Here is a 72089-nt window from a genome sequence, read left to right as displayed (position 1 = left end):
TGGTGTGGTGTGGGGAGGATTGTGTGGGGAGGGTTGTGTGGTGAGGGTTGTGTGGTGTGTGAGGGTGGTTATGTGTGGTGTGGTGTGGCAGGGTGGCTTTGTGTGGTGAGGTGTGGTGTGGGAGGGTGGTTATGTGTGTTGTGGTGTGGGAGGGTGATTTTCTGTGGTGTGGTGTAGGAGGAGGATTTTTTTGTGGTGTGGTGTGGTGTGGGAGGGTGGTTTTGTGTGGTGTGGTGTGGTGTGGGAGGGTGGTTATGTGTGGTGTGATGTGGGAGGAGGATTTTTTTGTAGTATGGTGTGGTGTGGGAGGGTGGTTATGTGTGGTGTGGTGTTGGAGGGTAATTTTGTGTGGTGTGGTGTTGTGTGGGAGGAGGATTTTTTGTGGTGCGGTGTGGGAGGGTGATTTTGTGTGGTGTGGGAGTGTGATTTCGTGTCGTGTAGTGTGAGAGATTGGTATGGTGTGGTGTGATACGGTGTGGGAGGGTGGTATGGTATGGTGTGGTGTGAGAGGGTGATGGTGTGTGACAATGTGTGGGACTGGTAGAACGTAACTTGGCTTCACTATAATCTCTAAAGCCTATATGAGTACCGTACAACACCTCTTATCCGAAAATGGTTAGTGAGAAGCAGACGGTCAGGGCCGGTCCTAGAGCTACTGTGATAAAATGTAGAAAATCATGTGTTGTATCCTTAAAATTAAAAGTGTTATAATTCTGTGAGGTTAATTCTTACCTTTAAATAAAGACCAAAATATATGTATTACTTCACTCATATTCATCCACTTCCTAACGATACATAAAGAGACGGTGATCAGTGACTTATGGAACCCTGTGCAGTGGTCTATGGGATGTAATAAGCTTCTCAGAATATTGCGTAAGTGTCTCTTAATTGTATAGGTAAAAGGTCCTATGTTCTTGGCCTAATATTTACCCTTGAAATAAAACTATGAATGTGTGGAAATAATTCTGCCATTTGAATAACTATGGTATCATCAACCAAGATATACATACACGAACAGAAGCAAGCACATACACACACACACACACACACACACACACACACACACACACACACACACACACACACACACACACACACACACACATGCCCAGTCACCAAAACACGAAGTTAAACAGAAAGGAAAGGGAGAGGTGACTCAGCCAATGACTTGAAGATCGTCGTCATCATCATCGTCGTCGTCTTCGTTGTCGTAATCATCACCATCATCATCTTCCTCGTCGTCATCATCATCATCATCGTCAGCAGCAGCAGCATGTCATCACCATCCCAACACTGTTAAAAATGTAGTACAGAAGTTACAGTATATCAGTATCATCACCATTATCATCAAATACATCACTATCATCTAACCATATTCTAGAGTTTGCATCAACATCATCATCATCAACAGCAGCAGCAGCAGCAACATCCGTCTTCATCATCATCATCATCATCATCATCATCATCAGCCTGTGACACACCACTGCAGGATAAGGACCCCTCTCACCTGTCTCCACTCCGATCCTTTGGTTGTTAGCTTGTTCCAAGCCCAGCTCGGTGGATCTGCGAGTATCATCTCTATCTTGTTCTCTGTGTGCCTCATCCTCTCACTCCGTCTCTGGTCTACCATTTAGTTACGCTGGTTGTCCATGTGTTACCTGCTCTATGGAAGACGTGACCTAAAGACTGCGTATGGACTGACCTGTAAACAAGAGGACAAATATACGTGTGTTGCAGAATCACTACTATATCCTGTTCACTCTAACGTGGCGTAAAATTGCAATCTCTTTCTTAAATTTTGCGTTGTGACAAGGGGTTAACACTAGAATGGTGCTAGTCACGAAGAAGTGGTATAAAAATGATGTAGAGCTGTAAGTCTAATTCTTTCACTGAACTACGGGAAATATGCTGCAAAAAAACGACTATCTCGGCCTTGGTAAACTGAAGGAACACCACCACAATATACGCGTAAGTGTATATGTGTACGTGTGTGTGTGTGTGTGTGTGTGTGTGTGTGTGTGTGTGTGTGTGTGTGTGTGTGTGTGTGTGTGTGTGTGTGTGTGTGTGTGTGTGTGTGTGTGTGTGTGTGTGTGTGTGTGTGTGTGTGTGTGTGTGTGTGTGTGTGTGTGTGTGTGTGTGTGTGTGTGTGTGTGTGTGTGTGTGTGTGTGTGTGTGTGTGTGTGTGTGTGTGTGTGTGTGTGTGTCTGTCTGTGTGATCGCGTGCGTGCGTCCGTGTGTGTGTGTGCGTGCGCGCGTGAGCGAGTGTGCGTGTGTGTGTGTGTGTGTGTGTGTGTGTGTGTGCTCTTCAGGACAAAATAATTTACATACAATTTTTTTTCCATCACATTGTCCCTCTGAAATCTGAATCGCACTTATCAGTATACATTCAGGTCCCAAACTGTACTGTTGGGTGGACAGGGACAAGGGGGCAAGCAAACCTAGTCCATCAGTCTGATCGGAACGAGAATCTACAGGATGACACTCACACTGCTACTTCTTTGGTCTGAGACACCAAGATTGAGGCGGTACAAGGCCTCCATCTCCCTCACACCAACAGCCCCCTTGTCTCATCAGAATTACGTCTAGTAGCCTCATAGGTAATATTTCTTTGGGCCATGATACTTCCTGGCTGTCAGTGCGATATCCTTGTGTCCTAATGTAGTCACCTTAATGGCTAAAAACAGCAAATATCCAACACTTACCTCAGGGAAATGATGCACAGCAATACACACACATCCTCGTCCTTCCACTGTCATACGGCCACTAGCAAAAGTAGCCATGTAGCGACGCCTACCAAGACGAATAACTTGTCCAGCTACTTTTACAACCACTAGATGGCACCCGGGCCCTCTCATGGTAGGGGCAACTCTAGTATTTTATTCCAGGTACTGCTTGGCGATAGCATTCAGCTGAGTGAGTCATACTGCTATAAGAGTGATAATGCTGTCTCTATTAACTCTCATAATCATACAGGTCTCTTTACCAGCCCTACCCAAAAATAAATTGTGTGTGTGTGTGTGTGTGTGTGTGTGTGTGTGTGTGTGTGTGTGTGTGTGTGTGTGTGTTGTGTGTGTGTGGTGCGAGGTGCCTGTGTGTTACCATGGCAACCTCCCGACACCATCACAGTTACATACACACATTTCCTCACCAGCAAGTTCCACTAGAGAGTACTATGTGTGTGTGTGTGTGTGTGTGTGTGTGTGTGTGTGTGTGTGTGTGTGTGTGTGTGTGTGTGTGTGTGTGAGGGTGGATTCATGTGTTGTGTGTGGAGGGTGGGGGGTGGGGTGAATGGTTTGATGTGGTTGCTGTGTGTGTGTGTGTGTGTGTGTGTGTGTGTGTGTGTGTGTGTGTGTGTGTGTGTGTGTGTGTGTGTGTGTGTGTGGGGTGGGGGGTGGGGGTGAATGGTTTGATGTGGTAGCAGTGTGTGTGTGTGTGTGTGTGTGTGTGTGTGTGTGTGTGTGTGTGTGTGTGTGTGTGTTTTGTGGGTGTGGGGTTTATCGTTTGATGTGGTAGCAGTGTGTGTGTGTGTGTGTGTGTGTGTGTGTGTGTGTGTGTGTGTGTGTGTGTGTGTGTGTGTGTGTGTGTGTGTGTGTGTAGGTGAATGTGTTGTGTGTGGTGGGTGGGGGGTGTATCGTTTGATGTGGTTGCAGTGTGTGTGTGTGTGTGTGTGTGTGTGTGTGTGTGTGTGTGTGTGTGTGTGTGTGTGTGTGTGTGTGTGTGTGTGCGTGCGGGGCCAGTGTGTTACCATGGCAACCTCCCCACACCACCACAGTTACATACACAAATTTCCCCACCAACAACTACCGTTAGAGAGTATTGTGTGTGTGTGTGTGTGTGTGTGTGTGTGTGTGTGTGTGTGTGTGTGTGTGTGTGTGTGTGTGTGTGTGTGTGTTCACTACTTGTCAACGAACCTTGGTTATACATAAACATGCTACTAAAGTTAGGCCACAAATATAATGTAGTATGCTATGAAGTCAACTACACTCATAATAACGTCAGGATTCTTCTCCCCTATCGTGTCTCCGTTCTCTGCATCTGTCTGTCCTCTATCTGTCTGTCTGTCTGCCTGTCCCTTTATTGCAATTCACAAACAACTCTCAACTGTCCAAAACTTCCTAGAATATCATACTATCCTGCATTATATTACTTTTTTTCAGGGTAACTTGACTCAGATTTTCGTCCTTTTGCTGCTTACTTCACATGGGTCATTGGCGAAAAGTGCACCGCTACGGCTCCTCTTCAATGGCACCTTTTTTGTGACTTACATGTTCTAGTATTAATCTATTGCTACAATGCAGTATTCAAGTTGGATAGATGGAAATTGTAGGCCAAGTCAGAGTACAGAATGAAGTCAAACAGCATACCTTTGGTGGGTGCAGTGGAAACAAGGCGACAGATCACAGGCAGGAGGACAATGGTGGGAAAATCCAGCAAAATCTAACCACCAGTTTATGAAGTGACATAAAAAAAACTCGTGCCTCATAATCGGTTCAAACGCCAGTCCACTTTATCACTAAACACCTGTGGTTCTGTATTTCAACTTCACCTAACCCAAACCAACCTAATCATATCTAAACTGATTTAATTTAGCCCAGTCTCACCTAACCTATAAATATTTGCTCGAACTGAACTTCGCCTGACCTCGAATGTCCTAATCCAACCTAAATTATCCCAGCCTAATCTAACTTAACCTCACCGAACCCACTCTAATTGTATTTAACCTCACAATCTCCCCTAACCTCCCCATACCTAACCTAACCAATTCTGACGCAGCCTAACCGCATCTAACCCTACCTAATCCTACCCAGTCTCACTTAACCATACCATACCCGACCTAACCCAACCCAGTCAAGCCTAAAATGACCTAATCCAACCGAACCGAACCCAGCCTAACCCAACCAAATAAAACCCAACCCAAAACCAATCAAAACCGACGTATTCTAAAGCAATTAACCTAATCCGTCTATATCTAGTCGAACTGAAGCCAACACAACCAAAAATTACCTAATCAGACCAAACCCTGCCCAAAGTGACCTAACCTAACTTTCGATGGGCCATAAATTCGCTAAGAAATTTTGCTGTCTGACAGTCTACGGATGTCACACTCCAAGTTTCGCCTATTCTGTTTACACGTATAAGTGTGTGTGTGTGTGTTTTGAGTTCTGTGTGTGTACACCTATGAGCCTGTGTGTATGACGGGGAGCGATACAGCGTGTGGAGGGATGGCCGAGTTCAAAGTGAGCCTGTGTAAATGGAGGTTTGGGCATGCATGATAATAAATGTGTGTGTGTGTGGGGGGGGTGGATATGGCTGTGTAACTTGGATCTGCATGTGTGTAAGAGCAGTACTGTGTGCTGCGGTGTGGCCTTGTGTGTTCAGGAATAGCTGTAAATATAAGAAGGTATGGCTATGTATATAGACACAGAACTTTGTGTGCCGGGTTATGGATATTTATGTGTTGATCAATAGACATTTATCAAGATGTCATAGTGTACGAATGAGTGGAGGTTTTGCTACTTATGCCGAGGTGGAACTACGTGTGTGGAGGTGAGGTTGGGGTTACGTAGGTGGAGGTAGGGCTACGTGTGGAGGTTTAGATATGTAGAAGAGTGGGTGTTTGTGTGGAGGGATGGCGAATGTCCTTGAAAGCGAGGCTGTGCAGAGCTGTGGCTGTGTGACTGGAGGTGTAGTGTGATGCTAGTGTGGTCCTGTGTTAGGTTGTGTTTGTATGCGTATTTGTGTGTGTGTGTGTGTGTGTGTGTGTGTGTGTGTGTGTGTGTGTGTGTGTGTGTTGTGTTGGCTATGTGTACGCAGGTGAGCCTGTGTGTATGTCCGGGAGGGAAACTGCTTGTGGAGGCAAGGCCGAATTCATAGTGAACCTGTCTGAATGGAGGTTTGGGTATGCAAGTGTGTGTGTGTGTGTGTGTGTGTGTGTGTGTGTGTGTGTGAGAGAGAGAGATATGCTCATGTCTAAGGTGGATCTGCAGTACTGTGTGGGACGGTGTTGCCTTAAGTGTTCAGAGATTAATGTATAGGTTTGGCTATGTAAATAGAAACAGAACACTGTGTGTCGAGTTATGGATGTCTATGTGTAGATGAATCGACATTTGTGAAGGTGTCATAATGAACGAATGAGTGGAGGTGTGGATGGATAATAGTAATAATAATAACCATCTACTCAATGCAGTGCTGCTCCCAGGTGGCTGCCCTTTCCTCTCCTCCATCCTTCTTTCCTTCCATCCTCTTCTGTCTTTCTTTCCTTCATTCTTTCCTCGTCCTTCTGCCTACGGGTGACTTTACACTCCCTCCTCTGTCTTTCCTTCATTCTTTCCTCTTCCTTCTGCTTGTGGGTGACTGTACACTGAGTGACAAGCCAAATGGTTTCCTGTACACCATGAAACCATTTACTACCCTGGGTGGTAACCATATGACCAAATTTTGGCACCTGGTGGTTTAGTGGGTAATTACGGCACTCTAATCAGATTAAGCCAATGAAGGTTTATATATAAGGGATGGTTGGGGTTTATTGCTCACGTAATGCCACTCAGGGAGAAGTGAGGCTGGTCACCCATCTTAAATCTCAGGACCATCTTGCCTAGCCCTGGGCTCCTACGCTCCTCGTGGGGGAACATAAGATTGGATGAATGAATAATAATGAGGGACTGTGGTAGGTGACCTGAAAGGGCAGCCAGAGAATTATAAAAGGGATATTTAAACCTCAGAACAATATATAGAGTCCAGAAGTTTACAGATTTCCCTTACTTTATCAGTTATAGTCAACCAAAAGAGTATCGCACACCTGGGGATCAATGATTGTGAAAATGAGTGTTTTGCAGACACACATGAATCTATTAACATACTGTCTACAAAAAAATCCAATATGTGATGATTTATGTGATTTTGAGTTGTAATAATTACCAAGAACAAAATGTGGTAGGTGGGGACGCTCACCATCCACTCACTCAATGTAGTGCTGCTCTCGGATGTCTGCCCTGTCCTCTCCTCCATCCTTCTTTCCTTCCATCTTCTTCTATATTTCTTTCCTTCATTCCTTCCTCATACTTCTGCCTACAGGTGACTTTACATTACGTCTTCTGTCTTTCATTCCTTCATTCTTTTCTCTTCCTTCTGCCAATGGGTGACTCTACACTGAGTGACAAGCCAAATGGTTTCCTGTACACCAGGAAACTATTTATTATGCTGGGTGGTAACCATATAACCAAATTTTGGCGCCTGGTGGTTTAGTGGGTAATTATTGTGCTCCAATCAGATTGAGCCGGTGAAGGTTTATATCCAAGGGATGGTTGGGGTTTATTGCTCACGTAATGCCACTCAGGGATGAATGAGGTTGGTCACTCTCATCTTAAATGTCAGAACCAACTGCCTAGCCCCGGGCTCCTACGCTCCTCATGGGGCAACGTAGGATTGGATGATGGATGGATGGATGAACAAAATCTGCACTTACAATACACGATGCCCCATACACAACAATGTTTTGTCTTTTGTCTGTGTTTCAGAATGATAATGTGCTAAGATGGCCGATACTTTTTTGGGGGGGCTGACTGTATTTACAAATGCACAGCATCAACATGAGCCAGAAAGACTGCTGATGTCCTTTGTTGGTAGATTAGATGTTTACTCCATAATTTCCTTTGACCTGCCTTCTTCTTCCCCTCAACTGACTTAAGCCTGCAACTTTAAGCCTGTTAAGGAAGGCAAAAAGTGATGAAAACAGATGTTTGAACTTATATGAAAATAATAAAACACCAAACAAATCTTAAAAGCTGCCATTTTCAGTGTCTAAATCACAACAATACCTAGTATAGTTCCACTTAATCTAGATGTAATCAAGGACTGGCTGACTGGCAAAACATACAACCATAATTAAGGTGGAACAAGATGCTTTGTAGGCCTTGACAATATCCCAAATCAATTCATATTGCACTTACCTATAAACAAAACCCAGCCTTCAACAAACAAAGCCCTTTGACCCTTTAGTCTTATTACAATATTTACATTTCAAACTTGCGATTACCAGATTATTCTACTCAACTTAGAGCAGATCTCTAGTAGTGAGACTATATCTAACTCCTCCAGCTTTGAAAGTCATCTATGAGCTGAATAAAATTGTGTGGTAGCAGCAAAATAAAATTGTGTGGTAGCAGCAAGACTGAAGTACAAAACACATTACCAGATTGAAAAGAAGCCTACATAGCCTAATGGTAGCCGGCAGTCCTGTGTGCTTCCCGCAAGTTTAAAGTGTCACCCTACTACGCTTAGAGCCAGCTAAGGCTTGTATTTTAAGTAGCATCGAAGGCTTCATGGCACCTTTAACTTGGTGAATTTTCTGCATATTAAACCATAACACAATTTTGTATGTGAGCAGTTTTGCTGATGTCTGTGAGTGTCGTGATTTGGGAGTAAATGTAGAAAAGAGTAAAGTGACTCCCAGTGCGATATTACAGTGAAAAGAGAGAGACTGCAATTGGTGAAAGAGTTCAAATAACTGGGTACAGTGATAGAAAAGAAAGGGAAATGTGCAAAAGAAGTGGACACTAGAGTGACACAAGGAAGGGGAGTAGCTGGTGCAATGAAGGTCTTGATATGAAACAAAGGCTTGCGTGTTGCAGCTGCACGAGGCTTGCATGAAGGAGTGTTAATGCTAACTTTTAACTCATGGATGTGAGACTGTGTGTGACATGAAAATGAAAAGTCAAGAATGTAAGCAGTGGAGATGGGACTGCTGAGAAATGTATGTGGAGTACAGAGAGTGGATAGGATACGAAATAATGTGATTCAAGAAAGATGCAGAGTGAGGAAGTCTATGGACACCAGAATCAAAGAGAGTGTACTGAGATGGTATGGTCATGTGGAGAGAATGGATAACAATAGAGTGGTGAAAAAGGTATATCTGAGCGAATCTGATGGAAGGAGGAGGCGAGGTAGGCCAAGGAGAAGGTGGAGGGATATGGTGCACGAGTGTGTGAGGAAGAGAGGTTTGGAAGTTGGTGAAGCCATGGGACTGACAAAAGATCGAGCTGGCTGGATGGATATTGTGGGGAGAAGTGCATGGTCAGGGATTTGGCACCCCTTTTTAATGTGACAGTGTCCAGACTGACGTTATTGGATATGTTTATGCGAAGCTACAAAATGTAGTGAATATTTTTGATGTATCAGACAAAGCCAGGATTCCCGGGGCTTGAATAGTGAGTGAATGGAAGCGTGGCCCATTGGACTGGGCAAAGTTGGGCTGTCTGGACATGCTACTCCTCACCCTGCCCTAGGGTGGGAAAGGAGGTCCGGATGATGATGATGATGACATTGGGTGGGAAAGGAGGTCCGGATGATGATATTTATATCATTTTACTACTGACTTGTTGAAGCATAAAACTTTTGGATCATATTATGAAAGTAATGGAGAGAGTTCTAGAAGGTATGAACAGAGAAAGACTGAACACTGATAAGATGCAGTTAGAGTTTATGCCACACAAAGGGACCACTGATGCCATATTTAGTGTTTGATAGCTTCAGGAAAAATACAAAAGAAAGATAAAGGATCTGTACTTTGTTGATCCGGCAATGGCCTTTGACAGAGTCTCTAGGCAGAAGGCTAAATGCGCAATGAGAAAGCTTGGGATCAAGGAGTGGATGGTTAGGGTGGTTATGGCTATGTATGTTGGTGCTTGCAACCAGACGAGAGTGAGTTGGTGTGCATTAAGGGGTCAGTCTTGGGATCCTTAACGTTTATCATGGTACTTAAAGTTCTGCCATGCGACTCCAGACATGGACTCTCTCTTAATGTGAGATACCATTACTTTTGTTTGTCCACGTATGCAGGCAGAGTTGGCTTAGCACATCGAATCTCTAGGAAGCAGATTTTACATGAGGTAATATGACCTTCCAAGAAACATACCGAGAAAATGAAAACACAAGTATGTTTAAAGATGATGCAGGATTAAGTTATTGTTAAATATTAAAGGATACTGTACTCCTGCAGAAGATTTTGACGGCTGAAAGATGTAAGAAACATATTTCTGATGCATTATGAACAAGATTACTGTTACCCCAATCTGAGATATCAGCCAAGTCAGACATAGGATAGCCTCAGCCCTTGTTTGTTGAGGGGGGGGGGGCAATTTTGGGGATTCTTCTGTATAAGCCAGATTCTTTCTCACTTAACACATTATTTGGGGTAGGGGGAGAGGAGCAATTTTTGGGATTTTTTGTATAAACCAGATTCTTTCTCACTTCACAGCAATCAGGGGTAGGATTTATCTCTCCATGTAAATAGCAAAAATCGCAAATAGAAGCCCCAGTAATTGAAGGGGTTACTAGCAGTAGTATTAGCAGTAGCAGCTTAGCTGCAACCCAAGGATTATCTTTTTTTTTTTTTTTTTTTTTTTTTTGGGTGAGGAAGAAGGAACCAAAGGCCATGAGCCCGCAATAACAGTTCCCTCCAAGAGAAAAACAAAATACAAGAGAGAGCCAAATTCAAGATCCATTCATTTCGAGGTGCCTGGACACACTGTGTTTGAAAGACTGGAGATCATAGGCAGCAGGAAATACAGACAGAGAGAGACAGTTCCAGAGTTGACCTGTTGCATAAATGAAGGACTGGGAGTAACGGTTAACTCTTGCATTAGAGAGTTGGACAGAAAAGGGATGAAAGTTTGCTGCTAGACGGGTGCTACGCGCCCGTCGTAGAGGTGGAGGAATACATGCAGACAGTTTAGAGGAGCAGTGAGCATTAAAGTAGCGACAGAAAAGAGATAAAGATGCAACAGTGCGGCGAAGAGACAGAAGTTGAAGGGAGTCAGTAAGAGGAGGAGAGTTAATGAGACGAAAAGCCTTTGACTTTGTGAACACAATGAACTGCCGGTAGAAAATACCTATTTCCTGCAGTCCACCTTCCTCCTTTTGGGGATATAATAAGGGAATAGTGGCATGTTTATATAAACTGGCACTGATGCCACCTAATCATATCACTAACACCACATGAAGATGAAGGGATCCCTCACCAGCAGCAGTTTTCATTCTTAAAGGCTCCAACATGCTCGCATGCATCGGCCTTGGTGACCTAATATCCCTGAGACCACACTCTATGACCTCATCCCAGGTCTTTTATTGTCTGCCTCTTGCAACAACCTAATGGTCACACTTTCAAAGTTCTCCTGGCCATAAGGAGGTTAGTGGTACCAATATTAACACTAAGGTTCCTACAAGTCACTCTTAGCTGAATACAGTCATCTGACATTAGCCAGAATAGAATACATGAGTTCTCATGGTCATAAGAAGATTAATGAATGCAGAAAATAGGTGTGGTGGGCAAAGATGAGTGGACAAGACAGCTAAGATGGTATGGTGGTACTGTTGGTGGGTGGTACATTTGGTGAAGGTGGGTGTTGCTGGCTCGATGGTATTGGTGTAGTGAAGGCTAGGGTAAGTCTCAACTACCAAGAGAAAAGGCAAGCATGCTCTGCTCCCCTGTACCTGGAGTTCTGTGTAGTGAGTACAAATTAAAAATTAAACATTGAAGAGGTTAATGGACAGTGTTTCCAATCCCTTACACTAAAAGGTCTTTTCCTTAAGCTGAATTAACCACTGTAATCCAATGATCTCTATCTACTGACAAACGTCTTAATCCCGTATGGGGTGGCCACAAACAATTCGCCTCCATGTCATGCTGTCCCCCGCCATTTCACTGCCGTGCTCCCCAGCTCACATCTCCCTCTCACATACCTCTCCACTCCATCCCACAGTTTCATCCTTGGCCTCCTGCTCCATCTCACTCACATATACTCTCCTCATTACTCTCTTACTCTCCATCTTCACAAGGCAAAACCACCTCAATGTATTTCTCTTAGTGCTTTCAATCACATCCATATCTATACCACAATACTCCTTCACTTCCTCACATGTCAGTCTGTCAGTCCATGTAACTCCACATGCTCCTCTCAAATAATTTATTTCCACTGCCCTCACTCTTGTGTCTTTCCAACAAGGTCAAAGCTTCGCTTCCAAACACTGAGTTGGTATCACAATACCAACTTTATTACTTCCCTATTTCTTATCACTGCTTTCAAAGAACCAGCAACCTACCACGAGATTAAAGTTACTGGGCTTCGTCAGGATGTAGGGCTTAATTCCTTAACTGGTCCTGGAAGGAAGTTCCAAAATAAAATTTGACCAGGAAGAACAAACTACATTGTAAAAGTATACCTTCCTAAGCATTCAAGATGGGTTAACTCCTCCAGGGTATCATGTTACTGGTACTTAATGCATATTGCTGCCCATATATCAGTGATGCATACTTGTCACCATGTTTATAAGCTCACCTTTGCTAGCTGGTCCATCCCAGATAACTGCTCTTCGTGTGCCAGTTTTTCTTGCATAACACTTCACGTTCAGCCAGGTCCCCCAGTGATTTCTTCTTTTCCTTGAACTCTTCATGGTTCCAGAGATTTTGCTCTTGGTGAGCCTTTTAATTTTCTGCATTTTTATGAACTTTTTAGTTGGCTCACACCAACCACATGCACAGCTTATTTTTTTTTCTTTAGTAATTTTTCTTGTCATATTATCTTCTTTTGTCTTTCTTTCCTTCATTCTTTCCTTGTCTTTCTGCCTGCAGGTGACTTTACACTCCCTCTTCTGTCTTTCATTCCTTCATTCTTTCCTCTTCCTTCTGCCTGTGGGTGACTCTACACTGAGTGACAAGCCAATTGGTTTCCCGTACACCAGGAAACCATTTACTATGCTGGGTGGTAACCATATAACCAAATTTTGGCACCTGGTGGTTTAGTGGGTAATTATTGAGCTCCAGTTGGATTGAGCCGTTGAAGGTTTATATCCAAGGAGTGATTGGGGTTTATTGCTCATGTAATGCCACTCAGGGATGAGTGAGGTTGGTCACTCTCATCTTAAATGTCAGGACCAACTGCCTAGCCCCGGGCTTCTACTCTCCTCATGGGGCAATGTAGGATTGGATGATGGATGGATGGATTTTATATTTCTAGCTTTACTGTGATTGTTTTTGTTAGTTTTAAGTTTTTTGTTTGTCCTGCGTGATCTGGCACACCAGGGACTTGTGCTGTTCATTTTCCAGGCACCTGGGCTTCAGGATTGCCTTGGTTATAGCCCTTTGGAGCTGTGCCTGGCCCCCCTTTTGGATTCTAGTGTAAAGGCTGTATGAAGCTTTCTAATCACTACATTGGCTAGGATTTTAATGCAAGCCCTTGCACTCCCCATATGCACACGTTACACTTGAGCCAGGGACAATCAATGAGAGGATTCCCATATTGCCAGATGCAATGTGGGCTTATACAGAGTCCATTACATTACTATTTTCTTCCCCTACTGATTAACTTGGTGAGTTCTGAACACACACATGGTAGCGGTAGCATAACATTACTGGAGACCACCATTGGGAATGCTGGGTGACAGTACCTGCAGCCTATCCACGGGATGTGCAGTGGAACAGATGCTATCAGCTCAAACCAAAAATCCTTTCCATTTGAATTCTGAATCACATTCCCTACCTAGCCTTGCCCCACATCTCAAACCATTGTCAGGCAATGTAAAGGCCGTACAAAACTTACTAAATTCATTACAGCTTTATGCAGCCATTTCTTCTCAGTTGTGATTTTTTGCCTTAGGAGCAGCAAGTGCTTCCGTCTACCACAGGTTGCCAGTCATATCAGTTTGAGGGTTTACACTGGGTTCCCATTCTTAATGTTTATAATGGGTCTGGAAAAGTAAACTAGGTAACAGCTGAATAAGAAATTTTGGGTTTCAGCTGGTTGGAAGAAAACCATTGATACAGAAACAGCTGTTGGAGACACCAGAGAGATTGATCCAGAAACAGATGTTGGAGAGACCAAAGTTCTCTCTCTCCATCCACAGAAGATCAAGGATGGACCCAGAAGTCTTCCTCTCTTGGTCTGGCCTTCAGTCTACCTTAATCTTTTGATCTGACTTACTTTATGACGGATTTTTGAGGCTTTAGAGGGGTGCTCTTAGCTGGTGCTTATGATCATTTGCCCTCTCACCAGAAACTTGACAGCACCCTCTCTGTCTATTGCCAGACTCCATCCCATAAGGGGTGGCCACAAACAAATCGCCTCCATGTCACCCGGTCCCATGTCATTTCACTGCCCTGCTCCCAGCTCACACCCCCCTCTCTCATTTACCTCTTCAGTCCATTCCTCCATCTCATCCTTGGCCTACCCCTCCCCCCCTCCACCTCACACACACACACTCTCCTCATCAGTCTCTGTTCTCCATCCTCTCCACATGGACAAACCATCTCAATGTACTCCTAACGCTTTCTATCACATCCACACCACAAGGCTCCTTCACTTCCTCATTTGTCAGTCTGTTTCTCCACGTAACTCCACATGCTTGTCTCAAATAGCTCATTTCCACTGCTCTCACTCTTGACTTGTGTCCGTCCTACAAGATCCAAGCTTCACTTCCATACACTGAGTTGGTATCACAATACTGTCATGTGGCAACTTTTTTATTTCCATGCTCACATCCCTGTTTCTTTTGCAACCTTTCTTCCCTGATGTACCCTTTCAAGCACTTCACTCTCCAAACTTCCATCCTTACGTGGCACAATACCCAAGTACTTAAATGCACTCGCATTTTCCATTTCCTTCTCATCCAGCCTCACTGTACATCCAGTGACTTCATTTCTCTCGAAGACCATAACTTTACTCTTCCTTACATAACCTTTAGACTCCATTTCTTACACACACTTCCAAACTCATTCACCAACTCTTGCAGTTCCCCTTCGTCTTTACTTACCAATACAGTATCATCTGCAAATAACAGTACTGTACAGGGAATTTCCTAATGCTGCCCTCACTCATTACGCATGCTCCAACATCCACTGCCCTACCTTGTCTCTCTTTTATAACCCCATCTATATACAGATTGAACAACCCTGAAGACATGACATTCCTGTTTCAATCCAACATTCAAACAGGAAAATTTCACTCAATTCACTATCCACATGCACTGCAGCCTTGGCCACTCATACATACTGTACTATTCACAGCATTCAAACAACTTCCCTTTTACTCCACATATTCTTAATATTTACCACATTCCTCACCCATCCACCTTGTCATTTGCTTTCTCCAAATCCATGAAGGCTGCATACAACTTCTTTCCCTTCTCTAGAACTTTTCCACTAAAGACTTAAGAATGAATATCTGATCTACACAACCTCCTCCTTTCCTAAAACCTCCCTGTTCTTCACCAGCTTGTTCTTCTGTTATTTCCCTAACTCTGTCGATAAGTATCCTACCATACACTTTACCTATTACACAAAGAAGACAAATGCCCCTATGATTACCACACGCTTCTTTTTCCCCCTTTCCTTTGTACAGGGGAATACTTATACCTGACTTCCAATCCTCTGGGACTCTACCTTCCTCCCAGGCCAATCTACACATCTTCCATATTCATTCTACTATTGTTTCTCCCCCATGCTTCAGCATTTCATCCCACACTCCGTCTATTCCTGGGGCTTTCCCCATTTTGATTTCTTCATTGCTTCCACTACTTCCATCCTACTGATTTCTTCCTCTCTTCTTCCCTCCCTCTCTATCCCCAGCCACTTACCCTCGCATCACTTACATTCTCTATGTTTAACAGTTCCTGAATGCGTTCTCTCCATCTGCTCACTTTTTCTCCCTTCTCCACTATCAGTCTACCATTTTTATCTTTCACTCCCTGACTAACTTCTTCATCACCCTGTCTTTCTCTCTTTACCTCTTTCCACTGCATTAAATTTTATTCTAGCATTACTGATTGGCCTTCAAAGTTCAATACCAACTTATTTTTTTTTTAGTGTCCAACTCTGGGAAGAGGCTTCACAGCCCATTCCCAAGGCCCAGTCAGTAGTCCTCCTACATACCATACACCTCTACATGTCATAACTTCAGTGCTAACATCCACCGTCCATACTGAATACATGCTAGGGTTGTCTCACACAGGACTGGTGTATTGGTATTAGCGGGGGGATTTTTACAACATGTCAGCGGGTCTTCTGGAAGATCAATAAAGTCTGACTTGATTAAATTCAAATCCTTAAACTGTTCCCTGCCCCAGTGGGGATTTGAACCTGGGTCTGGTAGGATAGCAGGCCACCTCTCTACTGACTGAGCTACAGCCTCTTTAGTACTCCAAACTTGACTCCTGCATAGAAGACAAGGCCTTCAAGGCAAGATGTGATGTCATGTCTTTAGTAACTTCTTAGCTTCTCTTCTTGGCAGCAGATGGCATCAGTAAGCTGGGTGACCTGGCTGAAGGATTTGTGCAGCCTCACAATGGTGATCCATTGAGTGGTGATCATCCTCACTTGGCCAACAAGCTAGTGATGGATAAGTCCCCCCCCCCCCTTCTGAACCTGCTTTTTCTTTAAGGCAAGAGTAAACATATTTGTGAGGTTGGCACACACTGTCCCAACTGAGAGCTATCTCATTCTAAAATGGATATCATGATCAGTTCTTGTCAAATCTTCCATCCAACAGACATTGTCCTTAGAATTACACTTGACAGATTCTTGTGTTGGGTCAATTCTGCCACTGCAGTTCCCAGTTCAGAGTCCAGGGTCCACATCCCTTCTCTTCCCAAGAAATAACCTCCACTCAGTCCTCCTGCAATCAAGCTGTTTCTTTTACATTAGGGCCCCAAAGTAAGTGACTGAGAGGACATGGAAGAGTCTCAGAGGATGGGGCAACTATGTAGCCTTCTGCTCCATTATGCTTGTTATAATGTGTGGGTCTATTCTATGAACTCAGCACATGTCATCTGTGATTCCACCCAACCTACATCAAAGCTGGTAGCTGGGTGAACTCTATCACCTCTTAAGGACACCTCCAATGGGTGGATGTCAGGAGGCTGGGGGAAGTGTGCTTGTAGCATGTTGTGACATACCTGTTGTACTGCTTTGCATTTAAAAATCGTATGAGTTTCTTCACTGCTAGAGTTGGAATGTCTGATGGTTGGATGCTGTTGTAGAGAGCCTGATAATGATTGTGTGGTGACTGTTTTTTATGCCCAGGTGTTCTGTGCATTTCCTGTAATAACGAGGGTGCTGTGTACTGGCACAAGGTGCAGCACAGAACTGTGTACCAAGCTTCACAATTCTGCATTCTTTCATTCATAATTGGACACATTATCATCCCAACCCTGATTCCCACAAGGAGAAATAAACAAATAAATGAAAAATAATAAACGAAAAATAATAAAGTTAAAATGAATTACGCAATTTGTATACAGATAATATCCCCCAAAGTGCATTATATTCACACAAATTAATGAGGGACTCCACCTGAATCAGAATATGATTACACAAAAGTATTCTTATACTGAGACAGGTATGGAAAAAACTGCATATTACTGTGCAGAACAAAAATTATACAAATATAAACCAGGGTAGAATTAAATCAGTTTACTGAATATACTTTTACAGCACTCTGAATTATGTGGTACCTTCTATAAATAAAGTTAATTTAATCTACAATCCTTGGCTAGCAGATTCCTTTACAACCTCCTTCCACTGTGATGTCCAAATCTCTGGCCGCATGTTATCTCCATACACCTGTGAACAAAACAACTATACAGTCTAGTTGCTTGTGATGCACATTTTTCTGTCCCCCTTCTGATCCCTCAGTGCAATACATCACATACTAATCCTGTTACCAAAATGCTTAGACTACACTGACAACATGGACAGGTACACTCTCTCTCTCTCTGTCAGACATGGGGTAATAGTACTATGTAATAGTAATAGACTATTACAAGGTTTTCCGAATATTAGTAATAGTAACAGATTAAAAATAATGGCTGTAGTAATAATAGTGATAGTAATAATGACAAAGTTATGGACAACAGTATATTACTTTCCTATTACAGACACTTATTTAGTCTTCATGTGTCAACAGAATAAATCATACATGCAGTGTCAACCTACTGACTGGAGAGTGACCTACTAGCCATCAAATGATCGAGACATATATACTGTACTTGTGCATTATGTGGGATAGCCTCCCAACAATAATGAAAATGATAACCATTTTCAATTTTAATAACTACTGTCATTGCAAATAATATATTAATAGTAGCAGTACTAGATGACCAAGTATTATTATCAGTAATATAATAGATAACCACTAAAGTAATAGTAATAGTAATATAATAGAGAACAACTGAAATTAATGGTAATAGTACTAGTAACAGAAACCCAGTAACAGACCCAACGTCTCGAGTGTGTGTGTGTGTATGTGTGTACTATATAATGGGCAGCTGGACCAAATTTGGTTAAGGGTCAGGCAAGAATGAAGTGATTTAACAAGAGATGAAAGTTCAAGGTCACTCAGTTTTGACTGGCTTTACATCAAGCTCTGTGGAAGGACTGAGGATTAGACAAGGATTAAGTAATTCAGTTCTGAAAACAATTGATCAAAGGGCCCTCTGACTGACTGTAAGGAGTGTGTTGCACAGAGTGCTCCTTCTTGTTTATTATAATATAGAGCATTAGCATTATCCTACCAGATGGATATACAATGGGCTAGACAGAATTCAGAAACAAAACAAAGAAAATTAAAATACAACAGGATCTCAAAATTCGTGCTGGCAGCAAGGTCATGCACATTCACAATATCACAAAATAAGAAATGTACAAGCATCCCTTTCTTAAAAGAATTCCATCATCCAATTCTACATTTCCCCATGAGCAGCATGGGAGCCCAGGGCTAGGCAGTTGGTCCTGACATTTAAAATGAGAGTGACCAGCCTCACTCATCCCTGAGTGGCATTACGTGAGCAATAAACACCAACCACCCCTTGGATATAAACCTTCACCGGCTCAATCCGACTGGAGCACAATAATTATCCACTAAACCACCAGGTGCCAAAATTTGGTTATATGGTTACCACCCAGGGTAGTAAATGATTTCCTGGTGTACAGGAAACAATTTGGCTTGTCACTCAGTGTAAAGTCACCCGTAGGCAGAAGGACGAGGAAAGACCGAAGGAAAGGAAGACAGACGAGGATGGAAGGAAAGAAGGATGGAGGAGAGGAAAGGGCAGACACCCAAGAGCGGCACTACATCAAGTGAGTGGATTCAATATTCTGCTTCAATGGGAATTCTTTTTTTACATCCTTTCCAAGTTACTAATATCCGATTTTTTATATAATACTGGAGGCAAAAATATGAAAACTCATAATATTCTGAGGCATAAATTAAAAATCAGTCAGGTGCAAAAACAGCTGTGTTAATGCCTGGACTGGTAAGTAATTACCTTCATATGACCTGATGTATATAACCGGAAGTGTCTCTTCATGTTTTATGACTGATACTCATCTACAGCTGTTTATGGTGGCAGTATGTTGTGTTTTAGGTGGTTACATAACTTAAGTGCGAGCCTTGAGGCCCCAGTTCCACAGACCCACTGAACCCAGTACAATCCTACTATTATACGTGGGATGCCTGCAGCACCTTAACATAGTGAGCCTTGGGTGCTTTTTAATTCATGAACTGCAACATGCCTCAGTATAGGAAATGGCTCTGACTACTGTTTTACATACCTTGCTTGAGACCACTTAAAACTGAATTTCCCATGCTTGTAATTTTGGCAGCTATGACAATTACAGTACATATGACCTGGAAACTTGCATTCCCATAATTTGTCATGCCCTTTTTCCACCTCATACCAATGTAACTACCATTTTTCATTTTATATATATATATATATATATATCCTAAGCCACAGTTTATGGATTAAAAAGCCAACTGTTCTACAAATTACTATACCACACCAACTTCATGCCAAAATCACACGATATGTTTTTTCCTGTACATGTTTCACACCACAGATATTGTTACTGTATGTTTTCATGGAAGGAGGCCCACAAACAGTATTTATATAATAAACACTGAAATTTAACATGAACACCTAAAAACATACAACACTTGTTGAGAAGTGAAAACTGAAAACTACCTTTAGTTCCCCTTGTCCTATACAGCCCCCACTGCATCTTCTGACAAGATATGCATATGGTCTGGCAAGAGATAATGAAGAAAACCAGTTCAGGGACTGCCCCCTTTCACTGAGTGCAACAATGTGAAAAAAGCAAGAGTAAAGGGATGTTGTGGCAGGTGATAGCTCATGGGTCAGTCACTGAAATGCTGAAAGGCTCATGTGATGTAGATGTAATGATGGTAAAGACTAACCTAAGTGCAACTTTGAGGAAGGATTTGATGCTAGATGGCTGGCTGAAGAGTGTGAGTGTGGCTGGTATGTCTGGTAACGAAAATGTACATAGCTATGATGGATGGTCCAAGAATGGGTGTGAGAAAAGATGGAATGAAAAGCAATGGGTTCAATGTCACTGTTGTTGCTCAACCCTGGTCCATTGGATCGAGTGGTCACGTCAACCACTGGCAAGCAACTACCACTGAGGGATTGTATCACAGGTTCCCTATACTGTTGATGTGTCTGCATCTTAGTGTGGCATGTGCTGTGCAATGTTCCATTATGTGTGTTATATTGTATGGCTCTAATCTACAAGCTGGACATGTGTCATCTGTGATTCCACCCAACCCAAACCTAAGCTGGTAACTGAAGAGGGCTGGGTGATCTCCAACTCTATGTTTAGCAAGGTGAACTCAATCATCTCTATTGATGGACACCTCCAAAGGGTGACTGCCAGGAAAGGGGGAAGGAGGCTTGTAGTAAGGTGTTGTGATCAAGGTGTTATGCTGCCCTGCACATGAAGTGTGTATGTAGCGAGGTGTTCTTTCCGTTATCAGTGTTGACTGATATATATACATATATATACAGGGTGTCAGTGAATGGCACCAACAAACTTTGGGAATAAATCCCTTACTGAAAAACAAAATCACATAACTGTATCCTATAATGATATGCAAAAAAATGAGCCACTAATGAGATGCAGGGTGTGAACTGAAAACAGTGCGTGCTGTCCTAGGATGAGCCCATGGATACTCGGTACCAATCCAAAAACTGGCGCCTCCTCCCTCACCCCGTCCCCCTTCCACTTGTTGTATCCACGTACTGTCCATAGTTACGGTCGAATGATGACAATACTGTACATGATGTTTACTGTGGTGTATAATAAACGAAACATTGTGTCCTTGAACAGTTTAATTAATACCATAATACACTAAATACGTGGCCATTAAAATGATTGTAATAAACCGTGGTGTAGTACACAGAATATGGTTATGGCCCACTCACCGATGTAGATATGCTATCATTTCCACATTAACTCTCAGCTTTCTGACATCAGCATTACGTTCAGCATGGTCAGAAAATACATGTACAGTATTATGATTATGAAAAATAACATTCAGTATTTCTTGCAATCTCAGTGTCCGTCACTGAGAAACTATTATGTTAATTGCGAGTATCAAAATGTATGACACGAGGGAAATTAAACCATCTAAAACAGACTCACGTAAGTGCGTCAAAACAGACTCACATACGTACATTACAACAGGTGTTCCACATGTATCCCTCCCCCTTCAATACATACATGACATCACCGAATCATAGACTGCCACACACGCTCAAATGCACGTGGTGTGGTACGTAAACGATTGCATGCAGCCTGAATTCGTGGGAGTAGTTCATCCTCTGTGTCAACAAACGTTTCATAAACTATCATTTTAGATAGCCCTTCAGGTAGAAATCTATGTGCTTTAGGTCAAGAGACCATTTTGGCAAGGAAATGGGACTGCCATTTCCTATCCACCTGTTGGGATACTGGGGATCGAGGTATTCCCGTACAGTCATGCTGAAGTGTGCAGGTGCACCGTCGTGCATGTCGCACATCCTCATGCACCTTGCTAGAGGTACATCGTCTAGTAATGACTGTAAATCATGCTCTAAGAAAACACGATACATAGAGCCTGTTAGGCGACCAGGAAGTACATGTGGACCTCTGATACAATCACTAACTATGCCGCACCATTCATTTACAGAAAAGCGATGCTGATATCCTCTTCACCATGTAATATGAGGATTGGCCTTCCATCCTCTTCTGTCTTTCTTTCCTTGTCCTTCTCCCTATGGGTGACTTTACACTCCCTCTTCTGTCTTTCTTTCCTTCATTCTTTCCTCTTCCTTCTGCCTGTGGGTGACTCTACACTGAGTGACAAGCCAAATGGTTTCCTGAACACCAGGAAACCATTTACTACACTGGGTGGTAACCATATAACCAAATTTTGGCGCCAGGTGGTTTAGTGGGTAATTATTGCACTCCAATCGGATTGAGCCCGTGAAGGTTTATATCCAAGGGGTGGTTGGAGTTGATTGCTCATGTACTGCCACTCAGGGATGAGTGAGGCTGGTCACTCTCATCTTAAATGTCTTGACCAACTGACTAGCCCCAGGCTCCTACACTCCTCATGGGGTAATGTAGGATTGGATGATGGATGGATGGATGGCCTCATCCCAAGCATGCATGATGTGACTGTTAAACATCCCTGTTCTTGTGAAAGATGCCTCATCTGTGAACAGTATCATCCTAGAAAACTCTGGATCGAGTGCTGTTTGGTATAGAAACCAATGACAGAAGTTTAAGTGTCATGGAAAGTCCTCTGGGAGTAAATGCTGAACTCTCTAAAAGTGGTAGGGGTGAAGGAGATGTTCATGAAGTACACTCCATACAGTAAAATGACTGACCCCCACATCACTTGCCATTCCGCTAGGGCTTGCTTGCGGATTCGTTGCAACTACCTCTATGATCCTCTCTTCAAGTTGGGGTGTGCGAACAAAGCATCGTAGTCCTGTTTCTGGCAGATTGCACCTAGAGTTTTCTGTCTCTCTCAGCCTTCTGTCTATGGATGGATGTGTTGGCTCCTGCATTGGCAAAATTTTTCCGCCTATGCATCCGTACCTCAAGTTTTCCAGCCTCTTGGAAAGAAGCAAATATTCATCCTGTTCCTAAAAAGGGGGCAACTTCTGATCCATCAAACTATACACCAATTGCAATAACTTTCATTCTTGGCAAAGTTTTTGAGACGCTAATTAACAAACACATAATCAAGCATCTAGAAATCAATAACTTAATCAATGATCGGCAGTATGGATTTAGACATGAACGTTCAACTGCAGACATTCTTTGCCTTCTTACCCATCAGATTAACAAAACAATAGACCAACACGGTGAAACACACACAATAGCACTAGATATATCAAAAGCATTTGACAGAGTGTGGCACCAGGCCTTATTGTCTAAGATATCACACTATGGCCTTGCATCACTGGTTCCTCTAATTTCTTCTCCATCCATCCATCGATCATCCAATCCTACATTGCCCCATGAGGAGCGAAGAAGCCCGGGGCTAAGCAGTTGGTCCTGACATTTAAGAGGAGAGTGACCAGCCTCACTCATCCCTGAGCAGCATTACATGAGGAATCAACCCCAACCATCCCTTAGATATAACCCTTCACCGGCTCAATCCGACTGGAGCTCAATAATTACTCACTAAACCACCAGGTGCCAACCTTCATAATAGAAAAATACGGGTCATGGTAGATGGTATTTATTCTCAGTTTCATTCCATAAATGCTGGTGTACCTCAGGGATCAGTTTTGGCGCCAACCCTCTTTCTTATTCATATAAATGACCTATGTGTCACTCACAACCCAATACACTCTGATGCTGATGACCTGACCCTTCATAGTTCTTTCACATTTAGTACCTCCTTTACACAATTTGATATCATAAATTCCCAAATAAACAGAGCAATTTTTCTGAACCAGGACCTTTCTAAAATTAATCAATGGGGACAAACAAATCTGGCCTCATTTGATGCTCAGAAAACTAAATACAATTATTTCTCCAATAGAAAGAATCCCTCAGACTCTCATAATTTTAAATGATGTCAATATTCCCATATCCACTACAACTGATATCCTACGTGTTACTCTAAACTTCAACCTAAGCTGGACAGCTTATGTTAAATCCCTTGCTAAAAATGCTTCCAAAAAATTGGGACTTACATACAGAATTTGTGAGTTCTTCACTGACGAGCAGATGGCCACAATATACAAAAGTCATGTGCATTCTCAGATTGAATACTGTTCACCACTGTGGAGTGGATGTGGAGCAGTTGCATTGAGGCAGTTGGACAAAATGCAAAATAAAGCCATTAGATTAATCAATGACCCTGCCATCATGCAAGACCTTCCTCCATTATCAGTATGTAGAGATGTTGCTTCTTTAGCATTATTTTATAGATATTTTTACCATAAGTGTTCAGACGAACTGGCTTCAATTGTTCCTCCCCTTCACATTTTCTCCTGAAATACTCGGGCAGCTGGGAGCGCCCATGAATCCACACTCTCTCCCACGCAATGCAGAACCGCTGCTTATCAAAATTCATTTATCCCAAGAACTACTACTCTCTGTTCCCACAAACATTTAATCCACTTCAATTCAAATCCAGTTGTTATAAATATTATATGAATGGAGGATGCCTTTAGGCACATGGACTTATTTTTTTTTCCCTTTGTTTTTCCTTCCTCCATTCATTATCTATTAATATATATATACTGTGTATATATATATACTGTATATATATATATATATATATATATATATATATATATATATATATATATATATATATATATATATATATAGTGTGATGTGGATGCTGCTGCTGGAGGAATCTCTCTGCATAAAGACGGGCAGCTTTCCTACCATTTCCGTGCACAGAACCACAGGTCAGGTATATATCCACCAGCTCCATACAGGAGTACTACTGCATCCTGTTAACCTGGGGGAACCGCGATAATCCGATCAGTAAGGCAACGTAAAGAAGAATATTGTATCTTTAGCCCTCACGTAATGGACAGATTGTGCAGCTGTAATAAGACAGTGCTGCATTATCAGTTCGATGTCTGACATTAATGAAAAAAGCCAGAGTAATCATCTGGCTTCGTGCCTTCATCACATGCGAAAAACAGATCTGCCAGATCTGTGAATAACAGTTGCTTTATTATTACTGTTCTTGATAGTGGGTTACGTTTACAGTAGTGCACACTTGCAACATGCTGGCTAAAGGTAAAATACATAACATTATCACCTAAATCAGCTGACTAGTAGCGCAATGTATTGTTAAATGTACACATACATAAAACCTTACATGCACACAGCACATGGATATTATGAATGATCAAGAAGGCTCTTGCAAAGTACTGGCATTCGTTACCATACACACGTGGATACAAATCTCATTAACACACACACACACACAATCATACACCAAGACAGACACATGCACACTACCTCCCCACACACCTATAGCAACAACCCCAACACACACACACACACACACCTCCCATCACCCCTACAATCATAACCATAACTCAACCATACACACTCACATACACTTTTACTCACACCCTAATACGGACACCGAGTCATAAATGGATGCGTCGTACCCGATACGCCTTACCAGGTGGAAACCTCAGCATAGTTTACACTGCAATGTTGCATTATTGCACATTTCCTTCAAAGTAGTTTCTGTGTACGTGCTTCTGATTCTGGTAGAATCCTCTCCAATGTCTAAGGACTGTATGTCTTTGGTTTGTATTACTGCATGTGTGAACAACAGCATGTGTATTTATTTGTACAAAATTGTACTTCACCTAGCAACACCTGAATTAATACTATCACTGCCCATAACCAAGCGACCGACAACCTGAAGTTTTCGGACACCTGGCACAGACTTTTCCTTCAACAATATGATCAGTGAAGAGTGTTGCAAATGATCGACACTGTACCTTGCTGTGCTGGCTCAGGCACGTGGTAAGTTTCTGCTAAACGTGTTATATCAGCAACATATCGTAACACACATGCATGAAATGATTCAGAACATGTAAACAGGTAATCGTTATACCAGTACTGTGTATTACTTCACAGCGCAACTGTTATGTCAATTGTTTGTGGTTAGTGCTGTCCTGGCAACTCTGTTGTGCTATATTTCTTTTTAGACGTCTATCTCCGTAATGAAGCATTTCTAACGAAGAGGGTAGAGAATAATGTTATACTATTTTCCACTATACAACTGATCCTCAAAGTATGTCGGTGCCATTCAATAACACCCTGTATATTGTATATACTGTATGTATGTATCAAGCGTAAAAAACTGTGTGATAATTTCATCCATCCCTTTACCAGCATAACTGAGTCCCATACGCCTAGTCTTGAGCTTGTCTGTAATATCATGGCAATACAGTCTGATGATGGCAACAGTCTGTTTAATTTGATCTATCATATCTCCATACACTCACTATACTCACTTTACAAACGAGCTCAAGGATGTCTTTCTTGGATAGTTCAAGATGTGCTCGTTCTCCCCACTGGTACTCTCGGCAGGGGGGATCAGCACTGGTATCCTGAGTCACCTCAAGGTATCTCTCACGGACTAGATCCTGAATGTGAAATGAGCAACTTTAGATCATGCAGTTTCCTTAATGTAAAATCAAACCAACTATACACACCTGGCCTTACAAAAAATAGTCTACTTACTGCCAGACACCTTAATCATGTGAAGGGTGGCCACAAGCAAATCACCTCTATGCTGCTGCCCTGTCCTCTGCCATTTGGTTGCCTTCCCTCTAACTCATACACCCCCTCTCTCATATCCACTCTATCCTTCCATCTCATCCTTGGTCTCCCCCTCCTCCACTCTCCTTCCACCTCACTCATATTACACTGACCTAGGCAGTCTCAGTTTCCATCTCACCACAAGACCAAACCATCTCAAAAGTATTTCTTTTATCCATTCCAAATTCCAATCACATCCACATCAACACTACAGTGCTCCTTTACTTCCTCAATTGGAGCCCCCACAAACTGGAGAAAGGTGCCACCACTCACCAGATAATGTAAAATGCAAAAGTGGGGTCAACTTGAATTACCCTCTGTTATCCAACTTTTGTGTTACTTTACTGAAAATAGGATATTTATTGATTTATCTACATATAATACTGGAGAAAAAATGGCTCCTTTATCAAAAATATAAAAGAAATAGAAGGTTGCGCCCATCTCAGTTCAGGGACAGTCTACATGCGATTATTATGTTGCCTGAGTATTGATCACGGTCATGTTTTTAGGTGGTGAATGTACATCTGTAAGGAAAAATTGTAAATGAGTATATTGTATCTTATATAACAAATGAAGGAAATATGATGCTTAAACAACTGAAAATCGTATGAACCCACTGAGCTCATGTGGAGGCGCTTTCCCATGGGTAGCGTGGTGTAGTTTGTGTGCCGCCGCCAGGGGCCCAGGGTGGTGCTGATGTGTATACACCATAACTGACACCCGCGCCTTTCGAAATCAGCCGATGTTTCCAAAAAATATAGTGCCATGGTCCACTGCGCAGCTAAAATATACAGTAAGACCTCAATGTAACAGACTTCAATAGACTGGAGTTCGCTTTTATCTGACTTGAGGAGCTACCGGACTAAATTCCTATTTATCGGAAAAAGTCCGATAAAGCCAGAAGCAGGCCGGACTGCCTGACCACTTCAGCTATGTTCACCACATTAAGATAAATAAAAGACATATTTATCAGTGTACAGTACAGTATTATTAAATATACCATTACATTAATGTAGTGATGTTACAGCACAGTACAGTACCCCAATGGTAGTCAAAACGGTTTAAAAACCATTCATACGATCCAGACTAATGTCTGCTATATCAGAAAAAGTCCGGGATAGCAGGGGGAAGTCTGATGTCGCTTTTATCGGAAATTTGCATTTTTCGGAATGGCATGGGCCAAAATTAGTCCGTTATAGTGAGGTCTTTCTGTACGTGGAAAAATAAACTGTATGCAGAACTGAGACATTTTCTCAAAGCAAGAGGAATATAATGCCTTTAAAAATTTGGGTCACTGATTTCGGCCCTGTAAGATTTCGGCCGTACAGTTCTTAATATTATTAAGTTTATAATGGATAGAATCATGTCCGGATTTGCCAAATGAAAGATTACGATCTTTGGAAACTGCATGATAAATATTTCCAACAACTGAGATTCATAACACTTGGTAAAAAATGTGCTGAATGCAAACACACACAATAAACTTTCATGGTTTTTAGTAAACTCTGTGGAGAACTTTTCAGTGTAAATCTCATTTAGAGCATCAGTAATATATTTACGATGAATATAATACTGGTATAATGCTTCATGCATGAGTAATAATCCTGATAGGAATTTTTTAAAGGAAAGTACACTAGCTCTGAGCGGGAAGTAACCCCACACTGTTTAGTGATCCGGCAAACACTGGCAACTTTCAAGAGTTTGTGGGGGCTCTAATTGTCAGTCTCTCTCTCCTTCCAACTCCACACTTAAGTAACTCATTTCCACTGTTCTTAACTATTGACTTGTATCCTTGCAACAGGTTCCAACTGCTGCCTCAAAGATTTTAGTGTCTGGTTAGCTATCCAGGTCTAGGTTTTGCTCCCTTATTACCTTATCACTCCAGAGGAACTATAAACATCGCTGCTAGGAAATCATCTTGGCATTCATTACTGCTTGGACTACTACTCAACCAATAACTATGTCCTCAAGCTATAAGAAACAATGGTATACAGAGCACATACCTTGTTTACCAAGCAACACACATTTAATTCAGATGTTCATCTTATTTTTTCTTACTGTACACTAGACCTTCCATTTGCACTGGTCAAGTGTTCACCTAGGGTTCAATGCATTTCGAATCCACACACTTGGAGGTCTATCATTTGATGAAAAGCCTATTGTTAGCCATCTCTCATCTACCCCCTATTTGGTTAAAGAGCTTCTCTAAAGCAGGGGGAGGGAGGATTTGGACATTTGAGAGGCTTAATATTCAGGTAAGGCCAAAATGACCAAAACTACCTTGCTGATGCATTGTTGGTTATAAAATCAATAAATTTTGTAGTCAAATGCTTTTTGCCATTCAATATGTGCTTTATAAGGGTTAGGTCAGAATTTTCTCCTACTGAGGAAAAGATCTGGTGCTATAAAGGGTTGATATTGATACTGATACAGATTATAAACCCTTCAGTAAGCTTATAAACACACCTGATGGATGAGTTTATGAACATTGCCAAGCAATGGGTGAGGCTCCTTTGAATGCATATCCAGTCCCAAGGTCTTGAGGTATTCCTCCATTGCAACTGTGGAAAAGAATATGTAAGAGAACTTGAAGTGATGGCAAGGTCAGTAGGTCTGAGGATATTATTGTAACCCTAAATGTATACATTATACATCAATTTATAAAGCTTTTACAGAGAAAATGCATATCTCAGAAGCACATCAGACTTAAACTAATGAGACGTGTGACAAGGAACCTCCATTTGTTCTCTACCTCTACTGTTGAGGGAAAACCGTCAGGGGAATGGTCTGTCATCATCCGTGCTACTGTTTGAACATATACTATATTTTGCAAATGTCTGATCATACACTGTACAATCAGCTGTGCTGCTGTTTCACCATCATCATCATCACTATCACCATCATGACATGAATTCTCTCACCCAAGGATGGCTTGAGGAAAGGCTGTAGAATACAGAAACAGGAAAGGAGCAAGTCTGCTACAATGTGGGAGAACTACTAACAGCATGCTCTGTGATATGAGTCAGTCATTCAAACATCTGTAAAGCCCATGGAAACCAGGCACAACCTCGAAGACCTAACCATCTCTACATGTATTTTTTGTATTTTTTTTTACAGATGCATTGCACAGATGAAGTCTATCCAAAAGGAAACCAAACTTTTAAAATCGAGCACCAACTGGCCGGCATAACATGATCATAATAGCTATGCTGTGAAGAGATGACTTCGTGCTTTAGTTTGACCCTAACCACATCACACCAGGTTACTTAGTCATCAAGGTACATATGCTTGACTGACTGTGTGTTTAGTGCATCTGACAATTTGTTGCAAGTTGAACAATTAAGAAAAGGAGTTGGTGCAATGAAGGCCTTGATACAAAACAGAGGTTTGAGTGCTGCAGCTGTGCGAGGCTTGCATGAAAGATTGTTAGTGCCAACTTTAACATGGATGTGAGACTATGGTATGACATGAAAATGAAAAGTCATGAGTAAGAGCAGTGGAGATGGGACTGCTAAGGAATGTATGTGGAGTACAGGGGGTGGACAGGATTCGAAATTATGTGATTCGTGAAAGAAGTGGAGTAAGGAAGTTGGTGGACACCAGAATCGGAGAGTGTACTGAGATGGTATGGTCATGTAGGGAGAATGGATAACAATAGAGTGGTGAAAAGGGTGTATCTGAGTGAATTTGAAGGAGGGAGGAGGCAAGGTGGGCCAAGGAGAAGGTGGAGAGATATTGTGGATGAGTGTGTGAGGAAGAGAGGTTTAAAGTCAGTGAGGCTAGGGAACTCACAAGAGATCGAGCTGGCTAGATGAATGTTGTGAGGAGAAGTGCATGACCAGGGATTCAGCACCCCTTTTTAATGTGGCAGCGTCCGGATTGACTCTATTGGATACGTTTATGCAAAGCTACAGAATGTGGTGAATGTTTTTGGTGCATTCGATGAGCCAGGATTCCATCCATCCATCATCCAATCCTCCACTGCCCCTCGAGAAGCGTAAGAGCCCGGGGCTAGGCAGTTGGTCCTGACATTTAAGATGAGAGTGACTAGCCTCACTCACCCCTGAGTGGCAATACATGAGCAATAAACCCCAACCACCCCTTGGATATGAACCTATACAGGGTCAATCTAATTAGAGCACCTTAATTACCCACTAAACCACCAGGTGCCATAATTTGGTTATATGGTTACCACCCAGCATAGTAAATGGTTTCTTGGTGTACAGGAAACCATTTGGCTTGGCACTCAGTGTATAGTCACCCATAGGCAGAAGGAGGAGGAAAGAATGAAGGAAAAAAAAAAAAGAAGAAGAGGAAGTGTAGAGTCACCTGCAGGCATAAGGAAGAGGAAAGAATGATGGAAAGAAAGACAAAAGAGGACGGAAGGAAAGAAGGAAGGAAGAGAGGAAACGACGGTCATACGAGAGCAGCACTACATCAAGTGAGTGGATGGTGAGCATCCCCACCTACCACTAACAATAACAATAATAATGCTCTATTAATTTCATATGGGCTAGACCAAGGCTCCTATCCTCCTCATGAGGCAACACAGGATTGGATGATGAATGAATGAATGAAAAAATTTCATATGGTAAGTAAGTTTTTCCACTGCTTTATTATGATTGCTTATACAGTATGTTATTGAAGTGAAAGGTATCGGGGGGAGGGGGGTTTTGTGACTGCACTGTTAAGTAGGGCAGGTTAACTCTCAATGTATGGACAATCAGATGTAATGGGCACGATTTTGCCACATTAGTCTGCCAAATTAAGGTTTTGCTGTACTGGTGCCCATTGACTGAAAAGTGGTCAAGGTGGGAAAACTCTGGAAGTATGTTCCATATCCTATTTTTTTATGCAAGTATTAACCCACTAATCTGCAATTTTGACATCAGCAATGCCTCTTACTCAAAGTACCTCCTAAATATGGGGATTCTAGTGTAATTAACATAATCCTGCACACTTCCTGTAACCGGCCACTTCCCTTTCTTATATAACTCTACACTTCATTTTTATGCTTTTCTATCACTATATCAAGATACTAAACTTAAAAAGTTCCAATTCAAGTCCTCCACTCAAAACACATCACATTATGAGCCATCTTTACTCTTCACAACCAAATCACTATACTCATCTGAAAAAAAGATAAAATAATAAAAATAAATAAATAAAAAAACAAAATTTCATTCTAACCTTCATGCATCTTATCCCCAGTCATAAATATGGCTGCAAGGATGGATGTGATGAGACCAATTCGAGCAGCCTGAGCCTCTGTGCCACTGTTACCCTCTCCAGCACTCGTGCTAAGTGTGTTTATCAGGATGTAGCTACTGTTTTGAATCTCCTTGATTTTGTACCCAAACACCTGAAAGACAGGGTCATTGATAACCATTAAATATGAATGCCTCCCCCCCCCCCAAGGGGGGGAAGATCATTATGCAGTACAAGAGTATCCCCTTGTACAATGTACAGCTACTGCAAATTGACTTAGGACCTCCCCCCACAAGGTATTAAAAAACACAGCAATTATAGTATATCACCTTGTTTGTTCATGAAATGTCATTCATTAATATGAAATCTAATGTTCTGCTTGTTTTTCAGGACCAGTTGGATGCATTCTGGCATGGAATCACTTAGATCTCTAAAGTAATCTAAGGACATGTCTTTGCACAAACATTTGTCAGTTCAGCCTTGAGGTTGTCCAGACTGGGTGTCTTCTTCTCTCCCATGATTTTCATCATCTTTGCCCAGCAGTTTTCTGTCGGGTTTAGATCCAGACTGTTGCCAGTCCAGTCGAGAGGACCTCAATCCGATTATCCTGAAGCCATTTTGTCACCTTTCTTGACTTGTGACATGAAGCTGAATCATGCACAAAAAAGTCGCACCCATTAACAGCAAAAAAGTTTAACAAATGATCTTTCAGAACTTGAATGTACCGGCCACCATTCATCATCAAGTTCTTAGGAAGAAAGTAGTGGCCTCCTCTTCCCATTTAACCTGAGAGATACCCCCATACCTTTACTGATTGTGTGGAGCTTAACAGTTGGCACCGTGTAAGCAGGGTCATACAGACTACAGGAGGCAGGACGAACCTTGGCACAACACACCTGGAACACTTGAAATGTGCTTTCATCGGAAAACATAACTTTCCTCCACTCATCCGATGTCCAGTGTGCATACTTCTTGGCAAACTGAATGCGCTGCTTCTTCATGCGATCAGTGAGAAGCGGTGTCTTGGCTGTGGTAGGGCTTAGCAAACTCAGCTCCTTCTGCAAGCGGTGTTGGATAGTTCGAAATGAGACATCTTGTAACAGCTGGGGAGGCATTCTCTTCAATTCTGCTGCTGTCAGTTGAGGATTCTCGATTACTTTCCCCTTCAGAAGTGTATCTGTACCTCTGGAAGTCGTCCTCTTCTTTCCACTGCCATGCTTGTGCTCTGGTTTGACATCAGGTGGCAGGCTGCACGCTGCAGCAAGAATCTTCATGACAGTTGACTTTGTGCGTCCAGTACATTCACAAATTGTGTTGACAGGGACATTATCCTGCCTCCATGCAATGATACAGATCCTCTCATCCCTTGAGCAGCACTTTCCAGGCATGACAACTCGGCTCTAGGAAAATAACAGGGCAAACAGTAATGCATACGAAAAAAGAGGGAGGTGCAAGCTCGAAGCGACGGGAACACATACTCCCACTCTAGCTTCAGGGCAAGAACTGACATGCTGAGTGTTTCACCACCTCCTGCAAACACCAGAGGAGCTACCAGTTACTTCTTCCCAAAAAATTCACATGGTAGAGATGGAAACACAAAGCAAAGACAGACAACTCTCCCATAGCAATTCTGTGAGTAGGTTCTAAGTCAATTTGCAGTGGGTGTATGTGGCCAAATGACAATTTGTTCAACAGCCTTGACTGCAGTATGAGTGATCACTTCAAAACCAAAGACACTGTTTCTAAGCTGAATATTATTATCTAGCATCTGTATGCACACATGGTAATTAAAATATGTCCTTGGGCTGTGGGAGTGAATGATGACTGCATATAAACCCTCCAACTCAAGGATGTCTTTCCTGAGCTGTGTGACATCTGATGTTTGCCTGAGTAAGATGAGATGCTAATAAGTTTAAAAGTAGTTGCTACACATACGAATTTCTTGGCTGAAAGAATGAAACACCTACTAAAGATGGTGAGCTTGAATGGACACTTGTGAAGTGAACTCTCATACAGGAGGAGGGTTTTACAACTAGGAAGCAATATACAGTACTTCTAGGAAAAGGATACAGAAGCAACAGGACGTGACCACATGTCAGCTCAGAGCCTTATAAAGCTTGGCAGACCTGAAAGGCAGTGTACAGTGTGAGAGGTACAAAGAACAATAAAAGACAAAGGTTGTAAATGTGTTCAAGAAAGATCTGATGTTAATTAAATGAATGGGAGAGTATGATAAATGTAGCATCAGGGTTGACTGGTTATAAAAGGAGAAAAGATGACAGACTGTTGTTGAACGATGAATAAAGAATGAAGAAATACATTTATGTGATGAAGTACATTACTATGTAGAGGGGAACAATTATTATACCCGAGTTCCAATCCTCCAGGACTTCACCTTCCTCCCAGGCCAATCTGCACATCTTCCAGATCCATTCTACTACTATCTCTCCCCCTTGCCTCAGCATTTCATCACAAACCCCATCAATTCCTGGGGCTTTCCTCATTTTGACTTTCTTCACTGCTTCCACATCTTTCATCCTACTGATTTTTTCCTCTCTTCTCACATCCCTGCTTCTCCCAGCCATTTCCCAGCCACTTATATTCGCATAACTTTCATTTTCTAGGTTCAACAATTCCTTAAAGTGTTCTCTCTATCTGCTCACATGGCCAAACCACCTCAATATATTTCTCCTAATGCTTTCTATCATATCTACGTCCATACCACAATGCCTATTCACTTCCTCATTTGTCAGTCTGTCTCTCCATGTAACTCCACATGCTCCTCTCAAATAACTCATTTCCATTATTCTCACTCTTGACTTGTGTCTTTCCAACAAGGTTCAAGATTCGCTTCCAAACGTTAAAGTTGGTATCACAATACCATCATGCAACAACTTTTTTACATCCATGCTCATTTCCCTATTTCTTATCACTGCTTTCAATGAACCAGCAACCGTTCTTCCCTGTTGTACTCTTTTAAGCACTTCATCCCCCAGACTTCCATCCTTACTCACCACACTACCCAAGTACTTAAATGCACTCACATTTTCCATTTCATCATCATCCAACCTAACTCTACATTCAGTGACTCAATTTCTCTTGAAGACCATAACTTTACTCTTCCCTACATTCACCTTCAGATTCCATTTCTTACGAACTTTCCCCAAGTCTTGCAGTTCCTCTTCGTCTTCGCCTAACAATGCAGTATCATCTGCATACAACAGAACAAGAAGTTTCCAAATGCTGCCCTCTCTCATTAGGGCCATGCCAACATCCACTGCCCTACCTTGTACCTCTTTTGTAACTCCATCCACGTACAGATTGAACAACAATGGAGACATGACACATCCGTTTCATTCCAACATTCAGACTGAAAAACTCACTCATTTCATCATCTACATGCACTGCAGCCTTAGCACCCTCATAGAGACATGACACATCCCTGTTTCATTCCAACATTCAGACTGAAAAATTCACTCACTTCACCATCCACATGCACTGCAGCCTTAGCACCCTCATACATACTCTTCATGGCATTCAACAACTTCCCATTTGCTCCATATTATTCTTAATATATTCCACATTTCTTGTATCTCCACTCTGTCATATGCTTTCTCCAAATCCCATCTCTACAAACTTTTCCTCTAAAGACCTAAGGATGAATACATGATCTACACAACCTGTTCCTTTCCTAAAACCTCCCTATTCTTCTCCAACCAATTCCTTGGTTATTTCCCTAACTCTGTCAATAAGTATCCTACCATATACTTTTCTTATTACACTAAGAAGCCAAATGCCCCTACGATTATCACACACTTTTTATTCCCCTTCTCCTTTGTACAGGGGAATAATTACAGCTGACTCTCACGCCCGTAGTCTTGAAACTGAGTGCAGGGGTTACCCTTCCCGCACCCCACTCGAGGTGGAAGCTCACACCTTCAACGTCAGTGGTAATCTTGAAAGCGGGAGACCGCACCCCTTCGTGTGGGTAGGCGCGGCAAAGAGTTGGTAACACTGATTAATTTTAAAATTCAAAAGCTTAAAATAAAAACAATACATATGACAGTTTCTATGATTCACACACAATATAATCTATTAATGATTGCAGGTCTTACCTCTTCACTTATTAAAGACTGACATTTGTTCTTAAATACTCTGTATAGGAGTATGCATACAGGATTTGGAGATCCTGTGCTGCAGCATAAATTCGGTGTCAGACATAGCTTCAAAGGAGCCCATGTGGTCAATAATAACCCTACGAATACGCCTTGGCTGGTCATACCGATTTTGACTATATTTCTGCCCCAAATGCTTGATTTTGCCATTCTTCTCACCCAGAACCCCGAAATCCCACCCCCAAGACACGGGGGTGGGGGGGTAATTTGAAAACCAATCATGAACACCGAAAATAAAAGCCAAATTCGTTCAGATCACACCAAAATACACCAGAGAAATATATTGCCAAACCAAAACAAAACAGTGCGGCCTTATAAAAGTTCACCAAACGCAAACATGAGACTTTGTAATTCAAACCAACTGGCTGTGCACTAGTCGTCTGTTTAGGTAGTACTCGACCATTCTTTACTGCAGGAATTATTTCACGTACTAATCAAACTAATTATAAAAGTATCATACTGTGACTCTCGTATTCTTGTAGTAGTAGTTAAAGATGAATACAGGGAGTTGATCTTAATTTATTATCTTCAGAGAAAATCTAAGTTGAGCAGGGTATGTCTTACAGAGACTTAATATACTAAGTAAGTCTAGTTGGACCCCTCTTCTTGTTCACTCTCTCCACTACCTGTCGGTTCTATAGCTAACCTCCTTCTGAGCTCTGCTTCCTAAATTCTGGTGTAGCAGGGGTCGTGTCATGTGTGTTACACTGTTGTTGGAATGTTCTAGAAGCAAGTGTGTGAGTATGTGTGTGTATGGTCACTAGGCGCTGCCATGTGCCTATAAAATATTCCTTGAGTTTGAGTGTGTAAGCATGTTTAGCATTGCTCGATTCTCGCAGACACAATACCTCTGACTTCCTCCTTCTATCTGTCTGTCTGTCTATCTATCTATCTATCTATCTATTATGTTTTCTATAATTAATTGTATTTATAATATGGAGTCCTAACAATACACCATATCTGATAAACAGCTTGGTAGAAATATTGAGAAATAAAATGGAAGTGGATACAGTATCTCATCTTCGTTTTCGTCTCGTTGTAAATTAACCATCCCTGGAGAAGCGGTGAAGTCTTTTAAAATCATAAAAATATTAAATGCTTATTTTTTCTTTACACGATGTTTTTATCATTAAATTAAAATCCCTATCACACACACCATAGGGTCCTTCAAATTCTACATAGTTTTTTTTGCACAAGTTTGCAATAATATGAAGGGGCATGCGAAGGGGTGCAACGAGACCCCTCGCGGATTCCAGTACTACGCTGTGGTAATCCTCTCCCGTTCAACGGGGAATGCTCTCCCTTTCGTGCTTTAAGACTACCAAAAGATGCGGATACGGCAAGGTGAACGCTTTCCCACAGTTTAAGACTATGGCCGTCAATCCTCCAGGACTCTACCTTCCTCCCAGGCCAATCTGCACATCTTCAATATCCATCCTACTACCACCTTTCCTCCATGCTTCGGCATTTCACCACACACTCCATCATTTTGGGTGCGTTCCTCATTTTGACTTTCTTCATTGCTTCCACTACTTACATCCTACTGATCTCTCCTCCCTTCTCACCTCCCTCCTTCTCCCAGCCATTCCCCAGCCATTTACACTTGCATTACTTTCATTCTCAATGTTTAACAATTCCTTAAAGTGTTCTCTTCATCTGCTCACGTCTCCCTTCTTGACTACCAATCTACCATTTTTAGCTTTCCCCTACAACAATTCCTTAAAGTGTTCTCTTCATCTGCTCACGTCTCCCTTCTTGACTACCAATCTACCATTTTTAGCTTTCCCCTACGAACTTCTTTATCACCCTGTCTAACTCTCTTTACCTCCTTCCTGAACATTTTCTTACATTCCCTCTATTTCATACTCCAATTCCTTCCAAATTCTTCATCCACTCTCTTCTTACTCTCTCTTACTAATATTTTCACCCCTTTCTTCTTTCCTCAACATATCACTCTCTCTTCTCTCTCTCAACTTCCTCCATGCCTCTGCTTCCCATTCACTCACTACATGCATTCTTCTTTTGTGCCACAGCTTGTCTCACCTCTTCATTCCACCATGCTGTTCCCTGCATCTCTTCGTCTTTTCACCCCACCTCGCATGCTGCACAAATTTCTTCTGTAAATATCTTGCACAGACCTTGCACCTCCCTCATCTACTCCAATTTATATTTACCCAATCACTCCTCTACTTACCTCTTGTATTATGCCTTTTTTTCATCCACCTGCAACCTTTCTACTCTCCCTGTTTGAAGTACTTCCTCCTGTTCTTCCCATCCTATTCATCAAACGCATTTGTACCTTGACTTCCACCACCACCAAGTGGTGGTTGTAGTCCACTCTCCCAACCTCTGTATGCTCTTGCATCCATTAGATACCTTCTCATTCTCTCATTCACAAACACATAATCAATCACTGCCTTTCGTTCAATAAGTTCACCATCCACCCTTCTCATTCTCTCATTCACCCATACATAATCACTGCCTTCCATTCATTCAGTTCACCACCCACCCTTCTCATCACCTGCCACATACATCTGTGGACCATTCTGTGCCTAAAGGATATTGGCTATCACCAACCCCCTCCCTGCATGAATGTCCACTAGAGTACTGCCATTATCATCCACTTCTGCAGGCACACCCCACTCACCAACTACTCCATCCACCTTCACATTCCCTACTTTTCCATTCATATCTCCAATCAAAAACACTCTCTCATTCCTCTTAAATTTTTCCACGCACATTTCCACCTTTGGCAAGAACTCTTTTTTCACTCTGCTTGCACAGTCTTTCGTTGGAGCATAAACACACACAGTTGCCCACGTTTGTATTTCTACTTTCAATCTTACCTGTGCAATCCTTGAACCAACTGATCCATACTCGCTTATAATCTCCTTGCATCTCTTGCACACAATACATACACCCTCTTTTGCCCCTTCATCCTCACCTACTCCCACACATATATCCCACTGATACTCCCACTCTCTCACATTCACTAGATCAAAAATAAAGCACACAAATAAGTCATCAAAAAAGTCCCTGAAAAGATCAAGGGTACAGTTGGTAAAGACAGGTCTAATACTACATGGAAGAGTGTATTGGCACTATTATATAGTGACAGAGAAAAAAAGAAGAGTGCTTGAGGGAGTGAGAGAATTATATGAAGATAATGTAGCTTGGAGGCAGTTCTGCCAAAGGCATCCCTTGACAGGAGGGTTCCAGGAGAAGGCAAGAAAAATCAGATGGTGATGATCAAAGGTGTCTCTGCTGATGACAGTCCTGTTACTGTCTGTAATGTCATGTATGGTCCTCACGTCAAACTGAAGATTACAAAGATGAAAATAATGACAATACAACTTACCTTCTCCATGATGTCATTTGCCTCTCTCATAACAGCATTAAAATGGCGGGCACGATCTTTCAACACCAGTTTCCTTATGTCCGACCGCTTGGCAGGAATCTGTTAAGGAGGTCAACATCATTGTAGAGCCAAGTACATATCTTATAAGAAATCAAAACAATCCATTGTTAGTAAAAGCATAACATATACCTAATTTTACTAAATATTATATTAAACAGCCCCGTCAACTCTCTAGGTTCACAAGTCTTTTTATCCTGTCCATTTCACTGGCAGCAATTTGGGACTCAAATTTCAAAATGGTTAAAATGGAAACATTTCCATGGCAAAATGTAGACACTCTTTAAGGATATGATACTACAGTTCAGAATGGAACAAAGTCAACCAACTTGGCATAAACAAACTCCACTGCTGAAGTCTGTACAGCAGTCATCAAGTCTCATGCTTGTTTGCTTGAAGGAGGGTAGAGGGCTTCACCTCCAGCTCTACCATCCCCTCTACCACCACACTTAGCACAGTATATAATCCTCACTATCTCTGTTATGTAAATAATCATAATCACTTCATTGTGCTTTTCCTCTGTAAAAAAGTATAATCAATTTATTTTTACCCAGTTTTTCAGTGATGGTCTAAGAGAATAAGCTCCCTCTTCCTTCCCAAGTTGCACTGAGTGAGACCACAGAAAGAGATACTGGTGCTAATCCTTCCAAAAGGAATTCCGACAGCATATATGCCATAAGTAAGGCTTAGATCCTAAAGAGTAAAACCAATGTGAAAGAAGGAACTACTGCAGTCAATGATGACTTCTGGGGATGGTTATCTGAGTAGCTCAATGCTACTTCCTTTAAATCTCCAAAATTCGCTAATAAGTCAAAAAATGACTTTTTGGTCTTGCAAACAGCTGCTTCTTCTATTGTAGAACTAGCAATGCCTGCATCCTGGCTCCATCAATAAGCTTTCATACAGCAATTTTTACACTCTCTGAAGTCACCAAACTAACCTTCTTACACTCTGACACAAGAAGGAAGTTGCAGATACTGCCAGCCAGTTTGGCAGATTCCTGGGGCATGAGCTGTGACCCTTGGGATTGTGTTGGTGGCTTGTAGTCATCATCTCCATCATCACTACTCACCTGTAACAAAATAACATTAATCATTGTACTTCTTTATTTGGGGATACGATTGCAGGGACCTTTAGAATAGAGGACTGAGAAGTGAAATGATGCAAGATCATGACATAAGGTGTACTGGTACCCCAAAAAAGGAAGTATTTTACCCAGTACTGTACTTCAATTACAGCACATCCTATACTGTACTTTTGAAACCTAAGACATAACATTTACACTGCACAGTACTGTAGTGTACTCTTATAAACTACCATAAGCATACCCTAAAGAACATGACCAAAACATAAGTACGGTACCACATTTTCCCCACACCTGATTATGGCGAGGTGCTAGTGGCCACACAGGAACATTGGTTTATTGTATGGGATAGCTCTTAAGGGGTGGTTGTTTGCCTGTGGTTGACAGGCCTCTTCAGACATACAAACACTAGGGTTGATCAACAACTGTACACCATATATCTATATCTATCTATCTATCTATCTATCTATATATATATACAGTAATCCCCATACTTTCCAGACGCCCACTTTCCGGACACCCCACTTACCAGACATTGTGGGCCTGGACCTTCAGAACCCAAAAATGGCCAAAAAAAAAAAAAAAAAAAAATCCCCCCCCCATCCGAATTTTTTCCCACCCATAATCTGAAAGTGCCGCACAGCACCGAACAGCTGGTTTACACCACGGCCCCTTCACCCCTTCCTTCCTCCCCCCTTCCCCCTCCGCTGTCAGAGTTGCCATTTGGTGTTTTTCATTACCAAATGTGGGCCAATTTGGTAATGATAAATTCGTTTGGTAATGAATCAGAATAATGCATTTCCAAACGGATTTTTCACAAATATGAGGATACACAGGATGGAGATGATGGATTGTTTGCTCTCTCTGATTAATCTGCTAGCCAACATAGCATGAAAATAATCAACATGCTGTTAATTATGAGAAGAGTAATTACATGTATTTCCACTTGTATATATAATTAGTGAAGAATAAATGCTAGCTTTAAGAATTTGATATCGAAAAGTTAAATTTGGTATTGAATATTGAGGAGTTTGGTAATGTGGCCATTGCGATCTGGCAACTCTGTTTCCCCGTCACCAACACCCAAACAGTTATTGCCTAACTTCAATGGCGAGTAGATGCCTATCGCAATGGAAACCACACGTGCTCATTTTTGTGAATAAACAGTGAATAAACTGCAATACCTTGCCACTAGACCACATGGGAATTTATAGTGTTGTGCAGTGTTACGAAATTAGAATTTAGAGTGCAAAGGATTGACTGTGGAGTGCAAATTGGCGGTTGAAACTGGCGGTTTAAACTGGAGTGGTGCAGGTAAGAACAATGTGCAGTGTTAAACAATTATAACTCACAGTGCAAAGAACTAAGTGCAGCAAAACACTGGATTAGTGTACGTGCTTCAAGAGCATTTTCACCACTGCCAAAACCTTAGAAAAGCCAGCCACATATGTGCTGTAAGTATCCTGGCTGAGGTAGTCACTTCTAATTCCTCATTCTTTGGTTCCTTTTATTTCATGCTTTATGTCCATTATTGGTGTGAACAGGGTCTTAAATAGGTTTAAATAGGTGCTATGCATGTCTGGTAGGGAAATATTTAGGTGGCTTTCAAAGTTAGGCTGGGTTAGGGTCCTTAAGTACCAGTCCAGCAGCTAAGGGCCCACTTTCCGGATGGGACCGCTTTCCGGATATGCCTTTGGCTCTATTACATCAGATAGTAGAGAGATTACTGTATATATACATATATATACAGTATATATATATATATATATATATATATATATATATATATACACAATATACTGTATATACATATGTAGGTAAATAGGACCCATTATACGACCACTCAATATATGAGAAACCAACAATATGACCTGAGTAAATCAGGGCCTATTTTCAATAAACGATCTCAAAAATTCAATAATACGACATTGAGTCTGAGGTGAGGTGGGAGGATTCTAACTCAATCATCCCAGCACACGCAGTCACTGCCGTTTTCTCTCAAACCTTGGAGAGAAAAAGCAGGATTGCTCAGCTGGTGACCGCCAGCTTCCCACCTCCAACACAACATTATCACCTATAGATGGGTGTTATGCATGTTTTATGTGTTTAATTAAATGTGCAGTCATGTTATCTGCATACTATTTACTCTTTCAGATTGCTTTCTTGGCAGTTCAGCAATAAAAATATGTCTGCTGTGTTTGGTATCGTATATTCTAGCTTGAAAACTTACTTTTGATGGGGTCCTGGAACCCAACCAATATTTGACCATTGGTTATGCATTTCGTTATACAAGAATTCATTATACGACTATGCCAAATGGAACCTACCTGCTTGTATCTTCGGGACCTCCCTGTATGTGTGTGTGTATATATATATATATATATATATATACAGTATATATATATACTGTATATACAGGTACATACACATACAGGTATACCTATATCACCCTTGAAGACTTACCTCTACATATTGCCGAGGCATTCTCAACAAGTATGAGGGAAGAAGACGGCCAGTAAAGATACTGTACTACGACCAGTACTTTACTGCAAAATATCACGTTTCTGAAAAGAAACAGAATTAAGTAGCATAGTCATGTAATATTATTATGTACTGTATAAAGTGTGTTTTGCAGAATCTCAGTACAGGATGCAGCTCTGACTGAAACATATCTGAACAGAGGACCAAATTGAATTTCTCGCCCTTTTTTCATTGATGATAATTACTGTTTAAGTGGAGTAGATTTTGACCTAGAAATTTTTATATCCATATTTCAGCATGCCCTCCTCCATCTGATACCCATATACTGTACAGCATTTAGTCTTTCTATAAAACACACCTTTTTTCTGACTAGCTGAAATACCTTTATTTCAGACAGCTGTAATGGAAAACTGATTTATCTATCTGTAAATCTATACAGTAATCCCTCCACTATCCGATGTAATAGAGCCAAAGGCATGTCCGGAAAGTGGGACCCTGCCTGCTGGACTGGTACTTAGGGACCCTAACCCAGCCTAACTTTGAAAGCCACCTGAATAACTCCCTACTGGACATGCATAACGCCTATTTAAGACCCTATTCACACCAATAATGGACATAAAGCATGAAATAAGTGAAAAGGAACCAAAGAATGAGGAATTACTGTAGAAGTGACTGTACCTCTGCCAGGGTACTTACAGCACATTTGTAAGGTTTTGGCAGTGGTGACAATGCTCTTGAAGCACGTACAGTAATCCAGTTTATGTTGCACTTACAGTAATTCTTTGCACTGTAAGTTATAACTGTTTCACTGCACATTGTTAACTGCATCAGGCCAGTTTCAACCGCCAGGTTTGCACTCCATAGTTAATCCTTTGCACTCTAAATTCCTAATTTCTTAACACTGCACAACACTGTAAATTTCCGTGTGGTCTAGTGGCGAAGTATTGCAGTTTATTCACTGTTTATTCACAAAAAAATGAGCACGTGTGGCTTCCATTATGAAAAGCTACCACTCGCGATCGAAGTTAGGCAATAACTGTTTGGGTGTTGGTGAGGGGGAAACAGAGTTGCCAGATCGCAATGGCCACATTACCAAACTCCTCAATTTTCATTACCAAATTTAACTCTTCATTACCAAATTCGTAAAGCTAGCATTTATTCTTCACTAATTATATATACAAGTGGAAATACATGTAATCACTCTTCTTGTAATTAACAGCATGTTGATTATTTTCACGCTATGTACGTTAGCAGACTAATCAGAGAGAGCAAACAATCCACCATCTCCATCCTGTGTATCCTCATACATGTGAAAAATCCGTTTGGTAATGCATTACTCTGATTAATTACGGTACCAAACGAATATTTCACGATCAAATTGGCTCACATTTGGTAATGAAAAATACCAAATGGCAACCCTGACAAGGGAGGGGGGAGGGGAGAGGAAGGAAGAGGTGAGGATTCGTGGTGTGACAGCTGTTCAGCGCCGCACAGCAATTTCAATCATGGGTGGGAAAAAATTCAGATATTGGGGGGATTTTTTCTTTCTTTTTTTTTTTTGGCCATTTTTGGGTTCCGAAAGTCCAGGCCCACAATATCCAGTAAGTGGGGAAGCCCGGAAAGTGGGCATCCGGAAAGTACAGGGATTACTGTACACAATTATTTCATCACATTCTCTATGAGCCTATAAGGCCAAAAAGTCAATTGGAGAAACTTTAAAAGCTGATGCTTTTTATCCAAGGCATATGACAGCTGCTTTCACTAAACTACACATAACAGGTTAGCCTACCAACAGTAGCTATGCAAAATATTTTTAAGAATACGAGGTCTGTTCAGAAAATATCCGATCTTAGGCTTTAAAAAAAATAAATAGCTAACCTGCTGAGCTAGGACATTAATCCCCTTCAAAGTGGGCCTCTTCTGACCTGACACACATAACCTAGTGTTCTTTCCACGGCCTGAAACATTTTTCAGTGTCGGTTTTTGGTTTCTCCTGCCGGTGCTTCGTCGCATTCGTCATGATCTCTTCTTTCGTCTCAAAGCAGGAACCCTTCTGTGGAGTTCTGAGCTTGGGGAATTACCAAAAGTCACACAGAGCCATGTCTGGTGAGTAGGGAGCCTGCCAGGCCTGCTAAATGTTGTGCTTGGCCAAAAATTCCTCCATCAGTGGAGAATGGGCAGGGGTGTTGTTGTGATGCCGCTTCCAACTTCCCGCTTTCCTAAAGTCTGGTCTCTTCTGTCGAACTGCATCATGAAGATGATGGATAACATCGAGGTAGTAATGTTTGTTGACAGTCTGACATTCTGGTGTGTATTCTTGATGCACGAGACCACATTATAAAAAAACTTAACACGCATATCACTTTGCTGTGGAGCAGTTGTGCTTTTTTTTTTTACTTTTTTGGTGAAGGCAACCCTGCATGCTTCCAATGGGATGACTGTGCTTTGGTTTCTGGGTTGTACCTGTATACCAGAACTCCCACTTTTGGAGGAAATTTCACCAGACTAGAGAATTTGAATGGTTTTAGTGACAAATCTAGGGAAGTGGAAATATTTTGGGAAATCTAGGGAAATCTTGGATCAGAATCAGGAAAATGTCCAAATTTCTGGAATGGGACACCACTGCCATCAAAAGTGGTAATCGAGTACAGTAGTTAAACCCTTTTAGTACCTGTAGTTTTATATCTGCCAAGTATAATCGTCTAGGGTTACTCAAATAATATAACAAATGTTGTACTGTCATTAGCCCTGTCAGAGGGTTAATCTACTTGTAAACCTGTTCTGTGATGGATAACGTTTAGTGGAAATAAGGTCACAATGAAGGAGTGAAGGAAGAAGTGAAGGAACGTTGTGGGGTACATGTGGATGTGGTTGAGAAGATTAGGAGAAATACACTGAGGTGGTTTGGATATGTGGAGAGAATGGAGAATGAAAGACTGACTAAGAGGGTGTATGTAGGTGAGGTGGAGGGAGGGAGAGGGAGGGGTAGACCGAGGATGAGGTGGAGGGATGGAGTTGAGAGGTATATGAGGGAGGGGGGGGTGAGTTGGGGGGAGGGTAGTCAGATGGTGGGTGACAGAGTGACTTGGAGGCGTTTTGTCTGCGGCCACCCTTTGCAGGATTAGGGCGTCGGGCTATAGATAGATAGATAGATATTTCTTTTTACCAAGGCATAATACCAAACATTTCAGTGGAATTCTAACTTCTAAGTAGTGCGTAATTATATTATGCTTGTATATGTCTCAACTCTTTTTCAGTTAAGACATGAATGCTTACTCCAGTTTCCAAATAGGCAACTTTTTTTTTTTTTTCCTGTGTATATATCGTCCATGTGTATTTCTACAAAATATATGTGATTTTGATTGAAGATATGTACTATTTTTTCATCAACAGAATAACAAGGTTATGAAAAGCATGTATTCATGGTTCTACTTCATTGTATGCTACTGTCTTTAGTTTTCCTTTTTTTTTTTTTCCCCTAAGATGAGTAAATATCAGTTTTATGTACCTTTATGGACGAATGAAAGTTATGCTATATTATTTTTGAGGTATTGTCTATCTATCTATCTATCTGTATACTGTACCTAGGCTGCTTTACCCAAGGAAAGGGAGGTAGCCGAGACAGGACGTCACACTCCCCATTACTCATCCATTCAAACACATTCATTTGCATCTTAGCCCCAAAGGGGAGAAGGAACAGATCCTCACTGCATCACACCACACAAGGGTCAACTGCGCAGTGCAATCGTGACATCCGCAGCAGGGCCCGACAGTAGAGCTGGTTTACCCCTGCCACATCATAACAGACCCATCCCCTTACCTGCACCTGACCTGACTAGCTGATCAGACCAAATGTGGGAGAATATCCCCTCAGGGCTGTGTCATCATTTATTCATTCACAATTTCTCTCCATTTATTTCTGTCACGCACAGCCACTCTTCCTTGCTCAACAGACATCCCTCTCGCATCCAGCGCTCTCTTCACACTGTCCATTCATCCTATTCGTAGTCTCCCTCTCAGCCTTACGCCTCAGATCTAGTTACCTTTTTCACCAATCGCTCATTATCCATTCTCTCCATATGCCCAAACCGTCGCAACACCCTCTGCTCAACTCTACCAGCCATCTCCTGAACAACTCCAGTTCTCCTTCGCACTTCATCATTTCGCACTCGATCCATACGCATCACTTCACACATACTCCTCAGACACCTCATCTCCATTACATTCAAACTTTTCCTCTCTGCTACACCCATATTCCATGTTTCAGCCCCATATAATACAGTTGGTACCACAACACCCTCATACAGCCTTCTCTTTACATCCATTCTAAGTGAACGACATCTAAACACTTCTTCATTCCTCCCAGCACCTTACCTACTTCATTCATTCTAAACTTCACTTCTGCATCTAATCTTCCATCCACAGCAACATGTGACCCTCTATATTTAAAACACTCTATCTCCTCAAGCAACTCACCATTCAAAACTATATTCATCCCCCTACCATCTACCATCCTCGTACACTTCATCACTTTACTCTTATTCTCATTTACTTTCAATTTCCTCCTCTCACACACCCTTCCAAACTCCTCTGCCAACTGTCTCAATCTCTCCTCTGAATCAGCCACCAATGCAGTATCATCTGCAAACAGCAGCTGCTTCAGATTCCACTCTCCACCATCAACATTCACCAGACTCTGACCTCCACCTCAAACTCTTGCATTCACCTCCCTTACAACACCATCCATATAAATATTAAACAACCAAGGCGACATCACACATCCCTGTCGCAGCCCCACTCTCACGGGAAACCAATCACTCACAGCATTACCCACTCTTACACACGCTCTACTATTTACATAAAAACTTTTCATCCCTTTTAGTAACCTACCATCAAGTCCATACAATCTTAAAACAGTCCACAAAGCCTCCCTATCAATTCTTTCGTAAGCTTTCTCTAAATCCACGAATGCCCAAAACACATCCTTGCCTTTCGCTAAATACTTTTCACACACTTGTCTCACAGCAAACACCTGATCCACACATCCCCTCCCTCTCCTAAAGCCACACTGCTCATCACCAATCACTCCCTCTGTACCCTTTCTAACTCTCATAATTAACACTCTACCATACACCTTACCTACAACACTCAACAGACTTATACCCCTAAAGCTAGTACATTCATACTTATCACCCTTGCCTTTATACAACAGGACCACACAAGTGCTTGCCCAGTCAATTGGCACCATACCTTCCACAATGCACACATTCAACAATCTTACTAACCAGTCAACAATAGTCACTCCACCACCCTTCAGGCATTCCACAGTACACCCATCCATACTTGCAGCTTTCCCTGTTTTCATCTCCTTTACTGCCTTCTCCACTTCCTCCTTCATGATCAAAGAATCATTCAACTCTCCCAACACATTTATTCCTTGCACCCTTCAATCTGCCACAATCTCAGCCACTCTTTCCTCCTTTACAATTAACAATCTTTCAAAATACTCTGCTCATCTCTTCCTTACTGCATCCATCTCAATTAACATCCTTCCATCCTCTGCTTTAACTCTCTCTTCCTTCCCAGACTCTCCCTTTCACACCCTTCCAGAACATTTTCTTATTCTGTTGAAAATTCTCAGTCAGTCACCTACCCCACCTTTCATCTGCTGCCACTTTAGCAACACGCACAGCCCTTCTCGCCCTGTTCCTCTTTTCCTTATACCTCTCACATGACACCTCATCCTTCCTCTGCAGCCACACTTCATATGCATGTCTCTTCTCAGCCACAGCCATACTTACTTCCTCACACCACCATTCACTTCCCTTTCTTACGCCACCACCCACACGTCTCACACCGCACACTTCTTCTGCATGTCCCACCACAGCACTCTTAAACAACTGCCATTCCTCCTCCACACTGTCATTTTCCTGATCTTTCACTGCGTTCCACTCATCTTCCAATTTCTCCTGATACTCTATCATTCTCTCTCTTTTATCCAACTCAATCACTTTCAAAACCTCCCTGCCACACCTAACCCTCCTAGCTCTCACCCATCCCCTATCTACTCTTAACTTTCCCTCCACCAGGTAGTGGTCAGATATACCTCCACCATCCCCTCTCAGAACTCTCACATCCAACAATCTTCCTATTACATTCCTAGACACAACCACATGGTCCATCAATGCTTTATCCACAACCATTCCACCCTCCGGTCTCACCCATGCATACTTATAAATATCTTTCTTCTCGAACAGCGTATTTCCAATCATCATCTCTCGCTCAACACTGACTTCACCTCTCTCGAAGACCACAACTTTACTCTTCCCTACATTCACCTTTAAATTCCGTTTCTTACACACACTCCCAAACTCATCCACCAAGCCTTGCAGCTCCCCTTCATCTTCACTTAAAAACACAGTATCATCTGCAAACAACAGTACAAGGAGTTTCCAAACATGCCCTCTCTCATTAGGGCCACTCCAACATCCAGTTGCCCTATTTTGTAACTCTTTTATAACCCCATCGATATACAGATTGAACAACCATGGAGACATGACACATTCCTGTTTCAACCCAACCCTCAAATAGAAAAATTCACCCAGTTCACTTTCCACACGCACTGCAGCCTAAGCACTCTCATACATAATCTTCTCAGCATTCAACAACTTCCCACGTACTCCATATATTGAAAACTTTCCACAATCCTTGTCTATTCACCCTGTCATATGCTTTCTCCAAATCCATGAAGGTCGCATTCAACTTCTTTCCCTTCTCTAGACCCTTTTCCACTAAAAATCTAAGAATGAATATTTGATCTACACAACCTCTTCCCTTCCTACAGCCTCCCTGTTCTTTTCCAACTAATTCCTCTGTTATTTCCCTAACCATCTGCCACTATTTGCATATAAAATTGACAATGTTTTATTATTAATATTCAAAAACTACATATTTCAGCAACTTTTAGAACCAATCACTGTGACCATTACATTACAGCATACTGATGATAAACTAGAATTGTAAATTATGTGCATACGGTCTCCTAGATTTTCACCAGATTTGGCTCCCGAAATTCTGTGGTTGGATGAATGAAATCAATGAAAAATTACCCTTGGAATCAGTAATTGTGGTTGTATGAGGATTGTATCTCTTTCTTTAAACCCTACATTCCTAGCAGCACTTATAAAAACCTATAAGATGCTCTCTTAAATTCTGTTCCATATTTTACCAATATGAAGCATTACTATCATACCGAAACTTGCAATAAGACACACACACCAAGGCCCTGAACCCAATATAAGCCACGTTAAACAATGCATGGTATTTCATTCAGCTAAAATGAACAGACCACTTACGGTATCCAAATGGATGTTCAAAGTATCACCCAACTCCTATATCAGTGCAATATACGAACTTATCTACGGTAATCGCCGACTGCTGCAAATGCCAATGTTTACTAAGGCCCGCGGAAACGGAGAGGCAATGAGGGTATGATCATACGAGAGTATAGAAGTAAGGATTATTTGACACTGGACTCTATTATCATTATACTCAGACCATATATTTGTGTTATTTTTGTTCATTCCATCAGTAAAAGGTGCTATTATTAACTCTTTAATTTTGTAATAACTGAGCTGCGATGGAACCTTGCGTCGTCTGCTTCTCCTTCTTATTCTCGGATTGGCCTGTCCAAGGCCGAGGCCATGGGTCTGTCTGTAAACTCCTCCATGTCTTGGTATCATCTACCTTTATAGTGAAAATACTATGGAAAGGTGCTGTTATAAACTCTAATAACGGAGAGCTGCGATGGCACCTTAAGTCTACGTCTGCTTCTCGGATTGGTCTGTCCACACATATACGGTACCTTAAATATCCATTTACATCTTTCAACGAATTCTATAGCTAATAATTATTACAGAGCGTGATTTTATGCCCACTGATTGTATAGAAGAGTGTTTTTTGAGGGAAGTGTGGGGCAAAATCCATACCCCCGTTTGTTAAGTTTATAACCTGTGACTGTGTGACGTATATTACACCACAAAGTTATATTCATGGTGTACCTTGCATTTCACCTAAACACGTGGTTTCCTTCCCGCGTGGCCCCTCGTGGTTTTTCCCCACTTTGTTTTTAGCGTGGTTACTCGTGCCGCTACCAATAGGCCTATAAAAATAGTATTCAATTTCCCATCCCTCCTAACCTGTACTAGTGCCGCTACCAATAATATTCGATCTCTCATTCCTACTCGTCGGTATGTGGTGCCTAAACCAACCAAATTTGCCCATTCAGACGACCTAGGCGTACCTGTGCTCCGCCTACCTCATTAAGGGGTTTAACACCAAGCGGGCGGGAAACAGGACGTGTGTGCTGGGCAATCCCCAGGTCCTGTCCTCCCCACTTACTATGTTTTAACCAGCCTATACCCCACTGACCGGGCTAATGTATGGCCCGGCCTGCACTATATGTGCAAGAAATCTTCGAACGAACGAACTAGCCCGCGCCCCTTTTTCTTCTCTTGACTTCACCTGGCTAACTCCCTGCCCGCTCTCCGTCTCTCTTGGTAAATCTGGCCACGCGGTACGACTTTGCATAATTATACAATACACGTAAACGCATCAGCTCAGCACTACCGTTCCTCACTAAATTCAATGCTCAAATTTTAGTCTGTAACTATCTATCTAAATTGATTTACACATGCTGTAAATGTAATTATCTACTACTTGACGTCATGTAATAACTCTGTATTGTTCTAAGTCAATAATCACTGCCCTGTCTATTTCTTTCCATCACATGTGTGTTTATCTATCCTTACCATTTGCCTTGGTGTAGCCCTAGTACAATATACCCATAACTAAAACGCCACAGTGGTGACTTCCCGGAGTGTTTAAAGAACATGGATACCTTAACACACATCCGTCTAGCCTTCCTACATTCACGTGTGATATTAACACCTGGTTTACACAAGTTGATGCCGCGTGGCCTGAAGATACCAGTGATGACGACAAATTCAGAGCAGTTGTCCGCACTCTCCCAACTCGTAGCTGCCCTTGTGCAGGACGTACTCCTGGAACCACCTACAGAGCACAAATATAAAACCATGAAGGAGATTCTGCTGCGGACCCTGGACAAATAGAAGCAGGCACTTTTAATGGAGCTGGATGCAATTCGCTCCCAACAGCAGCGCCCCTCGGCCCTCCTTGCCCACATTCAAGCCACTCTCACGGCAGCTGGGGCCACCTTATCAGATGACCTCCTCCGACACCGACTCCTCCAGCTCATGCCACCAGACTTCTGCCTTCACCTAGCATCCCTGGGCCCTGGCACGTCCCTTGCTGAGTTCATCGAGAGGGCGGACACTCTATACGAAACTCAACACATTACGCTACCTATCCAGTAAGTGCACACTGCTCTTTTCCCCCCGTCACAGCCCCCAGTGCTACCCCTTGTGAAACAGTGGTGTCAGTGAATAGTGTTGCTAACAAAAACGGTTCCATGTCAGAGCTGTGTACCTTATTAACAAATTTAACAAACAGAATAGACAAAATGAAAAGTAAAATAAGTGGCTTCACCACTCAGACCCCCAGTGTTGCAAATCATTCCCCAGCCCCTCAGTGTTCCAAAATGTTCCCCTAGTGAACTGTGGTCGTAATGCCAATCCCCAAACAGCAAGGGACGATTTCGTGTTGTGTACCTATCACAAGCGCTTTGGCATGTAAGCTAGACAATGTGCACCACCTTGCATATTCATGGGAAACATATACGGCGAGAGACAATCCCAGTAGTGTTTCCCGCCACACACACCAAATGTCCCGTCATTATCAGCACACCCAAAGTCACGCCACGTTCCACTGGCTCCAGGGAACTGCTATGGGTTAAAGACGCCATCTCCGGCACAAAATACCTTATTGACACTGAAGCCTCATTCAGTATAGTCCCTCCTACTTCTGATCACAAAACGACTCAGCAGGCCGCATTTGACCTGATTGCAGCAAACGGCACCCCCATAGCCACATACAGCATGGAATCCCGTCATGTGGCACTTGCCCAATCAGTGTCATGTACTTGGCCGTTCCTTGTCGCAGACGTTAATCAACCCATTATCGGCATCGACTTCTTGGAGGTACATGACTTGTTAGTGGATACCAGAGGACGGAATCTATATCACAGACCCTCAAACTCGTCCATCCAAGTAACCAGGTGTGCTGGTAATCCCCACCCATTACACACCTTCGTCAGGAGTCCTCATACGATTCCATACTACACCAGTTTCCCCTCTTGACCTCTCAGACTCTCAATCACGGCCGCACAGACCATGGTGAAGAGCATTGCATCACCACTTCCAGGCCGCCCTGTTTCGCCCGTCCCAGATTTCTTCCCCCAGAACATCGTCAGGCAGCAGAGAAGGAGTTTCAGGCGATGCTCGACGAGGGCACCATTCAGCCTTCATCAAGCTGTTGGGCATCCCCTCTACACATGGTTTCTAAGGCACAGTAAGGTGAGTGGAGAGCATGTGGGGACTACAGGGCACTGAATGCGATGACAGTTCCCAATAAATACCTCATTCCCCACATCCAGGATTTCCACCATCAACTGGAAGGTCATCGAGTAGTTTCCAAGATCGATCTAGTCAGGGCATTCCACTAAAATCCCTGTGGCGGAGAAGGACATCCCCAAGACTGCAGTAACCACCCCCTTTGGCCTTTTTGAATACACAAGGATGAATTTAGGCCTCAGAAATGCCACACAAACGTTTCAGAGATTTATGGACCAGGTTATCAGGGGGTTAGATTTCGTCATGGTGTACAACAATGACATCCTCATCGCTTCTGATTCCCATGTGCAGCACAAAACACATCTCCAAATGCTGTTCCAATGCCTGCAGGACTACGGGCTGTGTGTGTACCTGGCGAAGTGTATCCTCAGTGCAGACGAATTGGATTTCTTGGGCCACAGGGTATCAGCCACAGGTATCACGCCCCTCCCGCAGAAGGTGGACGCCATTAAGGACTTTCCACACCTGGCTACACCACGCAGGCTCAGGGGGTTCTTGGGAATGGTCAGTTATTATCACAGATTCCTTAGAAATGCCGCATCCACTCTAGCCCCCCTTAACGATCTCCTGAAGGGGACGAAAGACATCCTCCAAACCTGTTGAGTGGAACGAACAATCAGACCATGCCTTCAATACCCTCAAAAACCACATCACCACCGCACCCCGCTAGCATACCCATCACCAGATACCCCCATGACACCACAGACGCCTCTGCCGAAGCAGTGGGTGCAGTCCTACAACAACAAATCACAGGTACAAATGTGCCTGTCGCATTCTTCAGCCAGCGCCTTAACCCTGCCTAGTGCAAATACAGTGCCTTCGACAGGGAGTTGTTGGCTGTATATGAGGCAGTCAGGCATTTCAGGCACCTTCTGGAAGGTAGAGAATTCACCACCCTCAAAGACCATAAACCCCTTATTTACACCATGAGTCAGAAAGGGGATAATTGGTCTCCTCGGGTGGCAAGACAGCTAGCCTTCATATCAGAGTTTTCTGCTAACATCCAGCATATCAGTGGGGACCTGAACACGGTTGTGGACGCCCTGTCCCATGGAGTTTTAGCTATATATATATATATATATATATATATATATATATATATATATATATATATATATATATATATATATATATCTATTGCCAGACGCCTCAATCCCGTTTGGGGTGAATTACAAACAAATCGCCTCCAAGTCGCCCTGTCCCCCGCCATTTCACTACCCTGCTCCCAACTCACACCCCCCTCTCTCATATACCTCTCCACCCCATCCCTCCATCTCATCCTCGGTCTCCCCCTCCCTCTTCCACCCTCCACCTCACTCACATACACTCTCTTCGTCAGTCTTTCACCCTCCATCCTCTCCACATGGCCAAACCACCTCAGTGTGTTCCTCACAACGCTTCCTATCACATCCACATCAACACCACAACGCTCCTTTATATCCTCATTCGTCAGCCTGTCTCTCCACGTGACTCCACAAGCTCCTCTTAAATAACTCATTTCCACTGCTCTCACTCTTGACTTGTGTCCTTCCAACAACGTCCAAGCTTCACTTCCGTACGTTAGAGTTGGTATCACAATACTGTCATGTAGTAACTTTTTTACTTCCATGCTCACTTCCCTGTTTCTTATCACTGCTTTCAAGGAACCAGCAACCTTTCTTCCCTGCTGTACCCTTTCAAGCACTTCACCCTCAAAACCTCCATCCTTACTCATCACACTACCCAAATACTTAAACGTACTCACATTTTCCAATTCCTCACCATCCAACCTCGCTATACATTCACTGACTTCACCTCTCTCAAAGACCATCACTTTACTCTTCCCTACATTCACCTTTAGGTTCCGTTTCTTACACACTCTCTCAAACTCATCCACCAAGCCTTGCATCTCCCCTTCATCTTCACTCAACAACACAGTATCATCTGCAAACAACAGTACAGGGAGTTTCCAAACACTATCCTCTCTCACCAGGGCCACTCCAACATCCACTACCCTACCTTGTACCTCTTTTATTACCCCATCCATGTACAGATTGAACAACCATGGAGACATGACACATCCCTGTTTCAAACCAACTTTCAAAGAGAAAAATTCACTTAGTTCACCATCCACACGCACTGCAGCCTTAGCACCATCATACATACTCTTCACAGCATTCAACAACTTCCCATCTACTCCATATATTCTTAACACTTTCCACAATCCTTGTCTATCCACCCTGTCATATGCTTTCTCCAAATCCATGAAAGCCGCATACAACTTCTTTCCCTTCTCTAGAAACTTTTCCACTAAAGATCTAAGAATGAATATCTGATCTACACAACCTCTTCCCTTCCTAAAGCCTCCCTGTTCTTCTCCAACTAATTTCTCTGTTCTTTCTCTAACTCTGTCTATAAGTATCCTACCATACACTTTTCCTATTATACTAAGAAGACAAATGCCCCTATGATTACCACACACTTCTTTTTCCCCTTTTCCTTTGTACAAGGGAATAATTATACCTGACTTCCAATCCTCCGGGACTCTACCTTCCTCCCAGGCCAATCTGCACATCTTCCACATCCATTCTACTACTATCTCTCCCCCATGCTTCAGCATCTCACCACACACTCCATCAATTCCTGGGGCTTTCCCCGATTTAACTTTCTTCATTGCTTCCACAACCTCTATCCTACTGATTTCTACCTGTCTTCTCACCTCCCTCCTTCTCCCAGCCATTCCCCAGCCACTTATACTCGCATTACTTCCATCCTCTACGTTCAACAGTTCCTTAAAGTGTTCTCTCCATCTGCTCACTTTTTCTCCCTTCTCCACTAGTAATCTACCATGTTTATCTTTCACTCCCCTGCTAACTTCACTTCCACCCTGTCTTACTCTTTTCACTTCTCTCCAGAACATTTTCTTACAGTCCCTCCACTTTACACTCAAATTCCTTCCAAATTCCTCATCCACTCTCTTCTTACTCTCTCTTACTAATCTTTTCACCTCTCTCTTCCTTTCCACATATAACTCTCTCTTCTGCCTCTCAACTTCTTCCACGCCCCTATTTCTCATCCATTCATTGTATGCTTTCTTCTTTTGTGCCACAGCCCGTTTCACCTCTTCAGTCCACCACGCTGTTCCTTGCACCCCCCTCCGTCTTCTCTTCCTTCCACACACCACATCACATGCTGCACATATTTCTTCTGTAAATATCTTACACACACCTTCCACGTCTCCCATCTGCTCCAATTCATATTTGCCCAATCGTTCCTCCACTTCTCTCTTATACTCTGCCTTTTTCTCATCCTCTTGTAACCTTTCCACTCTCCCTTGCAACTACTCCTTCTCTCGTCTTTCCCTTCTTCTATTCCTCCATCTTACTTGCATCCTAATTCTGGCCACCACCAAGTAGTGGTCAGAAAGGCCACTCCCCCAACCTCTATAAACTCTTGCATCAATATACATCTTCGCATCCTTTCATCCACACACACATAATCAATCATTGCCTTCCTTTCATTCAGTTCACCACCCACCCTTCTCATCACTCGCCATGTATACCTGTGGATCATTTTATGCCTGAAGAGGTTATTTGCTATTACCAACCCCCTCCCAGCACAGATGTCCACTAACGCACTCCCATTCTCATCTATCTCAGCAGGCACACCCACTCACCAACTATTCCATCCACCTTCACATTACCAACTTTACCATTCATATCACCGATCAAAAACACTCTCTCATTCCTTCCAAACTTTTCCATGCACACTTCCACATTTGTCCAGAACTCTTCTCTCACTCTTCTAACACGATCTTGCGTTGGCGCATACACACACACAATCGCCCACATTTGTATTCCAACTTTCAACTTTACCCACACAATCCTTGACCCAACTGATCCATACTGTCTTATGCTCTTCTTCCATCTTTTACTCACAACTATACACACTCCTTCCTTTGCCCTCTCATTCTCATCTACTCCTGCACATATACCCCATCCATACTCCCATTCTCTCACACTTTCTCCTCTCCATTTTGTTTCAGTTATTCCACATACATCCACTTTCGCATCCTCAAGCACCTGGACAATCTCTCTCTCTTTCACCTCATCATTCGCTCCTCCTACATTCCATGTACACATTACCAAGTCCTTTGTCCGGTCCTGGGTCGTCAACGTTTGGTCAGTCCTTGTCCGAGGCTTCTTGTTTGTTTTTTTAGTTAGTTGTTTTCCGGGGAGGGGCACTAACCCTCCGCCAACCCTTTTAGTCGCCTTTTACGACAAGCAGGGATACTGGGGGAGTATTCTTGAAAACCCCCCTTTTGCCATAAAACGGAGGGAGGGAGGGAGAGAGAGTGCTGTGGCTTGTACTGTATTACACCAAAACATTATATTCATGGTGTCTCGCATTTCACCTACACACGTGGTTTTCTTCCCGCGTGGTCCCTCGTGGTTTTTCCCCACTTTGTTCTCTTATTTAGTGTGGTTACTCGTGCCACTACCAATACTATTCAATTTCCCATCCCTCCTCACCTGTACTAGTGCCGCTACCAATAATATTCGATCTCTCATTCCTACTCGTCGGTATACTGTATGGTGCCTAAACCAACCAAATTCTCCTAATCAGACGACCTAGGTGTACCTGTGCTCCACCTACCTCATTGAGGGGTTTAAATCCGAGCAGGCGACCTAGCCCGTGACACTTTTTTTCTCTCGACTTCACCTAGCTAATTTCCTGCCCGCTCTCCGTCTCTCCTGGTAAATCTGGCCATGCGGTACGACTTTACATTATACAATACATGTAAACACATCAGCTCGGCACTACCGCTCCTCACTAATTTCATTGTTCATATTTTAGTCTGTAACTATCAGTCCAAACAATTGATCTTTCACATGCTGTAAACGTAATTACCTTGTACTACCTGAAGTCATGTAATAACTGTACTGTTCTTAGTCAATAATCACTGCCCTGTCCATTTCTTTCCATCATATGTGTTTATCTATCCTTACCATTTGCCTTGGTGTAGGCCAAGTACAATTTACCCATAACTAAAACGCTACAACTGTATATCATTTTACTTGCTGAAGAAGGAGATGTGTGGCAAAGTCCACCAACTTCTTTTTTTGTATAAATACTCTGTAATTTTCTCAACGATAAATATTATCAAATCAAATGGAAAAATATGTGGTAGAATACTCACTGATAGGGTTATGCATATGACAGAGGAGCAGGTTGGAGAAGAACAAGGGGAATTTAGGAAGGGAAAAGGGTGTGTAGATCAGATATTTGTTCTAAGATGTTTAGTGGAGAAGTATCTAGAAAAGGGAAAGAAAGTGTATGCTGGCTTCATGGACTTGGAGAAAGCTTAGGACAGAACAGACAGGCAAGGTATGTGGAAGGTATTAAGAATATATGGAGTGGAGGGGAAATTGTTGAGTGCTGTGAAGATTATGTACGAAGGAGCTAAGGCTACGGTGCGAGTGGATGGTGAGGTGAGTGAGTTCTTTGATCTAAATGTGGGACTGAAATAGAGTTGTGTGATGTCTCCATGGCTGTTTAATATATACATGGATGGGGTTGCAAAGGAGGTGCAAGGTAGGGCAGTGGATGTGGGGCTGGCCCTAATGAATGAGGGTGAGATTTGGAAGATTCCGGTGTTGCAGTTTGCTGATGATACAGTATTGTTGTGTGAAGATGAATGGAAGTTGCAAGGTTTGGTGAATGAATTTGGGACAGTGTGTAGGAAGAGGAATCTGAAAGTTAATGTCAACATGAGTAAAGTTGTGGTGTTTGAGAGGAATGAAGTCACAGAATGTACAGTGAGGTTGGATGGCAAGGATATGGAGACTGTGAGTGCATTCAAGTACTTGAGTAGTGTGATGAGTAAGGATGGAACTCTGGGGGATGAAGTGCGTGAAAGGGTACAGCAGAGAAGGAAGGTTGTTGGTACACTGAAAGCAGCGATGAGAAATAAGGAGGTGAGTATGGAAGTTAAGAAGTCGCTGCATGATAGTACTGTGAGCCCTACCCTGACGTAAGGAAGCGAGGCATGGACCTTGCTAGAGGGGAACAAGTCAAGAGTGAGAGCAGTGGAAATGAGCTACTTGAGAGGAGCATGTGGAGTGACATGGAAGGACAGGCTGACGAATGAAGAAGTGAAGGAACGTTGTGGGGTGGATGTGGATGTGATTGAGAAAATTAGGAGAAATACACTGAGGTGGTTTGGACATGTGGAGAGAATGGAGAATGAAAGACTGACTAAGAGGGTGTATGTAGGTGAAGTGGAGGGGGGGGGAGAGGGAGGGGAAGACCGAGGATGAGGTGGAGGGATGGAGTTGAGAGGTATATGGGGGAGGGGGGAGTGAGTTAGGGGGAGGGTAATCAAATGGTGGGTGACAGAGCGACTTGGAGGCGCTTTGTCTGCGGCCACCCTTTACTGGATTAAGGCGTCGGGCTATAGATAGACAGATAGATAGATAAATAGACAGATAGATAGGAAGTACAGGGCCAGATCCAAAATTTCGAAAATGGGGTGTGTGACTTCTACAAGTATTACAACAATCCATTTAAACAATCAAAATGCAATATTATTTGTTCTAATCACAGGAGCACAATAACCAGGGCACGTGCAATAAACAACAGATAATCCTGATCACAAAATCAAGAAATATATTCATTATACGTAATCACTGGTCTGCCGAAAATAGACGTACGCCCTCACGCCCTCCTTCATCGGTGCCTGAATTAAAATACAAAAATACGTTATCAGAATGAAGGAATTAACCGCTTCACTACGTCTTTCTCTGGTTGAATAGAATCGTGATAATTGTAAAAAAATCAAAACTAACAAAATTTAAAAGTACGTTATCGTTGAGAAAAAAATAATGGATGGAAAAAGGGTTGCCGTGAATACTGTGGCGAGTACAACTATTGACGCTTTGAAAAATAAATGACCGCTCGCTTCATGCACTGTAAATCAATCACACGGAAATCTTAAAGCCGAACATCCTTTTACAACGCTTGCTGGTAGCTGATTTCCGTTCTGTGTACCATTTTAACATTTTTTTCTCAATCAGGAAAGACTACGTTGGGTTAAGTTGCTAATTTTTACATTTTCCTTACCCAGGAAAGTCTAGGTTGGGTTAAGTTTGCTAGTATGGGGTTAGGTTTGTGTGTTAATCAGGTAGGTTAATCTGGTAAAGGCACCTAAGAGGAAATAAATGAAATAATTAGCATGGTACGATAAGTGGCAAGAATTCTAATAGCTATAACTAAGAGAGAGAGAGAGAGAGAAGCAAAAGAATATGCCTAAATACTGATAAGTTTTGCTTGCACTCAAGCATAGTGATGAAATGTGGATATTCATTTGTGCTATACAGACGAGATCATTCAGCTTAGAGGAGACATTTCGACTCTCTGTCTCTGTCTCTGTCTGTCTGTCTGTCTGTCTGTCTGTCTGTCTCTCTCTCTCTCTCTCTCTCTCTCTCTCTCTCTCTCTCTCTCTCTCTCACCACGGCGCCCCCCTAAAATGCTCCCAGAACCCCGGTATAGTGAGGGCCGGTGCTGGGAAAGGGAGATACTGCCACTCATTTAAAGTTTACCACGAGTTGCACAAGATGAAAACTAGATTCTCTCTCTCTCTCTCTCTCTCTCTCTCTCTCTCTCTCTCCTTCTACGCATTAATCTGTTTTGGTTCTTCAGTCTACCTTCCTGTCCACCTTTCTATGTGTCTGTTTGTCTGTCTGTCTGTCTTTCTGTGTCTGTCCATTAACCTGGCTCAGCCGAAATCCTTCACTGTCTCCTGGCTCACCATATCTTCCCCAATACGCACAAATCTGTCATCACCCACTCACCTTTAGTATTCCTTAGCACCTTTGTGACGAACTTTTAATTTTCACTAATACCAAAGATTTTATTCAACTCGTATCACTGAAGGGGTTAATGGAGACTAACCCCTCCAGTTCTAAAAGTCTATCGTAAAGTGAAGAAAATCGTAGGCAAGTAACAAGAAAAAATAACAAGAATAGTAAATACAATACATTAGGCTGATCGGTTAAATCTGAAGAGTTTTTTGCCACCCTTCAAAAACCACATCCAGTTGTTACGTCCGGTAAACTAGGAGGTTATAAATGAAGAACAATCGTTTGACTAATTATCTGTTATTTCAACTGTCGATCTATATTTCTCTATCTTAATATCGAAATCTATAGATGCCCGTCAATCACCTTGATACGTAAGATTCTAACTATGCGTCTTTTCATCTGTTGTTACTATTTGTTAATTTATCAATCAACCCTTCTATCCATGTTTATCAATCAGCCAGCCCTTGGATGATTGATACAAATGGTTAGTTACTTCTGTTTAGTCTAAAGTTGTTGAAAAATCACATAAAAATGACATCCGTGTTTATGATTCACAGCAGGTGCACATAAATATTTATTCCAAACATTCTTGGTGACGAAAAAAAAAATAATAATAATGTAAGGCTCTTTTTGACACATCCACACCGCCATACTCCTCCAACGCTTCACCCAAACTTCAAACGTGTTACGCAGAAAATAAGTTTGAAGAAGAGAGGTGGTGTTCCTTTACTTCCGTGACTTAACTGTATTTTGTATTTTGTATATAGCCTCTAATATTATTTCACTACAAAATGTTTACCCTAAGCTTAATAAAAAATAATTAGGAGGATGCAAGAATAAGCTGAGAGAGTACGTAGTTTCAATTCCATCCCAGACACAGAAAAAATCATATTCTGGGACAATATTTCTCTTACTCTTTCACACTTCTGCCTTCCTTTAACTTTGGAGCTTCCCCACCCATGATCTTCCAATTCCTTTTAAGAAGTTACTTACACGTTGAAGTTGTGCTTATTGTGAAAATGCATCACCTAGGCCTCGAACAATCTTCAGGCATTAATACTTAACAGTTGCAATAAATAACTAATAATAAACACACAAGCGATGTATGACAAGCAGAACCTACTGTAATTCCACAATTAACGTAGCTTCAAGTGTAGTAATTTTTTCTTCCACTTAAACTGTCCACGGCACGGCGATATCAATATTCATGTGATTTCTTCTGTCCTTCTTCCTCTTCCTCAAGTACAACACTCTCTCCCTCCTTCCTCCTCCTCCGCCTCCTCTACTTGTCCTTCCTCTTCCCTTCTCTTCTCCTCTTCCTTCGCTCCTCCTCCCTGCTCGTCTCCTCTTTCTTCCTCTTTTCTTTCTTTCCTCCTCCTCTTCCCTCTCCTTCTCCCCCTGGACTCAAAGTTAGTCATGTTGTACGGCCAAAGTTATTATTGTTGTTTTTTGTTTTGTCTTTGGGGGAGACGAGGAACTAGAGAGATAATTAGGAGGGGGGAAGGATGGGAGCAAGGAATGTAAGCAGAAAGGAAAAGGAGGAGAATGGAAGAAGGAAGAAGGTGGGAGGGAGGAAAGACGAGGAGGAGAAGGAGGAAGGAAATGGAGAAGAGAGGGAAGAGAAGGAGAAGGGAAGAAGGACGAGAAGGGAGGAAATGGAGAAGTGAGGGAGGAAAAGGAAAGGGAGGAAGGAGGAGGAGGAGAGAGAAAGGATGGAAGGGAAACGGAATTTAAAGTGTATGATTGGGAGAGAAGGACTGAAGAGAACAATGATGGAGAGGGAAAGAGGATGATGATGATGGAAAGAGGAAGATGATGAATGAAGGAAGAAGAGAAGCAGGAGGAGGCAGGGGGGAAGAAGAGGACGATGGAGGAAGGGAGAATGAGGAGGATGACTGGGAAAAAGAGGATGATGAAGGGAGAAGAGGAGGGGGAAGGAGGGAGAAGGATAACAGAGGAGAATGACGAAGGGAACGAGAGGAGGAGGATGAACGGTCAAAGGAGGAAGGCGATGGTGAGAGGAAGCGAATGATGATGAAGGGAGGAAGAGTGGGAGGACTGAGGAAGAAAAGGGAGACTGAGAAAGAAAAGATGGAAGATGGTGGAGAAAGAGGAGGAGGATAGGGAGAGGAGGAAAGGGAGGACAGAGAGAGGAAGAGGAAAAAAATGAGGGAAGACGATGATGATGGAGGGGGGAAGTGGAGGAGAATGGTGTGTGTGAGAGAGAGAGAGAGAGAGAGAGAGAGAGAGAGAGAGAGAGAGAGAGAGAGAGAGATTTGAGTATTCAGTCTCAGGCTAGTACAGTAGTGTCGCATCATATGTAAATTCTCTCTCTCTCTCTCTCTCTCTCTCAAATTTTCAGCCATCAACTCCTTCACTGCAATAACGTGCTTTATTTTAGTCTTGCTACCTTCAATCAATTTAATTCACTGAAGGACATTTTCTTAGAACTGGGGGATTAGATACAGCCTTCATTAATACCTTCAATTCAAAAGATCTTCCGTAAAAAAATAAATCAGAGGCAAAAAATAAAACTAATCGTACTGAAAGGATTAAGGGGAAAACTTCAATGATTTTTGTTAAAGATCAGCGTCTCTTTAAGCTGTTTTTTAGGGAGGCTGCCGTGTGCATGACCCAGTTATTTTTCTATCTACCTGTCTCTCTCTCTGCCCCCCTGTCTGTCACTGTGTCTGTTTCTCTGCTTTTCTTTACCCATCTGTCTACCTTGCTTCTATCTGTATTTTCTGTGACTCGCTGGCTCCTATCTTTGTCTATACAGCTTCCAGGTAGATATCTGTTCTCTGTTTAATTATCTATATACCTTCTATCTGTGTTTAGGCATCTATTTGTCTAGTCTCTGCTTATATATGTCTACCCAGCTTATGTCTACCTGTGTGGCTACATCCTATCAACTGGTTCATCAGTCAGTATCAGTCAGTCAGACCTTCCTTTCTTTTCGTCTGTGTTAGTCTGTCTGTCTACTTAATGGTGTGTATCCCTCTATATCTATCTTTCTAGTTTCTCTTTATATCTATAACGCCAGAGCTGTTTTCCTGTCTTTTGTCTGTCTTCTTTACCTATCTTTCCATCCAATTGAATGTATGTGTCTATGTATGTGTGGCCAGCAACTTTATGTATACCGGAAAAAGCTTACGTTCACCAATCTGTCGTAACTTATCCTTCCATCTGTTGGCATGTGTGTTATGGATGGATGGATGGATGGATGGATGGATGTAATGTCCATCTGTCACCAAAGTAGCATTAGATTCTCCATCGCTGCATTCTGAAAGGTCAGACGAAACAGCGACATAACTACCATAGTGTTATCAAAAGTTCCTACGCCTACCTGTCATAACAAATGCAGTTGGAGATGGGAGCAGGGTGGGGGAGGCGATGACCCATGCATGGTCTAGTAGATTCTTCAGTATAACAAGAATTCCATAGAGCCATAAGTTTTGCTAGGCGAGTGGAAGCAAGGCATATATAGATAAGAAACGAACGAATGATTACAAAATTGCAGACATTGATTGGAACTGTCTGATATATCTATGACAGCAACACGGATAATTGTAGGATATGGATGAAAATAGTAATATCGACAACTAGTAATAGTACAAATAACAACAACAATAATAATAATAATTATAATTATAATAATAATAATATAATAATAATAAATAATAACAATAATAATAAATGACAATAATAATAATAATAATAATAATAATAATAATAATAATAAAAAATGACAATAATAATAATAATAATAATAATAATAAATCTTTACGTAGCCTAATGCATATTCTGCCATCCAAGAGCCCCCAGTGCAATGTGATATGGGTAAGAAAGTGGATAATTACGTGAGATAAACACCCATGCATTTTAATTTCATCCCTGCTTAGTAATCAGTGTATACTTTTCCACCACCAATTAAGGAATTAGGTGCCGTGGCATGGATGCAACCAGCGTAGAGGTTAGGATTCGTCGTCTAATGTATGATTATGAAACCTCGTTGGATTCACTTTCAGCGAGAAAGAATAAACTCATTCAGGCCGAAGATGAACAAGAACCTACCGTAAATAAACAGGTCGTGTAATAATGCCCACGAAGTCTCGGATTACTAGCGACCTCATGCCAAACGATATTTTGTGGACGGGTGTATTTAGGTATTCTTTACATGATAAAACAGAGGATGGAAAAACAAATTAAAGAAAAATCCATACACCAAATTACAGGTGTCCTCCATTCACTTAAAAAAAAAAAAAAAAAAGAACAGTTGGACTTGAAATGCATTATGTAAAAGTTTGAGGGGAAATTAATCTGTCCACCTCGAATCTATACAATATTGACAGAGCTTGTGCCTGGCCATCTTTACCTTTATGCCATATCTCGCAATCTCTTCCAGGGTTAAAATGAAAAAAAGAATTCCATATACCCTGTTTCTGCAGTCATGGTCTCTGCCTCTGTCCTTCAATCTGTCTGTGTCTGTCAGTCTGTCACCATGATGCATATTTTCTTCAAAGCTCCTCTCGCTCACAATCTCTCTCAAAGCCAAGCACAACACAATCTCTCGCTTAAGCACACGCAAGCTCTCTCGTACACAGATTTTCTCACATGCACACGCCTCTGCTATACCCCCCTCCCTCTCTCTCTCTCTCTCTCTCTGATTGCATTTTCTTATACTGTATACCACATATTCTTTCTCTCACACAAAGGAAATACTCTCATACAAGGGAAATTGAATCTGTTTCTCACACGGAATTACTTGACACAATGCACTCTAACTTTCTCAAATGCATTTTCTCTTTCACGACAATTTTTCTTTCACGTAGCGGTAAATATAACTTCTTACAATTGCTCTCTCTCTCTCTCTCTCTCTCTCTCTCTCTCTCTCTCTCTCTCACCCCCCATCCCCCGGGCTTACACCAGGCAGATTTCACACCGGCCTGATTCCACTTTGAAGCTCTCGCCGCCTCGACCAACCCCCCTCCCCCAGAGAGAGAGAGAGAGAGAGAATGGGAGGAAAATTATAGGCAAGAGGGACTTTGAGATGAATAGGGTGGCAGAGTGAAGGGGGTAGGGTTTAGGTGAGGGAGAAGGAAGTAGAGAAAGGGAGGACAGAGAACTGTAGAGGACAGAGGGATACAGTGGAGGGAGGTAAGGAAGAAGGGGAGTAGAATGGGATGGGGAGAAAGGGAGGGTGAGGACAAGGGAAGAGAGAAGTAAGGAAAACTGCAGATGACTACTGAAAGAGATAAAGTGAGTAGAGGACTGGGTGTGTAGATACGGGAGGAGGAGGAGGAGGAGGAGGAGGTTTATGGACTGGACGAGGGTTTATAAGACAGGCTTTTTTTTTTTTTTTTTTTTTTTTTTTTTGCTCATCCCTTAGACTCTGAACCGCCGAATCTACATCCAGGTCCTAATTTTTGCCGCTGGATGGACAAGGACGAGGGGGAAACAAACTGAGAACCGAACTCTGACTCTTCCATTCGTGAGATGGATTTGCTAACCAATGTACCACCGACATTCTATGAAATGATCACGAGGCAAGAAACTCAAGAGGTGGGGAGAAGATCAAGAGATGGGGAGAAGATCAGGAGGTGAGGGAAGCGGAGGACTAAGGAAAGAGGGACTGATGATAGTAAGTGGAGGGGGGAAGAGGTGAGGGTGGAGGAAAGACGTAGGGCGTGGGAGAAGGGAATGGAGATGAAGAGATGAAGGGGGAAGGGAAGGTGTGAAGAGGGATAGGAGAAGAAGTACAAGACAGCGGAAGAGAACATAAGAGAAGGAGCAAAAGAGAGTAGTAAAGAGTTGAAGAGAACGAGATGTGGAGGGGGAGGTAAGGGGAAAGGAAAGGTGAAGAAGGTAGATGATGAAGAAAGTGGATAAACGGGAGAAGAAGAAAGGGTGATGGAAAGATGAAAGGCGACAGGGAAGTGAGGGAAGAGAAAGGAAAAGGAGGGAAAAGAAAGAGAGAGGAAAGTATGGTGAAAGAAGGGTAGATGTTGATGTGAAAGAATATCAGGAGAAAAAAGGCAGAAAGAGGGAAAGACGAAGGGCGGAAGGCGAAGAAGGGATGGTGATGAGAGGAGAGAGAGAGAGAGAGAGAGAAATAATGCCAGTGCTGCAGGCCTTCCTCAAAGCGGATTGCAGTGACTAGTGCAGGGACAAGCTGACGTTTGCAAATACACTCACATATGATGATGTATTTCGACACCTGCTCCAAGAATAAGCAGAAGCCGACCGAGAGCGAGATGGCAGGACGCGGTGGGTGGAAAGAGGCAGACCGAGAACGAGATGGCAAGACACGGTGGGTGAACATATGAGACTGTATGGTGAGAGGAGAAATTCAAGATCTCTCAGTCTCCGTCTCTCAGCAATCAGAACTGAAAGAGGGACCTGGATCATTCAAGGAACAGTCGCGTGTCGTAGTCTGGGTGTTTTCCTTGACAGTCAAACTTGTATGTGTGTGTTTTCCTTGACAGTCACGCTTGTATGTGTGACTGTTTTCCTTGACAGTGACTGCTGTATGTGTGTCTTCCTTGACAGTCACGCTTGTATGTGTGTGTGTTTTCTTTGACAGTGACTGCTGTATGTGTGTTTTCCTTGACAGTGACTGCTGTATGTGTGTTTTCCTTGACAGTCACGCTTGTATGTGTGTGTTTTCCTTGACAGTCACGCTTGTATGTGTGTGTTTTCCTTGACAGTCACTCCTGTAAGTGGGGTGTTTTCCTTGACAGTCACTTGTAGGTGGGGAGTTTCCTTGACTGTCACGTTTGTATGTGTGTTTTCCTTGACAGTCACGCTTGTACGTGCTTGTTTTTTCCTTGAGAGTCACGTTTGTCTGTGTGTGTTTTCCTTAAGAGCCACGCTTATAATGGGGGTTTTCCTTGACAGTCACGTTAGTATGTGTGCGTTTTCCTTGAGTCACTCCTGTATGTGGGGTGTTTTTCTGACAATCACACTTGCATGTGTGTATTTTTCCCTGAAAGTCACGCTTGTATATGTGTGCTTTTCTTGAGTCAATCTTGTATGTGGGGGGGTTTATTTGAGAGTTACGCTTGTATGTGTGTGTTTTCCTTGACATGTGTTTGGAATTGTCTCCTGTCCGGAAAATATTATCGACGTATGTTACAATCCAACACTTGTTCCTACGGTTCCATACGGTACAGCCTTCAGTAACAAACGATACCCCGTTCACTCTGACTGGGCGTAAAAACTGTCATCTCTCGATCCTGAATGCTGCGCTGTAACACGAGATTGACGCTAAAAGATGGTGCAAGTCACGAAGAAGTGCTGTGTGTTTAATGTTGATCCGTTGGTTTGTTTATTTCGTCACTGAACTTTGGGAAACAAGATGCTAATGGACAAAAATATCAGTCTAGTTCAAATGAAATACAATAAACGATCATTCCTCAGGCGAAAAGAATCGTTTGGTGAGAGAGAGAGAGAGAGAGAGAGAGAGAGAGAGAGAGAGAGAGACACACACACACACACACACACACACACACACACACACACACACACACACACACACACACACACACCAGGAAGCCGAAGCCCTAGTCACGTGAGGGGCCCGGGACGAGGAAGCAGCAACAGCAGCCCGCCACTCCCTAACAGATAAAAACCCCGGGAACTTAACAGGGGAAAAGAGTTATAAAAAAGGCCCATTTGGCGTTATGGAGGAAGGGACGACACCAGCTGCACCGGATGGCCGCCAGGGTAGACGTAGACAGTAGACGCACATGTCGGTTCAGATGGGGAAAAAAGTAGTAATAAAAATCTTCATGTATGCGCAAAGGTTCAGACACAGAAAACACACAGATACACACGGGTAGAAGCAGACGCTGGTGTTCGTTCAAATGGGAAAAAAAATATTGACGTATATAGGGAAAAGAACTTCAAGTCTGCGTACAAGTTCAGACACACAAATACAGACACAGACAAAGACAGACACATACACAGGCACCAACAAAGACACGGGCAAAAATAGATACAAATTGACAGACACAGATACCAAGACGAACATGTCGGTTAGCATGGAGTAAAAAGCAAAGTAAAAATCTCCATGTAAGCGTTAAGACTCAAACGTAGAAATAGTCACAGGCAAGCGATGATATTGACGTAGGACACTGGCGCACATGTCGGTCCAGATGAATAAGAAAGTAGATGTGGCAAATTTTTCATGTAGCCTATGCTCAAATTATCAGACACACGTAAATTTCATATATGGGTAAAGTATCAGACGTCAAAATACACAAGCCAGAGACACAGATGTAGGCACTGGTGTGGAAACAGGGAGGAAAGATGAAGAAGTGAGGACGAAGGAGGGAGAGAAAGATGGGACCGAGAAGAGAAGATGAGCCACTTTAGCATGATGACTCGGTTTTGTATTTATTTTTGCTGCTATCAGACGATTTTACTCAGCTTAACAAAACCCTCTGGTAGTGCAGAAACAGAGAGATGTAGACACAGACGCTAGCCTCTTCCTAATCCTGCCTCCCATGTTCACGTAGAATGGGAGAGGTAGAACAAGGCACTACGATCTTTTATGGCACATATAAGAAGAAAAGTTCCTGTTCCATCTCCCCTCTTTATATCCTGGGAGATACGAGGCTGTTTGCTCTCCAAGTGTTAGAAGGAGGAATCGAGGTTATTATGGGCGCATACAAGAAGAAGGAAGAAGTTACTTTTTTTGTTTTTTTTGAAGGTTCAGTCTCAATACAAGGGCAGGATTTCTTCCATTTGAACTCATGGCATTGTCAAGGACTGTATTCTCAAGGGTTCGAAGCACCTACTTCCCAGCGATTCATTTTTCATATTACACCTTCACATTCACTTGCATCTATATCGCTTTCGTATCGACGTATTCTGCATTCATAACATAACAACAGTATACTACGGTGTAACATACAGAATAAATCGTAAGGAAAATGTATTACGGAAACTCCAAGTCACAAAATGTGATTCTGTCCCCTCCCCCATCCCCCCAAAAAAAAGAAAGAAAATGGGAAGTGGAGTCAACGTATCTCAGGGCCAACTCAAGAAGAAAGTCCAGCCTCCCGTTGCCGCCCATTCCAGTCGCCTTTTACGACATGCAGGTACTACATGGCCGGTATTCTTTCCCCCATATCCCCGGGGAGAGGGACATGGGTGGTCAAGTGGTCAGGGAAGTGATCTGTTGCCTGAAAGAATGTGATTTCGATCCTAGGTTGGAGCATGGAACAGTTTACTGATCCGAATTTTCTAAAAACACACTCCACGAAAACACAGGACCCACAGACCTGCCATAAAAATACTTTCACTAATACCATCACACCAGTTCCGGATGACACACACACACACACACACACACACACACACACACACACACACACACACACACACACACACACACACACACACACACACACACACCAACGAAACAACCCCCCCCCAAGCACAAACTTTATACCTGATATCTCAGCTTTAAAAAACTAACACAACCCCCTTCCCCCCCTCCCCCCAAAAAAATCGTTGTTCTCAAGCTCTCACGCTTTCATGTGCTACTCTCAACCAAGGGCTTTTTTTTTTTTTCTTTTTTCGTTTTTGCAACATACAGAAACCCAATGATGTATTATTATTTCCTGTATACTTCAACCAGATGATTTTATTCTGCTAAAAAAAATCCTCAGGTGATGGAGGGGTTCATGGAAGCTATTTCTAATCCCTCTAGTTTAAAATACCTCTCCTAAGCTATATAAAAGTGTCTGAAGGAAGGCAGAATAAGACATAAAAGGCGTCATGATAACCAAGAAGATAACTGTTAAGGGAAGGGAAAACATGGGAAAGGAAGGATGGAATGGAAAAGGAAGGGATGGGACGGGACGGGACGGGACGGGACGGGAAGGGATGGGATGGGATGGGATGGGATGGGATGGGAAGGGAAGGGAAGGGATGGGATAGGAAAGAAAGGAAGAGTATGAGAACGAAAGTGGAAGAAAGAGGAGGGAAGAAAAGAGAAGCGGTAAGAGGAGAGAAAGGAAGCGAATGTAAACGAAGGGTTAAGAAATTAAGGGAAGAGATGGCAACAGCAAAATGGGGAAGCGAGGAGGAAGACTGCAGGAAAGGAAGAGAGAGGATAGGAACGAAAAGGAAGATGTGACAGGAAGAGAAGGGACAGAAAGGAAAGTGGCGGGAAGGGAATAAAATGCCTTTTTTTTTTTTTTTAATTTGAGAGGATTTTTCGAACTGTAGCATTCCGTGATCCTATTATAGCTAAACTGCTTTTATTTTAACATGGACTGAAAATTTTCGCTTCTCCATCTTGAAATGCTGTGCCGTAAAAACAGAGCAACACTATACTACCCTGCTAATCACGAAGAAATGCTATAGAAAGGATGCAGAGCCGTTGTATTGTCTTTTTCGTCAACTGACCTACGTGAAATAAGCTGCAAAAGAATGATAATTTGGGCCAGGTTAAGATAAGAAGAGTAGAGACGCACCATAATTTGGATAAAGGCGTCAGCGTAATGATTAGGAGAAGATAATGGAGAGGTGAGGAGAAAGATAAATGCTGAGGTAAAGGTGAGGGGAGAGATAAGGGGAGGTGCCGAGGGGAGAAGATAAGAATGAAGGGTGAGGGAAGGATGTGAAAAGAGAGAAGCAAATTAAGGAAGAGAGAAGTAAAGGAA

At 42.4% G+C, this 72089-nt stretch overlaps 2 protein-coding genes across 4 annotated transcripts; one reads left to right on the top strand and one right to left on the bottom strand.

The window, feature by feature from the left end:
• Positions 1–17470: 17470 nt before the first annotated feature.
• Positions 17471–51155, bottom strand: MAGE (necdin, MAGE family member). Of its 3 annotated transcripts, none has more exons than XM_080264970.1 (8): positions 51083–51155; positions 43005–43105; positions 40398–40529; positions 39401–39499; positions 31850–32021; positions 29126–29220; positions 26353–26484; positions 17471–17611 (listed from the first exon to the last, which is right to left on the bottom strand). In XM_080264970.1, exons 2-8 carry the CDS (start codon positions 43023–43025, stop codon positions 17528–17530), a joined length of 735 nt encoding a protein of 244 aa, XP_080121096.1. In that variant the 5' UTR covers positions 43026–43105; positions 51083–51155; the 3' UTR covers positions 17471–17527. The 3 variants fall into 3 exon arrangements, with proteins under 3 accessions (XP_080121096.1, XP_080121091.1, XP_080121102.1); XM_080264965.1 differs by lacking the exon at positions 51083–51155 and adding an exon at positions 50378–50499; XM_080264976.1 differs by lacking the exons at positions 43005–43105; positions 51083–51155 and adding an exon at positions 50378–50515.
• A 1589-nt stretch (positions 51156–52744) lies between these two features.
• LOC145390421 (uncharacterized) lies at positions 52745–54375 on the top strand. Its single transcript, XM_080265350.1, has 4 exons — positions 52745–53217; positions 53308–53515; positions 53777–54076; positions 54193–54375. The coding sequence occupies exons 1-4, from the start codon at positions 52745–52747 to the stop codon at positions 54373–54375; spliced, it is 1164 nt and encodes a 387-aa protein (XP_080121476.1).
• Positions 54376–72089: the final 17714 nt, after the last annotated feature.

Source organism: Coenobita brevimanus, chromosome 14, assembly GCF_032717465.1.
Source record: "Coenobita brevimanus isolate Jiangsu-jjx chromosome 14, ASM3271746v2, whole genome shotgun sequence".
NCBI lineage: Eukaryota > Metazoa > Arthropoda > Malacostraca > Decapoda > Coenobitidae > Coenobita > Coenobita brevimanus.
Note: the sequence above shows the minus strand (reverse complement) of the source record. Positions and strands in the feature narration are given on the sequence as shown.

Bases quoted from the DNA above. Each gene is read 5' to 3' on its own strand.
- LOC145390421 (XM_080265350.1), top strand. From the start codon at position 52,745: ATGTGCACCACCTTGCATATTCATGGGAAACATATACGGCGAGAGACA. The intron at 53,516-53,776 runs GTGAGTGGAGAG...CAAACGTTTCAG, and splicing joins GGTTTCTAAGGCACAGTAAG to AGATTTATGGACCAGGTTAT. The intron at 54,077-54,192 runs GTCAGTTATTAT...ACGAACAATCAG, and splicing joins TCAGGGGGTTCTTGGGAATG to ACCATGCCTTCAATACCCTC.
- MAGE (XM_080264970.1), bottom strand. From the start codon at position 43,025: ATGCCTCGGCAATATGTAGAG. The intron at 26,485-29,125 runs GTGTGTTTATAA...TTTCACATTCAG, and splicing joins TTCATAAACTCATCCATCAG to GATCTAGTCCGTGAGAGATA. The intron at 17,612-26,352 runs GTGAGTATAGTG...TTTTGTTCACAG, and splicing joins TCCTTGAGCTCGTTTGTAAA to GTGTATGGAGATAACATGCG.